This window comes from Mesoplodon densirostris, chromosome 14, assembly GCF_025265405.1.
Source record: "Mesoplodon densirostris isolate mMesDen1 chromosome 14, mMesDen1 primary haplotype, whole genome shotgun sequence".
Taxonomy (NCBI): domain Eukaryota; kingdom Metazoa; phylum Chordata; class Mammalia; order Artiodactyla; family Ziphiidae; genus Mesoplodon; species Mesoplodon densirostris.
This window is the reverse complement of record NC_082674.1, coordinates 3,447,590-3,519,678: the sequence shown is the minus strand read 5'-3', so window position 1 is coordinate 3,519,678 and position 72,089 is coordinate 3,447,590.

Below are 72,089 nucleotides of genomic sequence, written 5' to 3'. Positions count from 1 at the left end.
GCTATTTTTTGACTTTTTATTTTTTTTACAAAAGGGTTACATCAGTTCTCAGAGCCACCAACAAATGCTACCTGTTTATGCATGCATGTGTGTATGTGTGCACACATGACCAAATTGCATCCATTTATATTGATCTTAAAAAATAAGGATTTGTAGTACCTTCCAGACTTCTTATACATAAAGGCTCCACAGAGTATTTCAGAGAATTATTGCTCTATTCAATCTTCCACCAGTGCAAAAATAATTTAAATGGAAAAGCTCATTGTAGTTGGAGAGGATCTGGCATAAAACCTACAATTTGTGGATGGGCAATTCTATGATGTTCTTATTCAAAGAAATGATGTCTTTGCCTGTAAAACCAAACATGACCTCTGACTCTAATTCACTTGGATGTATTTATTTATGCTTTTAAATAGGTTGCATATTAAGTTTATCATAAGGGTATTTTAAAAGAATGAAGTGAAAACATGTGAACTTAAAAGACACATTAGAACTCCTAGGAAATGGATCAAGTGTGAAAATGAAGCTATGACAGAACTATTTGAAGAAGAAAAGTATATGGCCAGCTCTTGGATTTCTGCATAAAGCACTCTGAATTATGAAAAGTTATTTCTGCCTGAGAGGTAGTCCGTCACTGGATTAAATGCCAAATGGACTTGCTTGATTTAAGAGGATTCCATTCACTTGAAACTGAAAGACATTTAAAGACAGCTAAAGAATTAAGGATCCTTCTTTAATTTAAGAACAATACAGTAAGTTCCCTACATACAAACGACTTCTGTTCAGAGAGTGCATTTGTCAGAGTCTAATTTGTTTGTGAGTCCAATTTGTTAGTAAGTTAGCCTAGGTATCCAACTAACACAATCGGCTCTATAGTACTGTACTCTAATAGGTTTATAATACTTTTCACACAAAAAATACAGAAAAAAAAGCGCAAAAAAATAAGGAAAACTTTTTAATCTTACAGTACAGTACCTTGAAAAGTACAGAAGTACAGTACAATGGCTGGTACACAGGGGCTGGCATCGAGTGAACAGCAGGAAGAGTTACTGACTGGAGGAGGGAGAGGAGGTGGGAGATGGTAGAGCTGAAGGATCGTCAGCAACAGGAGACGGAGGGCAAGCTGCAATTTCACTCGCACCTGATGTTGACGGAACGCATATTCAAGTCTTTGAAAGTTTGCAACTTGAAGGTTCCTATGTAGGGGACTGACTGTAACACAAATTAAACAACCCTCCCACCCCAGTGGATGAACGTTCATGAGCACTCCATTGGCTGAAGATGTCAAGTCCAGGTGGGTGGCAATGCTTTGGCTTGAGGTTCCTCCACTTTTTCTAAGAAAACTCTGAAATGCCTAAGTTTTCTTCCATTGAGGGTGTGTGTAAACAATGCTTATGATTTGGGTTTTCCTCAAGAAAATTCTAGGGAGAAATACTAAGCAAATTATTGGAATTCCCTCTAAAGGTCTAAGGTACTTGATGAGAGTCGGGGTGTAAATGCTGAGACCAGATCATTTATATGTCTTTGGCTTTTGTTTCTTAGCAGACAAAAATGCCAAAATGTCGATCTCAACAATCTGTTTTTCCAAGGAAGCATTTCATGTGCATTGGGAAAGATGAGTTCCACATGTGCATGAAGCAATTCTCACAAATCCAAAATATCTAATGATAAGCTCATGATACATGAGCAGTTACTCTCTGGTTACTAATTGGTACAAAATGTTAGGAATCAGTGACATGTAGTGTTTACTGATTTAACCAGGCAAAGCAGGTTATGTTCACTTAGTCATGGACTAATCCTTCAGATAATCAATACTGTAATTACAGTATATAAAGAAACAACAAGGAAAAGGAAGTTGTAATAGCTTATTGTAAATGACGTCTTTCTGGTGTGTCTGGAACATTTCCCAAAATAACTACAGCTCATTTTTTTTACATTGTGCTTCACTCTGCAGATATATAAATCAGATGATTATCTAATTGGATTTGGATTCTTTCAAAAATTGTTAAATTTGTAATTTCTTCTTCTCACAGTGTGTTTGGGAGTCATAATACATGAGACAAATGGTTGGGAGCATAATTAGGGCTCAAGAATAGAGCATATGTTACATTTAACCTTGGGAATATAGAGGTTGAAATGCAGAGTTTGTTTAACCTTGATTTTAAGATCTAATGAATAAAGTGCCTGCTAACAAGGAAAAAAAAGTCATTGTAATCATATAAAAAGACCCACAGAATTAAATTCACATACAGTTAAAAATTATCTCTATTATTTTACAATATTGTCAACTAATATTAAACTCTTTAAAAGCTTTTACATTAGAGTTGACTAGAAAATAAAGAGTCTCATTTGATTAGTAATATACTCTGGGAAGATCTGTTTTTCTGCCACTGATTTTCTGGTTTACTTTGAAGAAATCTCACTCTGGCTATCTCTTTATTTGTTAATTCAGTTCTACAGTGAATCAATGAATCACATAACGTAAGTAGACAAAGCACTTTCGGGACTGTTTGGGGCATTAAAGCATCCTAGAATTTCTGTCCAGTAATCTGTATAGGACACACAGCCATTTAGAACACGTTCTCATACAAGTTTAGTTAAATATTGCTCATCTGGGAAAAGGAGAAAAAGAACTATCACGGACCTTTTTCCAGGCTGTGATTCCATTATTTAAGAAAGACAAGTAAATGCAAGGGAAGACAACCAAATAAGTAATTTTGAAAGGCATCACTTACCCTGACACAGAGGGCACAGAGGGGACTGGGGGTGCTGGGAGCAGTGGCCACTCATCTTCCGCTCCTATCGCGCGTTTCGCGATCCGCTCCTGATGCTACTAAGTCCCCTGGTGATCCACCATGGGACACAGCTCTTCATCTCTTTCCACTCAGACCTTTCCCATGAAATCACAAGCTTTGTCTCGGCATCCTTAACCCTAACGTGTGGTTAATAATGTGATCTCAAAGATGACTGAAAATGCAGTGAAAGTCTTCACGTAAAGTGTTAAGTTTGGTACTCAGCACAGTGTGAGAACTCAGTGCAGGCCAACTGCTATTATTATCACTATTATTATCACCACCATTGGCTGTCATTGACATAACATTAAGTTATAGAAAATTCCAAGCATAAACCATGCATTCAAACTTCCAGAGTTCCAAAATGAGGACATATGGATCATTAAACCCTGCCTCCTGAAAACATTCATATCACACAGTATTCTCCTGCCTTAATCCTGAATCTGGTTTATTGATTGATTGATCAATCAATTGACTGATTTGAAATATATCTGGTGTACAGTAATATTATGTAAATTACAGGTGTACAATATGGTGATTCACAATTTTTAAAGATTATACTCCATTTCTAGTTATTATAAAATATTGGCTATATTCTCTATTTGTACAATATATCCTTGTACTTTACTTTATACCAAAGAGTTTTTACCTTTTAATACCCTACACCTATGTTGCCCCTCCCCCTTCCCTCTCCCCACTCGTCACCACTCGTTTGTTCTCTATATCTGTGAGTCTCTCTCTTTTCTGTTCTATTCACTTGTTTGTTGTGTTTTTTTAGATTCCACATATAAGTGTTATCATGCAGTATTTGTCTTTTTCTGTCTGACTTATTTTACTTAGCATAATGCCCTCCAAGTCCATCCATGTTGCCTCAAATAAAAAATGTCATTCTTTTTTATGGCTGAGAAGTTTTCCATTGTTTATACACAAATGAAGATGCTATAGACAATGTTTGTGTCCCCCAAATCCATAAGCTGAAACCTTAATCCACAAGTTAATGGTATTAAGAGGCGGGGACTATGGGAGGTCTTCAGTTGAGGAGAGCAGAGCCCTCATGATGGGATTAGTGCCCTTATAAGAAGAGACAAGAGTGAGAGAGAGAGAGAGAGAGAGAGAGAGAATCTCCCTCTGCCATGAGAGGACATAGTGAGAAGGTAACCATTTGCAAAACTAAATAAGAGTGCCACCCTCTGACCATGCTGGTATCCTGATCCAGACTTCCAGTCTCCAAAACCATGAGAAATAAACTTGTGTAGTTTATAAGCTGCTCAGACTATGATACCCAGATATGAAGAGCATGTCAGGCCTGAAGGGGAGAGGTCAAGGGAGATGGCAGAAGAAGCAAGCTCCAGGAGGTGGAAGGGTGCACACCTGATGGAGAAAGTGAGATGCAAACGCATGTTCAGGTTGGTTCCCACGTTTTCCCTCCTTCTTTCTGAGTCCTCAGCCTTCTGGTCATGTTGGTTTTTCTTTTTCTTTTTTTTTCTTTCTTTTTTTTTTTTCAGTTGAGCTCATTCTTTAGTCACTTCACAGTACTTTTTGAAGACCTGTCATGTACCAGATGGTATCCTGGGTGTTCTAGTTGAACAAGACAGAGAAGTCTCCCACCGTCAAGGAGTTTATGGGAGCTCCATGCCCCAGGTATGCACAGGGGAGAGGGAAAGTTAAGGGGCAGAAAAGGAAAATCAAACAAAGAAGAGAGATGGGGGCTTGGGGTGGGAGACAGAAGACATAAGCAGCGGTGATGTTTCTCTTCTTCAAATCAGGAACATATAGGTCTGGGTGAATTCAGTGCCACATCTCTGGGTCTGTGGGTGACCTCTCTCTCTTTCTCTCTCTCTATTTCTGTGGACATAGAGAAAGGGACAAATTCTACTTTGTTGCCACCCAAATTCCACCTCCACTCCTGGGGAGAGATAGATGGGTTCACACTGGTCTTCCCTCCTCACAGTGAGATAGAGGATCACACCCTTTGCAGGGCTGCCATATAGATTCTCATACTGAAATTTGCCTTCTACTCTCTTACCATTTCTTCTCTAGATCTGAGATCCTCAGGACACCCTTCCCCTATGGGAACTTTTCTTCCAAATGAAGTCCTCCTTGGAATCACAATATGTAAGACAGGTAGTTGATCTGCTGAGTGCTGAGGGCAAAGTGTCTCTCTGAACAGCTTCCCTGTGGTTGAAACACTAGCGGCATCCATTGACATAAAAGGTGACCATGTGTTGTGTCTTGCCCGGGACTGTTCTGGTTTATGCTTACTGTCCATCCGTTACTGTGAGTACTGCCCTCTCTCACTCTAATAGCATCTGGTACAGACAATAAATAAAGTTCATGGTCAGTCTATTGCTAATTAATTGGCAACCAGAGACCTGCTTAAAGTCATACAACTAGTTAGAAACAGTCAATAATGAACCCAGATTTCTTGGGTGTCCCCTCTTAATATTCAGGATTTTCCCTCTATGAATAGAAAAATTCCTAACCAATGTCTCAGGTGATAACAGTTAGGCTGGTCAGCTTCTGGAGGCTGAGGAAGAGCAGTGGGTCTGCTTCCATATTAAAACATAATAATAATAAACCATCTTGCTGTATGTTAAGAGTTGGCTAGAAATGTGAGGTATACATAGTGCTGAACTCAGAGGGCACACAGTTTCAAAACTAATTCCCATAGCTATATAGGAATACATCTCAAAACAATTGAACCAGTCAAGTTGTATGAGGCCCTAGGTGTTTGAAACAAAAAATTATTCAACTCTTTCTGTCAGATTACTCACTGGTAGCTGCAGTTCCCAAAGGCTGCTATCTGGGAACCCATCTAGGTCAGCTCAACCAGGAAAGAGGTTTTCCAGATACAACCATCACATTGAATGCAATGCAATTTGTTAAATGCTCACGGCCACCTGATCCTGGACCATGCTGCTGTCCCTTTATTTCACTCCTGTCCACCACCCCCTGGACAGTGCAGGCAGGCCAGACTGCACGTGAGCTGGGGGGACAGGCCCTGGGTTTGCCCACCAGTCACAGGGGAGCTCCTGCAATCCTACCCAGAGGGCTTGAAACTAATACTGAGGCCACATCATTCATACACAGGATTAAACCTGGGGCGATGAAGCTCTTGACTACCATTAACATTTTGGGTTGGTTGTTTCACATTTAATTCTAAATTGGCACCTTTACAGGCTTGGGGACAAGGGAAGATGGATGCCTGGGGGAACACAGTCAGATTAGGGTATGTAAGAACTCACTTCTAACACATGCAGAGCAGTCCCTCAGATACCTTCCTGCTCGTGGCCAGACAGTTCTTCACATGGACAAGAAATCTCTGTCCTTGTAGAACAATAACATACGGCCAACTCCTGCCCTACTGTCCTGACCCCTGGTCCTCACCTGACCTCTGCTCTCCCTTTGTGGCAGAGATGAAGCTTGCCTGGGACTAAGGCTATCAGAATGAGTTCATTGCCATTTCTCCACCCAGACCTCATTGACTCTTACGAACAGCCAGACCAAGGACCGCTAGTGCCTCGGATTCCACAACCCTAGAATTTCTCCACCTGTAATTCTGATGTCTGCATTGTACAGTGTGTTAATTACATAATATTTTAATGGTGGGACATCTTTAAGGTTCTGTGAAACTACTGAATTGTCCATGGTGTGGTCACCTCCTTTTACTGATGTGCAGAGGCTTTACTTTCCTGTACTTGCCATGGGTTTTCAAGGTAAAAAGGAGGTAATCTGCATGAGCAGTCGGCCTTCCCAGGGACCCTAGGTGCAAACAGATCTCCTGTTTGTTTTCTTGTTGTGTTATGCCCTGAGGATCTACATAGGCTTGCAGGGACATGTGGAGGAATGCAAGTGTATCTGGGATACAGAAGAGCAGCATAACCCACCCACGTTTTCCTTATACTAATTCCTCACTCTAATGAGATCCTCGGGGGCAAAGCCAGTTGAAAATGAAAATAAGTAAATAAGCCAACCTCTAGTGGCACTCAGGAGGCAAACCTGAGACCCGTCCTCACTATAAATCAGGTCTATTAAGTACATCTCTGTACAAATATAGGGCAAAGCATTAGAAACCCTGTTTTTCAAGGAGATATAAAAAATCTTGTTTACTACATCTTTGAACACTTCTAGAAAACCACTAAGTTTTCTAAGTATGTAAGGAAACAGCTTGTGCCTACTTCCTCATCCATTTCTACAATAAAAAGAAAGCCAAGTGTCATGCAGGTAAACACACCTGTCACTAATCACTCTGCAACTGAAAGAGTGGTCATATATTGCTGGGTGCCCAACAAACTGACATTTGTGTTTGTGGTTTCCAGCTTTGTCATTCATTGTTTATAGTTAATTTCTTGGTTTTCTCTCTTCTTTTCTTTTTCCTTTTGGAGGAGTGCACATCAGAACACAATTTGCAATGGAACCACTTACACCTAAACTTTCAACTCTAGAGTATTTGACAACCTGTAATACACAGAAAGGCTGCCACCCACAGGTTTTGGTTTTGTAACTTGAGGAACTTTGGCTGGCCTAAAGCAAATTAAAATCTGTAAAGATCAGTGAGTCTTGCCTTTTCAAGCAAAATTATACTTTGATTTTTTTTCAAGTTTTATTGAGATAGTACATTGTATAAGTTTAAGGGGTACAGCATGATGATTTGATGCGTGTATATACTGGGGAATGATTACCATGATAAGGTCAGTTAACATCCATCACCTCACATAGTTACAAATTTTATACTTTAATTCAAGAAATTAGTGAGAAAGGGAAATTAGAGCACATGAGGATGAAGATGACTGATGTGTTTTCCCACTCCCTTTTCCAGGCTAAATGCAATGCCAAGGGACACAAAATGTCACTCACACAACTTTTGAGCTGAGCCTGAGGGAGGGAGTGGAGTTGGTGACCTTTCTGAAAGGCCCTGGACCGGGGATTTCCATGGCTCTCTGGAAAAGAGTGATGACCGCACAGCACCTGTCAGGTACCCAAACTGGTCAGGTGCACCAGAGAGCCATGCCAGCAGCACGGTGGGAAAGATCATTTCCCTTTCTTTCCTTTGCCCACTTCACCCAGAGAAGTGATTGTGGGCTATGCTGACATCCAGGTGCATTCTTCTCAACCTTATTTGGGGTAGGAAGTAGCAAGCTACTGCTAATCTTTTATCGACAAAATACATTTTATGCAAAGGACTTTGGATTGGAGATTTGTATCATGTTCTCTTTTGCTGAATTTCTGCACCTGTCTTTGGGAAATACTCACACATTTCTGCCTTAATATCTTGCATCAAAACAATAGAATACAGTCTTAATATTAGTGACATTTGATCCCCAGAAAAGGTATTTTTTTAAACATCTCCCACTTTGGGTATTTGGTTAAAGAGAGGGCATATGACAACTCAAAAACCCTTGTGGGGTTGCTTGCCTAGACCCATGTGAGGGGTACTAGAGTTATAACTCACATGCACCACTACATTTTTCTTAGAACATTGTGAGACAATGTAAATAATGCCCTTCAAATATGGACAATTGGCTCTTTCTTACACTTATAGCAGTGAAAATTAAATTTTCCATTAGCCAGTTTGGATTGTTTCTTATTTTCCAAATACATCTCTCTAGGAGATAAGCAACTCCCTTACTGAAGAGACATTTTTGTCTTAATCAGATGGAAATTAGGGATCAATTTGTTGATGAGGGGCATGAAGGGAAATTTTTGAGTTTTGCATCCATTGATCATTAAAAAGATGTCTGGTGCTGGCACATAGGTCCAGAGCAATTGAAATGGCAATGATGTTTCCACGAGGGATCGTGAGTATGGGGGAGAGAACTTGTCTTCAGGACACCCAGCCTTGCTCTGTCACAGTAGAGATGTCCTTGGCCCCAGTGAGTTTCTTCACTTTACACTCAAAGTAACATTTTAAGAGCAAAACATGGTATAGGATTTGTTTTCCCTAAAAGATAAACTACCATTTAAGAGTTTTCATTCTAGGAAGTTAGATGTGACAAAAAATTTCCACACAGTGTAAGGATTTCTTTTTGAAAATAACTTTTAAAAAGATCACAGTTTCCTCTACATCTGAAGATAATCCATTGTGATGTTGTTTGGTTTACCTGAGCATGAAAACCAAAGAGCAACTAAAATATTAGATAAATCATCAAAAAATGCAGCTCACGCAATGTCACCAAGCCTCTTAAATTAGATACAGCGGTTGAATTTCATCCTTACGGCGGCTGTAACAAATATCTTGTGGGTGTCAGCCATTTATTGAAAGTCATTATTATCCTAAAATCAGCAAGTTTTCAGTGTCGTTCACATTACTGCCAAGTTTTGATTTATTTGAGCACAGAAACAACAAGAATTGTTTTCGACTGGCATTTTGCTTTTTAGGGGAAAGTAAATCCACCACTTTATCTGGTTTTCCATCACAAGGAAGTACATTTTAAGATGCTCACACTCAAATTCTGCTTCATGTGTCAGCATGCAGTTAGCTTTCAAAGCCTTAGACACTTACCTCTACAATACTGTATGGTCATAATTGAGCATTTTGCAGACCCAAAGGATCTGTAATAGTACCATTTTTCACAGAAAGACTCCATTACCTTCTCAGACTCTAATTACCACTCAGGGGGTTCAGGTTTACACTCTGGGCTCAATTCTGGCTCTTTGAGAAACAGAGACCTGAACTGTTGAATCATTCTGGATGTCACTGCAGTTATCAGAAGGTGGGATATTAATCACGGCCACCATCCTGTGTACCACGTGGTATTGTTGCCTGATTTCTCTCAGTAGAAAATCAGAGCTGAAGACCAGTGGGCACTGTGCTCTGTGTGTTTCCTGCATCCCATTATTCCGTTCTCTCAACTATTCCAAGATGTAAGCATTGTTCTCACCCACACTGTATAAGCGAGGCAACGGAGGCTTCAGGAAGTGATGTCTAGCCACCACACTCAAAACCACAGGGATTAGAAATGATGGATCAAGAGGCACTTTGTGCCCCATGTGACCCCAAAGTCTGAGCTATGCTGCTCTGAAAGTGTATTCACACCTGGCCAACTCCATGGCCTGGGGTCTGTATCCCCAGAGCAAGTTTAAGAATGGAATACTAGTCAGATGCACAGCTGCAAGGACCAAAGTGGAAGACGTGTTTTGAGCGACCTTCCTGGAGAATATTCTGCTCTATCCATTTGTGTTTACTCTTTCCTAAACGTCAGCCACTGGATGTAACCTAGTAACTTGTTTTTCTTCTTGTGGTTACTGCTGAAGGTGGGAAGAGTAGAGACCTTGATCTAATTTTTGTTTTTTGCAGTCATAAATACTTAACAAACTGTTTCCTGGTGTCCTCTTTAAGCACTTCTGAAAGGCATTATTTTTTTAAGGAAATGACCTTAAATTCCTGGCCACACTTAAATGATCCAGTAATGAACATTTGATCTAAATGGGGTCAAGGAAAGCCCCAACTCCCAGAAATGTGGGGACAATAGAATGGAGAAGAGCAGGTGTGGGACGAAAAAGAAATGACATTAGACCATGGAGGTATCTGAATGCTGCGCTGAATGCTGCTGGACTAAGCAGCTTGGACTTTATAAAGCTCCCAGTGAATGGCGAAAACACAAAGGTTCCCTTAGCTCTGTCTTTTAAGAGATCTGGCCTTCCACACATACACACATTCAGTAATTCCCGGGTTGACATTTTCTTTTCTCTGATTCTCCTAGAGTTTTCTGACCTTTGCATAAATGCTGGAAAGGAGGCTGCTTGTCTGCAGTAGTGTGTGTCTCTTAGAGTGAGGGGGGACGGGCAGGGTGTCAGGAAGTGGGATTTGAGGAGCTTTGACTGCATTAAATGCTTCTAATTTTGGAGCAGAGCATGAGTGGAGAGAGAGCCATGGGGGCCAATTAAGAGGAGACAGTGGACTCCAGGGACATTTGGCTCAAGCCATGTGGCACCACAGCCATGTCATTTCCAGGCTGGCCTGTGATTGTGCATCTTGCTTCCCAGGGAGAAGTGCAATGAGAGAAGATGAAGGAGGGAAGGAAATATCCCACAGGGAAAAAAGGAAGAGAGCAGCCTCAAAGTGACACTGCTTCAGGCAGGCTGTGTGCTCAGGATGCCAGGCAAAGATGAGGTCTGCTCTTCAATACCTAAGGGTTTTGTTGTCAAAACAATGGTGAGAGCCTACGTCTTCATAATGGATGGTGTGTGCAAGGACTTTTCTGTGTCATCTGAGAGTACAGCACAGCCCCCTCACATCCAGTCAACTATTCAATGGAAATTTCTCTCAGGTGAAGCTTAAAATTATGCAAACAGAAGAGCAGAATGTATACACTCAGTTTCTACCATCTTCCAAAGGAGTCAACTTCCTAGGATGTTATAAGAAATTTCCCTAGTCATGTTTTCTAAATTATACTGTTCTCAACGGCCCCAGGACAGTTTATTTATTCATTATGTTTTTGTTTTTGTTTTTTTGTTTGTTTGTTTGTTTTTTGCATGCCCACCTGTCTGTTAAGAGGCAAGTTAGGCAAAGAGGGGCTTACCAATTCGTAGGGGCAATAAAGCATGCTGATCTGATGATGATTTTGGAGATGGGTAATTCAATGCCTTGCACAGGTCATTTTGTGGTGTAGGTACATTTGCTCCTTTCCAGAAGCAGTTCCTTGATAACAGGAAGGTGTGTCTTGTAGCTCTGGTCAGGTGCCCCTTGCTGGATGAGTTTCACAGCATGAACTGTTTATTTTGGTTGAACCTGTTACTGCTGGAGCAAGCTCATTTTTTTTTTGCTTAGAATTCTTTTTTTTGTGAATGGCAAATAAGCTCAAAAAGGCTCCTGGTGAGCAGGAAGAAAGATTGTTTTATGAGTTGATGGTCTCCTCCTTTGGGACATGTAGAGATCAAAGCCAACAAGTATTACACAAAATACATCACAAATAAGGTTCTAATCACTGTACACTTATCACCGGATGCTGTCAATAATGGGATTGAACTAACTTATTCTCCACCTAATAAAATGGTTAAGAGATATACGTTCAGGACATTAGTCACACACACACACACACTGTGTGTGTGTGCATGCAGCATCTCAGACAGTGTTTTCCCATTACACATGTTTGTGTGAACCAGGAAGGAACTCCTCATGCTAATTAATTTCAAGTTTAAAACCTTTAGGAATGAAGTGATTGTGTCAAAATGAGGAGCTCTGGTCCATGTTTACCGGGTCTTGGTCACTGGTGTGTCCCAGTGGAACCTGGGATGGGGCACTGTAACCATATATTATGTTAACTTCTCAGTCTTCAGAAAGAAAAAATAATGCCACCACTGTCGCCACCATCACCCCCAAAACCAAAAACCTAGTATATCCTAGAAATCTAATTGATTCTCATAATCATCACCAACACCACTATCATGCATGTATTAATAGCTGTGAGACATTCATTTTGCTGATGGTTTGCATATATAATTTGCTGATAACTTTATAAAGCTAATTATTAGTAGTATTTCAATTGTTACTAATATCCCAGTTTTTAAAGTGAGAAAATCAGCATTCAGACAGGATTACCTGTCTGAGGTTATACAGCTATTTAATGACACAGCCAGAATTTGAACCAAAAATGTAAACTTATTCCTGCTTTTCTCCTTAATTTTGAACAACACTTATTGAGCATCTCTTACATGACCATCACCATCTTAGAAACAAGGGATTCATTAACAAACAAAACAGGGCAAAGCCAATGCCCTTGTGGAAATTACATTACAGTTGATAAAAGAGGTAAATGAGCAATATGATCTGTGATACGGTCAGGGTTTCTAAGGAGAAAAGTGGAGCAGAGGAAACAGCTGGGGTTACAGAAGGTCACAGCATTTTGTGTGTAGAGCATGTATTCCATCAGACGTCACGGTAGTTGTTTCTATCACAAGGATAGATGTTACACTCCTTGAAGACATTATTTATATCTTATACCTCCTTCCTGTCACAAGCTTTCACACACACATTCATAGAAGCAAACCAAATATATCATATAATTGGGTTAAATATATTTAGTTTGATGACTTGTCCCAAAATAGCTTTCACACCATCTCATGTGTTCACAGGCAGTAAAGACTATTAAAGATGGCCTGGGCTATAGGGCAGGGCTAATGGGCACCTGGGCCGTTGTAGGTATAGCTTGTATGGTCTTGGACATGAAAGTTACCTCTTTGAGCCTCAGCTTTTAATTAGTAATAGAGGTATTATTATTCAGATTATTAGCTTGATCCTTGCTCTGCCACTTTTCGTCTCCGTAAAACTCTCCTGGCTCTGCTTCCTTGGATGTAATATTTGGTTAACAGGAAAGCCTCACTATTTGAGAAGGGGCTCACTTTATATAATATATGGGAAAGCTTGTATTAAACAGCAGATGCTATCTAAACATCAGTGTTTTTTTTTTTTTTTTTTTTTTTTTTTGAAGTTCCTCAAGTGCTAGGGGATGCTTTTCTCTTCTGGAAGCATGTTATTATTTCTGGTGAATATTGCATCTGTATGCAGCCCTTTCCAATGGTAAATAAAAGTATTCGCATAGGAGAAGGCAAGATGGGAAATCACACAGGAATTGTGAGAAACAGCTGAGCATGTTTAGAATTAAATGAAACTTGCCGGCTACATTATTATTTCTTTTAGAAAAGTTTTTTTGTAATTAATTATCCCCATTGTAATGACTGGTGGATTATCAATATAGTTGATTATCAGATGAAGACAGCATGATTTCTTTGAAAACTGTGAAGAGGGAAGTGAGAAGGAAGACGGGAATTTTGAAATTCAAAATCAGTACATTTGTGACATTGTGAAGCAATCATCTGAGAATATTATGCATTAGAAAATTGGACCATTTGTTGTTAATGGTAGCTGTAAACTCTGTGATGAGAAGTGTTTCCTAGTAGATAGAAAATTACAGAAATAGGCCAAGAGTCACAAAACCAGTTTCAACAGCAATATTTTATATTACTGTGAATACTTCATATGCAACCTCCTGGGCAAATGTGTATCACTTTTAATACAGAACTATGCTTGTTTAACAAAATATTTTTATGTAATAAGTTGCACATTTTAAAAAATAAACTTCTTTAAAATTTTTCAGGAAAAGCTTGATAATTTCATAAAGCGAAAGGAAATATACAGATATCAGCAATAAAATTAAGATATTTTAAATATTATCATTTATAAAGCACAAATTTACTCTGTATGATTTTTTTACATCTTTATTGGAGTATAATTGCTTTACAATGGTGTGTTAGTTTCTGCTTTATAACAAAGTGAATCAGGTATACATATACATATGTTCCCATATCTCTTCCTTCTTGCGTCGGTATGATTTTTTGAAACTGTAATTTCCTTTTTCACTCTGCCATGTATTGTGGCTGCTTTCCATGCCAATTAGAAATACCTATTATGCTGTTTGCTGCCCAGTATTGCATTCAGGTTATCGTCCACCCAGGTCCAACTATAGAGCATTTGAGAGGTCTTATCTGAGTTTTGCTATTCATCTTCCCCTGACTAAATTTTCTACATATTCTTACATTTCCCACTCATTAATTTTTTCTTTTTTTCTTTTTTTTTTTTTTTTGTGGTATGTGGGCCTCTCACTGTTGTGGTCTCTCCCGTTGCGGAGCACAGGCTCCGGATGCGCAGGCCCAGCGGCCATGGCTCACGGGCCCAGCCGCTCCGCGGCATATGGGATCCTCCCAGACCGGGGCACGAACCCGTATCCCCTGCATCGGCAGGCGGACTCTTAACCACTGCGCCACCAGGGAGGCCCCCCACTCATTAATTTTTAACGTAGAATGGATGTACCGAAGAATGTGCATGTCTTTAATGGATTAGGATTCAAATATCAGTGAATCGGCCCTTCTTTGTTGGTTCCCTAATGAGGCTCTCAACAGTTTGTGACACTCTTGGAACAGATAAAAGCCTCCCAGAGTTGAGATGTCCTAGTCTTGTAACCGTCAGCATTGACAGCCCCATTCCAATAGCACTGGCACTGATAAGAATCTAATCATGATTATCCAGGGTTCATTTTGCCTTTCACATTCCAGGATTATTATACATTGTTTTAATATAATCTTTTCTTGTTATAAACTTTTTATAGAAACACAGCTTTTACTGCATAAGAATACCTGCTAAAGACCATTTTGAACATGATGCACTGTCTGTTAATATTACTTAAAAAGAAACTCACAGTTGACATCAAAATAACTGTTGTATTTTCTATTCATGTTAATATCCAAAACAACCTATTACATACTAGATGCCAGAGATTAAAGATTTTCTGCAATTTTGTTTTTTATATGTTCCTGAAACCATAACTAAAATATATAGACATCATGTTTCTATGATTTCAGATAGTATATTGCAGCAGGTATCTTTCCAAATATATTTCAAGCCTACCATCTTCATATTAAGAATTATGAAATGAAAAGATCTCAAAGATTAAGTAGTCTATTCTGAGTCACATACTTCTCATGTATAACATGAAATAAATACCAGTCCCTGAATTTATATACAAGTTCAAACAGAATGACTCTTTGTGTAGCATAATCCTTGATTTTAACTTTGAAGTTAAGTTCATACAGAAAAATTACACATACTAAGTTAATTAAATATTATGAATATTACATTCTGATTTTTAAATTAGAAAAAAGAGGGAAAAGTTTCAGAATGTCTCATCCTGAGATAATTCCTCTTATTTGCTGGTGCTTTTCCATGAGGAATGTTAAGTGCCTGGGTGCAGCTATAGCTTGTAATTAAGTGGGACACACATGGTGCCCCCTGATGAAATCTTTCTCCCTTTGGGAACTAGAATCTACAAGCCTGCAAAGACTAGAGTTTCAGGAACGGAAACCACAAGTTCCCCAAAGTAGGTCCCTGGAAGCGATTTTAAGCAGAGCCATTCCTATTTCCACCCATTGTCTCCCAGACCCACGTACCCTAATTCCTGGGGACTCAGCACCATACAAGGGTCATGATTTTAGGTGGAATTCCTAAAGATGGCACACCATAAGTGTCAACTGGTGCAACCTTTCCAGCAGTATCACTATGCTCCACTGTACCAAAGGAGATGTCTTCCATCACCATGGTGTCATCTCAGATACAGAGTCTCTGTTGTGCCTTTAAGAGGCTGGCAACAAGCTTCAGTGTGGAGGGAAAAGAGAAAGAAACCAGGGATGCTATTGCCAGGTGCCTCTTGCCTTGCTGGAAAGTGGAACCCTTGGTGTTCTCTTAGCAGGCTCTACCTTTCCCCAGTTATTGGTCTGCTGCTCAGAAGCAGACATTGGGCTAGATCCTGATGGGGACACATTTTGTCTGGTAGACCAATGTCTCCACATTCGCTTCAAGAAAAGGAGAGCACTAGTCTCTAACAGGAGGAGTAGGGCTTTGCTAGGGTCCTGTGGGTTCAGGGGAGTCTGGAATGTAACTTTTCAAGTGTATCAGTGCATGTTTCCCCACCTCATCTGCCTGGGACCTACTTTTTCCCAGTCTGACCTGGAAGGTCTGCCTGGGTGAAAAGTTTGACCTATTTTGGAGCTGTGCCTCTCCTAGGACTTAGCTCTTTGCCAGCTGACACATGCTTGTGCCATCTGAGTGCAGGAGGTGACAGTCATGTCTATGAAATGTACCTCCGACTTTTACACCTAGCCTTCAATTGCTGATTACAGGTTCTCATCTTTCATTATGTTTTTCCAAGTAATAATTTTCCCTACAATCCAATTAATTCCAATGTCTTTATAATAGCTATTTGTCCCATGTTTCTCAAACATCTGATGTATTCAATCTTTTAGTCCATGTCCTTCTACTGGTATGTTAACCCAGTTCATCCTCATGAAAATTCTAACAATTGTACTTCAACTTGTGCTTGGGACTATATGTGTTCCACATACTGCCTGTGGTGGGTTCCTCATTGCTGACCCTCCAACTGGTAGTTCAACTCCAGAATCCAATTTTAGTGTCTGCTTTCTTGGACCACGGTTGGTGTAACAGTTGAATGATGGTATATTAGCTTCCTATGGCTGCCATAATGAAGTGCACCAAACTGGGTGGCTTAAAATAACAAAAAATTACTCTTTCACAGTTTTGAAGGCTATGAGTCAAAAATCAGGGTACCATTAAGGCCACGTTCCCTCTGAGGATCTGGCAAGAATCCTTTCTTGTCTCTTCCAGATTCTGGTGGCAGCTGTAGATCTTGGCATTCCTTGACCTGGAGCTACTTCACCCCAAACTCTGTGTCTGTCATCATAAGGTGTCTTCCTCTGTGTCTCTGTCTTCACATGACATTTCCCTTCTTATAAGGTCACCAATTATATTGCAGTAGGGCTCAACATAATGACCTCATCTTAACTGAATTACATCTGCTAAGACCCTATTTGCAAATACGGTCACATTTACAGCTACCTGGGGTTAGGACTTCAACATATCCTTTGGGAAAACACAATATTACCCATAACATGGGTCCTCCAGGAGGTAGATTCTAAGATAAGACTTTTTTAGGAGGGTCAGTGGGATTAACACATGTTCTAGGAAGGGGAGAATTCAGGGTTGCAGAGGAAGATTTTAAGTGGTGAGAAAGTCACAATGAAAACCTCAGCCAACTTGAGAAAAAACTCTAAATCTGGAATGAGCCCATAGAATTTTTCCATATTAGGACAAAAGGGCTGGAAAATTGTATCACTTACATGGACCAGTCACTGAATTCAGGCTACCCAAGAAAGTGACCTTAACCTTTGAATAAGTGGACCACTTAGCTGAGGGCTGTCAGCTGGCAGAATCTCCCATCCTCAGTCCTGAAGTGTCAAGGTGGGGAGAAGGGGTGTCGGCTTTCAGTGACACCTGCAGCCTTTCACAAGGTGTCCATATTCTTCACATTTATCTCCCTTTTGAGTTGCTAAATTACCTATAAATACACTATAGACAAGTTAGAATAGTGATTGCCAAACAATGACCAGAAGTCATGAGAGTGCATACTTCAGTTGTTAACAAAATTTTATTTCATGTAGATTGCTGATTCATTGGTCTTTGGAAAAAAAATACACCAATTAACTAAGTAAATATTGCACATAAACTATTTCAAAGACAAAGTGTGTGAAGGGAAAGTGAAAGGTTTTTTGTGGTAGTAAGAATTTTGCAGACCACTGCTCTAGGTGTCTTTAAATATACCCACTCATGTTTCTTCCTTCCCCAGCCTCTGCACAAGGGCCGAGGATACCATTTCCCTGTTTCTTTGTCAGCCCCTCCAGTTTCTGCATTTTTGCCTCTCCCTCTCACCTGGCTCATCCTCATGGGCACACATGTCTGTGCAAGAGCATCTCCTCTCACCTGCCTCATCCTCATGGGCACACATGTCTGTGCACGAGAATCTCCCTCTCACCTGCCTCATCCTCATGGGAACACATGTCTATGCACGAGCATCTCCCTCTCACCTGGCTCATCCTCCTGGGCACACATGTCTGTGCACGAGCATTTCCCCAGCAAATGTCACTTGACCTGCCACCACCACCCACTACAACTCAAGTCCTCTGTTCCCCTTCTTCCAAATTTTGTCCTTCCTATTTCTTGATTCTTAGCCTCTTTGTTGCTACACTTCTCAGAGAGGTTTTCTACTCAATTCTTTCTATTTTCTTATTCCCTCTGTCTGTCAGTTCCACCCAGACTATTAACTGAAATGGATTTTGCTAAAGCCAATAGATATTCACATGTTGTCAAATTCAATAAATGGCAGTCTACACCATTACATTTCTTCTTATTTACCCAATCTCAGGAATGTTGGACACAGTTTACCATCCTTATTTCTTTTCTTTAATTTTTTTATTTTTTATTAGTTTCTGCTCATCCTTCTTTCTTTAATCACTCTTCAAGAATTTCATGATTTCACTTACTCCTGCTTTTGCTTCCTATTGCTTCTCTCTGCCCTGGTTTATTTTTTTTTCTTACTATTTCCCTGGTAACTTTTGAAACCAGTAAAATGCAGGAACCTCTTCCTCCTCACCCTCAGTTCTGACTTTCTTTCTCTTTCTGCATTGTATCTGATGGCTCTAACCACAACCCAGGCACTGACAATTCCAAAATGTACATCTCACACCCAGACAAAATCTAACTCTGTTTTTCATGTCTAGCTGTTCAGTAAGCGTCTAAGACACAGCTTTGATTTTTTAAATTGACATGTCTAAATTGAATTCTAATATTTACTCTCCTAAACACATCCATGTCATTAGCTCCTAAAAAATCCTTTTCCCTCAGCATCCCTTGTCTCTGCCAATAGCACCAATCTCGAATCATTTGCTATAAACTTACTTCAATATTTGGAGTAATTTCTGAACAACCGCTCTTCTTCCCTTCAAAGAGTCCTGTGAATCATATATTCACAAGCCTCAAATCCATCAATTTCTCTCCAGTTTCACAGCTACCAACCCACCTCAAAATTTTTTCAAAAAATTCTTTGCAGTGCGTTTCCACACAGAAACTTCTTACATGCCCAAGGATGCACTGTGTGAGTTGGACCCAGAATCACTTACTTACCATTCTGTTTCCTCAGAAATGAGACTCCATTTCTGCCTCAGGACCCGCACACAGGATGCACCTTCAGTCTGGATGACCCCCTCTTTGTTCTTCTCCTGGTAGCTTCTTTTATACCTTCACGTCTCATCATAAACATCTCCGTAACAGTGACGTCTTTTCACCACTCACCACCTGAATCCTACCCTGCTTTCTTCCCCAGAGTCCTGATTATGCATATTTGTTGTTTTCCTTCTTATTATAGATGTCCATAGCTAAACTCTTCTCAGAAAGCAGGAATTATATCTCCTCTGAATTCTTATACATTGAACAAGGGACTGGAAAATGGCAATTACTTGATATGTATTTGTTCAGTGAATACATAAAAGGATTCCTCTATTTCCACTTTCCAGAGTCACTTGGGATATTCTGGGTCACATCTCGACCCTTTTGTCATGTCACTTGACATGGAAGAAGCTGGAAAGCCCAGTCACAAGGTCTACTCACTGTTCACCATCCATAATCTCACCTCCATGTGTCACTGCATCCCATGAGGGACCAGGTTTGAGCAGGCAGATGAAGAGTGATGAGTCACAGAGAGAACAAAAGATTTCAGCTGCCCAATGCAGTTCAGGTGCTGGGGTCCTCAAGGAACAGGCGGCCTGGCCCAGGCTTCTGGGGGAGCCTCCAAGGCCATGATTAGTCAATGACTCACAAAATGTGTTAATCCTTTACATCTGAATGCCTCCAGTTTTTGTACATATATTATTTCTCTTAATCAGCCTTAGCTTGAAGTATAAGTAAAGTTGGTATCATATACATTTTATAAATAAAAGAAATACCTAAGAGTCAAAAAGATTCTTGCTTACAGTACCTCTATGCCCTCAGTTTCTCATTTAATCCTCTTATGCATCAAACACATTGGAGAACGTTGATGTCTATTGAGAGTTCTGCAAACAGTACATTCACACTGAGCCTTGGAGAACTTGTGCTGTTTCATATGAAGAATTGGACTGAGATTAAGGAGGCTTCTTTTGTCCTTAGTTCTTCCTTTAATATATTGTGAGGCCAGAGATTGGGCCTCTAAAATATCCTCCATAAAAATAACGTAATGCACTGAGACCTGCCCTCTGAAGAGCTTGCCTCTGCTCCACTCCACGACGTCCTTGACAAACTGCTCAAGGTGATGAGAGGCACGTGGTCTCAAAGTCAGGCTGCTGCGAGCACTCAGTCAGCCATAGATTCAGTGCCCATGTATTAAAAGCATCACAGAGGCAGCCAGTCTTTGCCACAAATCTGAAAAAAAAATAGTTGCATGAACAGTATCATTCATGCACTCCTAAACCGAGGTAGGCATATAGAAAATCAGAAAAAAAGAAGAAATGAGAAAATGCTGCAATGATATATCATTGTAAGAAAAAAAAGCATGCATTTATCCCAATTGTCTTAATTATTGCAAATTATTCAACTAAAGGAAAGGAGCTTGTCAGATCCTTTCTAATTAAATTCATACATTTGTTCTTCTTCAAAAATGGCCACACACTCCATCTGCTAGTGCAGAATGCTTGGGTTTTGCAGCCAAGATTCTCATGTTAAGCTGTTCTACTGAGTCAAGGGGCACAGGGTCCCTGGACTCTTAAAGCAGTTCCCTGAAAAGTATTAAAAGAATTTCTTTGTGCACTTGAGTTATTTACCTACACTTTTACGGTAAGAAAATGGAACACTGCAGGAAAGGTAAATCATCAGAGGGTTCAAGTTGCAGGTACAGCAGTGACAGGCTGATGAGCATTTTTAGTGGTATGATAATTTGGTTGAAGTGCAGTGATTCTTTTCAACAGCTCATATTAAATCAGAGGGGTCATTAACTAGAGCCACCCTGAAAGTCTCAGACATTTCCAGTGCATTTTCCCTGGCATGCAGGTTTAATCCACACTCTGGATTCCTGTGTTCCATGCTGCTGCACAAACCTGCAATGATCGCTTCTACTCCCTGAAGGATGGGAAGCTCAGCTTCTGTTATGTCACTTCATTATGACCCACTCCAACGGCCCATGTAAACCCTCATGCAGCCTTATTCCAGCTTCAGCTCAAGGGAAACCACTGTGAATCTCACAACAACCCCCACACACACACACACAAAAGAATCATGTCATTCACTTCCCCTTTCATGCTCATCGTTCTTGGACTCATTCAGTTTGCAAATATTGGGTTGATTTTTGTTCTCTAAAGGCAATCCTTTTGCAGGAGCTTAACTCACTTATTCCTCTGGGTTCCAGGTACTTAATGCATTCATCATCCTTGCTTCCTTTAACAATGTACCTTTAATGTGATTTTATTATTTGTTTCCATATAAAATTTGTATTGAGGTCTGATTTTTAAAATAAATATATAATATACGATATTCCATTAGGTAAACTTTAACCATTTATTTATTATTATTATATTGTAAATAATAAAGTCCATAGTAAGTGCTCAATAATTTGTCTGGAAGATTATTTTTGCTCTTAGAAGATACCACTGGACAGTTTCAGGCAATTTTCTCCATGAGTTATGTGTCATACTAATCAATTCCACATACTAACAGGCAACGCAACATCTCCTTGGTGTGCCTAAGTGGCAGAGCCCATCTGAGTGAATTACACTGTCCTTCCCCACCCCCCTTAAAAGTTCAGTATCACATACAAATTTAGAAAAGCAAAGCTTCTTCCCTTTCATAAGTGCATTGCCATTTTATTTCATAATGTTTGGAGGAAGTGAAAAGTTGTCTCTGATTTATACCAGAAAGGTAATGGAGAACTATATGATAGCAACTAAACCTTCACCTGAAGCGTGAGAGACACCTGAAGAGGAGGTTCTGGTCCTCCCCACATTCCATTCTCTGTCTGAGCTCTGAGCAGACTCCCATGGGCAGGCATTTCCGGGCTCTTTTTCTTATTATTTGACATCAACCTTGTCTGTAACTCAGTGTCAAAGAAAGAAGACTTCTCTGGAAGCCGTCTCTCTGGGTTCCACTTGCTGTTCCCTCTTCTGCCACCAAATGGTGTCTTTCTTAGTGTGGCCCCTCAGCTCTGCCCAGACCTCGCTAGAGACACTCCTCACACCTGGGGAGTAGTGGGTGCAGGGGTGAACCGGGTTTACCCGACTTAGGAGTACAGGCTCTCCTCACAAACAAGTTCTGAGCTGCTCTGTTGAGGTCACATGTTCTCCCTCTCAGCCAGAAGCCCTCTCAATGTGCATTCTGTTCATTGAGGATGAAAAACACAACTTCAGATCTCAGTGGAAAGTGTTGTCTCTGGGAGGGTTCTCAGGCCAGCTATGTATTGTACGTTGATTCACACTCATTTACACCATTGCTCTGCAGATCAGAATTCTCATCACATTTCCCAGAAGAAGGCACTCTTGAGGCACGGTTGCCTCCTGTAGACATCTGACATCCCACCCATGCTGGGGAATTTCAAAGGACCTTATTCTCTTTTCTCCATTCAGCCCACTGCGTGGCAGAACCCAGAAACCTGAAGATTAGTGATGCACGCAGACGCGAGGCTCCTGGGGCGGCATTGCCCTAATCTAGGTGAAGACTGTTTCCTTCTGATCGGCCATTACCTGTTGGGGCCAACCAAAAGCTAGGAGCTTGTTTTCCTCTGGTCTTGGGAGCCTGGAATGGGCAGTGAGCTGTTTACCCAAACTATGTAAAGAAACAAAGGAACAAAGTTTTGTGGTATCTAAGTCCATGTTTTATTTTTCAAAAGAAGGGAGATGTAAAAACAGCAACACATTTTACTCTGAGGGGAAATAGAGCCAAAAATGTCAAGGCCACCTGTCGTATACAAACTCACTGCTCATCAAGCAGCTGTGAGAGTGGCTTAGGATGGAATTTGTTAGAAAGACTTAAATTTTTGGTCAAAATCCTTTGCAGGTTGAAGCAAGCCTTTAGTTCTCAATTGCAAAATCATTGCACCTATGTTGGTACCTAAGCAAACATCCTCTTGAAGTCACACTTTCTGTTAAAATTTTTAATACATAATTACTATGAGAGAACTCTTAGTAGGGTTTCTGGTCATTCATTTGGAGGAACGGGATAGAGAGAGAAACTAATAACTGTTGAATATCTATCATAGTCTAAGTAATCTGCTGGGTATTTATTTTATTGAATAAATTTAACATGTAATATTGTGTAAGTTTAAGGTGTATGGCATGATACATATGTGTATTGTAATATGATTGATGCAGCAGTTTATCATATTATGTATTTATAGTGCAATATTATTGTCTCTATTCATATAGACATATATTCACTGTGCATTTGATCCCTATGGGTTATTTGCTACTTGTTACAATATGTAATCTTAGAAGAATATCCTCTTTCTCATGGCTGGATAATATTCATTGTGTACTATGTACCGCATCTTTTTTATCCATTCACCCAATTATGAGAATTTAGGTTGTTCCAATATTTTTGCTATTGTGAATAATGCTAGGTATTTATATACATCTATTATTATAATGTTCAAAGTGACCCCAATGTTTCAGTATTATTCTCATTTGAAGGAGAATCTGAAGCTGAGAAATTTTAGTAACTCGCCGTGTTCACAGAGTTGAACAGACACATCAGGATTCAACCTCGGGTCTGTCTGACTATAGTATCGTTTCTCCCAAACCACACATCATTCCAGAAGCAACCTGCATGCCATTTCTTTAAGCAGCAGACCTTCTCTTCTAAAAATTCAACTTGTTGCTTTGTAAATTTTCGAGACGTATTTTCCTATTATCACTGAGCCCTTTTTTATAGTTTGCCTTCCATAAAACAATAACTATTCTGTTTCAAAAAATGTACCATGTTTATTTATCCCCCTTAGCTGCCATTCAGTCCCCTGTCCCAATTTCCTGAAATGTATCAGTTGGGCCAGTTTAGATGGCGCTGCACTAACACATGCCCCTGCCACCTCAGCCGCCCAAATTGCAACAGTCTAGCACAGAAATTTACTTCTCCTCCACATGCGTGGCTCAAATTATCTGGCAGGGTGTCTGCCCCTCCTAGCCACCCAGGAACGCAGTCTGAGAGCGGAACCACTAGCTTGTAGCTGTGGGTGAGACTGTGACCTCCATCCTGCTTCTGTGGAAAATAAGTGCTGCGGGCCTAACTGCACACATCATTTCCCCTCCCAGCCTAGCAGTCGGAACCAGTCAAGGACTCCACCTCAGTGCAAGAAGGCAGTACAGTGTACTCCTCCCATGTGCCTGGAAAGAGTGGAGAACAGATACTTGGGAATCTTAGGAATCTCCACCACAGTGCCCCTTACTAGCCTTCCCATTACTGGCCCTCTCCAGGCATTCTTTAGTCCCAGTAGTAGCCTATTCTTAGAGTGTCAGGATCTCTGTGCTGGCAGTATGAGCAGCCTGTTCTCCATCTGATGTCCCCAGTACTCTGTAAAACATTCCCCCTCGACAGTGCGCATTCTTAGACCATATGACACATATATCATCCCTACCTCCTAAAGATGACATTCTTTTTTTACCCAATATACCTGATACAGTGAGAAGGAATTCAAATCTTTTAAATACAACTTTTAATATTAGGGTGAACATGGAGAAATTTAAGAAAGAGCGAAGGCAGCAATTTTCCAGGTCCTGCGTGTAGTAATACCTCCCACCTAAGGGGAGGTTTCCACGTTCCATGAGGGATGTCATTTTTGTTAATCCTTACAAAATCCTTGCTGGGTAGATGGTATTATTTCCTGTTTTTAATTGGGGAAACTAAGACCCAAGGAGGTAAGTTATGTGTCCAGTTAGTAATAAGAGTCAGTATTAGGGTTCAGTTCTACCTGATTCCAAAATACTTGATCCTATCATTATACCATTCGGCCTGTCTGGGGAAAAAGCGGGGATTTCACTCACAAAAATTGGGGTCATTTTATTAACAAATGGAGTGCAGACAAGGATACTAAGCAGTTATTTACCTTGCCTTTGCCATAAAGGCATCTGGATGTCAATGGTTTAAACATAGTGACATCTTAGGCCATGCGATATCATTGAAATAGTGTCCAGTGATCTAAAGACTCACCTTTCCTGAGAGATCTGGACAGTGGTTGGAAAGGCCTCCTCAGACCCTGGGCTTGGCATCAGCAATGACATCATCATGGTCAGCATATTGTCAAGATAGAAACTTTTTAAAAAATTTATATCAGAATATAGTTGCTTTACAATGTTGTGTTAGTTTCAGGTGTACAGCAAAGTTAGTCAGTTATACATATACATACATCCACTCTCTTTTAGATTCTTTCCCCACATAGGCCATTACAGTGCATTGAGAAGCATTCCCTGTGCTACACAGCAGGTTCTTATGAGTTATCTCTTTTATAAAGATATAAACGTCTGAGGACATTTTCTTTACCTGAAAAGTCAACCTTTCAGGCTACACTAAATATACAAGAGAGCTCCCTTGATGACATATTCCACATGAGAAATGAAATGAAAGCAGGAGAGCACCAAGTCAAGCCCTAGCTGAGTCTATTGTATTTGAGCCCTAAGTGGTTTGGGCATCACCTGGCAAAGCCCCTGATTTTTGACCAGTTTGCTGCCTTTATGGTTTTTGTGATGGAAGATGCATCAGTGTAGAATTCCCTAAGGAAGCAGTGATATCACCAAGAGGGGTCTTCTACTGCAAGCAAGGCTCAGGGTTGCTTGGTTTTCTCGAGAGGTGTGAAAAAGTTCTAAAGCAATACTAAAAAAACAACAAAACATTATTTCTAGTAGGTAAAACAAAATACATGTTTCCTTTCTGTCTGTCTGACCCACATTATGTCCTGTGTCCTTGTGTATCTCTCTTCTGTTCTGGTTAAAGTAGATAAATTTAGTTTATTATGAGATGCCATGGAGATTAAGAGAAATAGATATTTGTGTCACTTTAATGAGAGGACATGTGTTTCACAAAATCATTATCAGCTTCACACATATGTGTAGTATTATTTTTGCATTAATTTCTCGATTAAATGAAGGCAGGTGATTAATTGAAGGCAGGTGGATTCTCCTGTCTGCTTCCCCATTAAATGTGTTTTTATATGTTGTTTTGTTTTAAACATATATAGAAAATGTACCTCCACACAAATATGTAGAGGAAAAAAAAGAGTATTTTAATAGCCTTTTCAGATAATTGAGGATAATCTTCTTTAATATTATTCCAAAACTCAACAAGTGATACTTTAGTAAGGTTGATTACAAGGCAGAATCTGAAATCATACCAATAAGCTTTTCTGCACAATCTGTTGGCCTCTCTTGCATTTTGAATGTGTCTTTACATTATTTGGGATTATTATGGCTACAAATTATCCAAATGTTTAATGTTTTAAAGAAAGCTTCAAGTTCATCATAGGCAACACACACTCTCAGTTCTTTTCCTTGAAGTGGAAGCCTTACTTACTTCATTTTCAAGACCCCTTTGTCCAGCATTCACTCTCAATAATGACTATTTGTCTCTCAGTCATTCTTTTCAATTAAAATTGTGTTCCATGAAAAAAAAAATGACTGGATCAACTTGAAACTCAGTCACAGGAATGATTTTCCTTAAGACAGTCATTGTATTTCAGCATGTAACAGAAAAACTTAATGCATACTTCCTGTTTCATCAGATAGACCATTAAAAAGACATACCCTCAATGTTGAGATTTAATAATGTAATAATAATGCTGCATCAAGGGGATTCGTAAGTGAAACTGGCTTTATTATTTTTCTGTCCAGTGTGTGGAGGTGAAGAATAGAATGACTAGGAGTACAGTTTGGTGCCTCTGCCTTGATTCTAGTTAAGGCACCTGCAGTTTTACCCATTACTGTTTTTACAACATTAGGGCAAATGCCAACACAATTAAAAAGGCAAACTACATCTTAGTATTTTTGTGAAAATATCAATAATTTCTGCCTCTCAGGGCCCCTGAAAGTTTCTCTGCTATAAACACAATTTTTACTTTAGGTATAGTCAAGGAAATTAGATTATTCTTTAAATGATGTTGTCTTTTTTACCCCTAGGTCAAATTAGTAAGGTTTATTGCCATGGTAAGAGACAAAGTTGGTGAATTCTGAAAAATTAATTTCCCCCAAATTTTTTTCTCAGCCTCAACTGGGTCTGCTGTTGATAATTATAAAATCACTTAAAATAGTTTGGGGTCAGGGAAGAGTGATGTAAAATCATAGGGCCTATTTTTTTTTTTTCCTTGTGGAGGTGCTATTGTAAAAAAGATGAACTTTTTAACTAAAAAAACCCTGTGAATTAAACCATTATACAATGTTCTAATTCCTTTGACATAGCTCATTAAAACTGATTGATAAAGAGAAACACTGACTAAAATGGAACACTTTCAAAAGTTGTAAAAATGGAAAAGTAGGAGTAAAAATGGAAAAGTAGGAGAAAGCATGACTTTTATCAATATATATTTGTTCTGGTAAATTATTATTTTTCAGATAAACAAGGGCAGCAATGTGTCCATTTAAACACAAACACACACAAAGTTTCTTGTACATTTCTATCATGTACAAGTTGTGTGATGATAGACAACTGAGTCTCAAATACTTTTATGTCAAGTGCCAAAAAGTACAGATGCAAATAAAGAAGTTGGGAAGATCAATTTCAATAATATATGAAAAAAAACATTTTAATACTGTTATACTGACTTCATGTATTACTGCAGTCAGCATAGATATGCCTGTGACTCAAGGGCTATTAAGTTAATAATTGCACAACGTGTGTCTTAAGTGGTTTTCCCAATCTCATTGGTAGTTTCCCCGATCCCGCCATGCCCTTGTCAAATTTTATTATAAGTAATGATTCACGTTGTGAAGATCACTGGTAGGGACCATGGAGCAGATCAAAACCAAGGCCTTGGCAATCTTTATACCAAAGTGACCTAACAAGACAGCAAGTGAGTAATATTCCTCCAAATTCAAACAGCAACGGTGCATTAATCGGGGGGTGGTGGCAATTAAAATGTTGATATAAATTATTGAATATTTAAAAGAACATTTAATAATGGATTAATGTTCTACCAAATTCTAAGCATCCATCTCTTTACATCTGTAGCATGTTAGAAATATTAGAGCATCAGAAAAAACTTCAGTTGACAGATCCTGCTTGAAGAAATTTCATTAACTTCAGCAGTTTCTAAAATGGTCTTGTTTTCCATAAACTGCTTCTTGTGTCTATGGGAGACAAGCAGAACTGCTATTATCTAACTTAGCACAAACACAGACAGAGGTAGGTATTGGACTATCACCAGTCTTTCTAGGAACAATGCAAATAAAGGACATTCTAAAGAGAGAAGAGTTTGTATCTGTCAAATTGGTCACTGAGCCAAAGTAGCTTGGAAAGGAATATGTAATGTATTTTATTATAGAATTATAAAACATTCACATATTTGCTGGATCTCCATCAGCAAGACTGGTGCGACATTTCAAGAATTTTTCCTTGTCCGATGTTTTAACAAGTGTAATCAGAATCACCTGGGTCTCACCTGCAGCACCTCTAACTCAGTAGGGTTGGGATGTAACTCAGAAAGAAAAAAGCATGTCTGCTGATACTGATGCCAAATATACACACTTGGTACACAGCGTCTCTGTGCTTCTTTGGAGGATAATTCTTTGAGAGCTCCTTGGTGACCAGAGCTAAATGATTTGCCTTTAAGTGGAGAGAGGATACATAAAATCCCAATTCATTATGACTGTCATATCACAAATCCTTTGTGCACTGCCCATTAAATGTTTGTTGTAAAGCACATACCTTTGTGTTACCTCTAGGATGCTGGTAAATATAGTGAAGTTCTAACTCGAAGGTTAACCTCATCTACTAGGGACAGAGTATTGCACAGCGGTTAGATTCACAGGTTCCAGAATCAAAATCTTGGATTAAAATCTTACCTTCCCTCCTTTCTAGGTGGGCAAATTACTAAACTTTGTTGAGTTTTGGTTTTCTACTTCTGTAAATTGGGGATAGTAATATCACCTTCCTCGGTGGGTTGTGACAGGCATTCAATGAGATATTTACATACTGTGCCTGGCACATAGGAAGTGGTCCACACATTTAAACCATTATTATTACTGTTTATATCTATAAAATTTTGTGAATCTTCACCCTAGAATTCATTCAAAACATTTTTTACTTTGCCTTTAGCAAATGCCAGACACTCTCCAGCTTCTGAGGATACAGCAGCTAATAGGAAATAAATGGACTTTCAGTGAGTGACACATATACAAGTCGGGAAAACAGGTAACAAAAAATAAGCAAATACATATACACTAAAATATTAGAAGTAATAAATGCAATGAAGCGAAACAAAGCATAGTGAGGCAGATAAAGAGAGGCCAGGGGCTCTATTTAAGAAAGTTGTTCAGGGCAATCGTCCCTGGGGAAGAAATATTTGAGCAGCAGATGAACTGACTATATTGGAATTCTTTAACTTTAGATAACTCCTTGGAAATGCCATGTGCCCAAGTGTTAGATTGCACCTCAGTCTCATTCACCAAATCAGCACATTCTAGGCAGCAAGATATCTCTTACACATGTGAGTAAATGGTAATGAGCACCTATGCACAAGATTTGTCTCAGCAAGTTAAAAATATCTATATGCCCCACATTATTAAAATCCACATTAAACGGAAAGTTTTCTTGATGTGGAAGAATCCATACAGTATGGGAGAGTACACATACACAGACATAACCCTGTAGAAAACTGCATATCAAAAGGCACTCTGTGTGGATTTATTTAAATGCTCATAAGGCTTGTTAGCAAAAAATTGAAAATGAGAGTTTTGAAAATTCAGTGGGACAATAGTAAATGCAACATTTTAATTATTCTATTTATTTTCCTGAGACAATATGAACATCTTATTCCTTGAATCTTTCCAAATCTTTGGCAGCAAATACCCTGCAACATCGAAAGCAGATGGCCCACTAAAGTCCCATGTTAACCAAAAATATTGTAATATGGTAAAAGTTGAATTAATAAAATGATATGCAAACCTCCAACAAAAACTAGTGCTTATGCCAAATTCAGTAAATACTCAGTTGGAACTCTCCACTGGTAGATCCTGCCCAAGCCACAGTAAATCTAGTCTTTAAGGCTTCCGCAGGCTTCAGCAGGGAAGACAGATGGAAGTTTTTATTTCATCTGTCCCTATTAAGTGTAGCATATTTCTATCCCTGTTATCATGTGACCACACTCTAGGCTTGAACTCTAGTGGGGACAGGTCTACAGTATTAACTCTATGTACTAATTTACCTGTGATGTGGTACGTAGAACACTGTTTTGAACTGGCTCATTCTTTATTGCGGGGAGCTGTCCTGTACCTTATGGGAGTTTAGTAGCATCCTTGGGTTCTACCCACGAGATACCAGTATCATCCCCTTTACCTCTCTCTAGTGGAGGCAATCAAAAATGTCTCCAGATATGGCCTGATATCTCTTGGGAGGCAAATGCTTCTGCCTGAGAACTGCTGTAATAGAGCTCGTTTGCTGGAGCCTGAAGATTACGACATCCGTGGGGACTGGACCCATCAGACACTGTGTTTACCATATGCCAATACCTTTAAAGGGCATTAAACTCAAATTAGGAAGGAACATTTAATAAAACATCTATGTGGCCTCCATTAACTACTTTATATATGGAAATTGAAATCAGAATTCCTATAAATGTTTGAAAGAAAAACTGATGAATCCCAATATTTCCCCCATTTATTTCTACATTAAGGTTGATATATATATATATATATATATATATATATATATATATATATATATATATGTTTATTTATATATGTGGTATAAATAAATAATTAAAGGACTGAACCAAAAGAATAAGCTTTCTACTTTTTCTCTGCCTAGTACTTCTTGAGCTGAGCTTGTGTTCAATATCTTACAAGTTGTTATCTGGTCTCGTTAGCCCTAGAAGAAATGGACACGTTCCAGTTAGGTGAATAGTGAGGTGAATTTGCTGTTCACACAGCAAACTGACCCCATAACCCATGAATGTACAAGAAGGAAGGTACAATCCTGTCCCTGACACTGGTGATGGAACTCTTTAATCAGTCATACCACACAAATCTTCTAGAAATAACAACTTTTTAATATATATCCAGCTAGAAGATTCAACTCTATTAGTAGAAATAAATTATTGCTGCAGGTTCTATATCTTCAAATGAGAAATATGCTCACATAGTTAAATGTTTTTTTAAAGGATTATGTTAATTAATATCAAAACCAGATTGAAAACACAATGCTCATCAGTTAGAAAAAATTAAACTCTTAGGAGAGAGAGAGAGCTTCATCTATCTGGTAAACACAATTGCACTAAGAAAAGACCTTGTGAACGTATGTGGCTTTTCTGCACAATCCTTTAGCTACACTGTCATTCCCAGCAACTCACAAATGCCAGGAGCACTTTACAGAATCAGTGTATTGATAATTGGTGGTGATTCAACCCTTATGTCAGTTTATCTCTAGTGCTCTCAAAAATAAAATTAGTGCGCTAGGGAAAATTAAAACGTGCAATGGTGTGTTCTAAAGCTGGAAGCCTTGAGCATCATGATGCTAAGCTTTAGAATCAATGGGTGAGCATCATTAAAGATTTCTCCATGTTTCTCCCCTTTCACCAAACTCTGACTTCAATTCAAACATCCCAGGAATTTTTGTGTCACACATGAATTGTTTTCTAAGTTATTTCATACCAAAAAGTCAAATTCATGACCCAGACTAAGACCCAAGTCTATACGTAGTAGCAGAAATGGACCATGGATTCTCCTTTCCAACCCCTGCTCTATAAAACTTACATGAAGGCACGTGACAAGTATAACAGGAATGGGATTTAGCGTGAGACAAACTAGACATGAGTTCTGTCTGTCAGGAGATTTGGGTATGAATTATTTGACTTTTATGACTTGGAAATGAATGTTTGCAATATTAAGTATGGCTTTATTAATAGCAACATTAATAATAGTATATATTTAATATCACTAATGAGAAGTGACTTACCAGAAAAAAAAATAATTCAGCAGCTCTATGTCCTTCATAAGCAAGTGGTGTAGGCATTAAAAGAATAGGGGTAGGTATGAAATGTTCTGAAGCTTCCTTTGGATCCTGTCTGGTAAAAACCACTGGTAATCCTGAGTTGGTTTTGTGTGTGCAAACTGATGACTGTTGTGATATGTCCTTGAAATGTGAATTTTATTTGAATTTAACTTTGGTAGCATCAAAGATTATGTCATATGAACAGACACATGCATCGCCCATGCCCCAAATCTCAATTGCCATAGGGACACTGACCAGGCCTAGGTCTCTATTCATAAGCAGACCTCTCTCACATGCTGCTGATTCGTACGTGCTATTACCTGAACACCCAACAGGAAACTCTGACTCCACGTGGGCAAAAGTAGACTAATCTTCCCTCCCTCACCATCTTTCTTTTCCATCTCAGATGTGGGCACCAGCAATGGGCCAAGTTGGAAACCTGAGAGTCCCACAGATGTCTTTCTCTACCACCCTCCACATTCCACCTGGCAATACTGCCCCCAACATATCTCTAATTTATTCTACATACCATGACCTAGATGGTCTCTTCACCATCTCCCATGACTGCCTAATTGTTTTCCCAGACACAGTTTCACCAACCCTAGTCATTCTATACAGCAAATGCCCAGGTCCTCTTTCTCAAACACAGATCTGATCACACCAGTCTCTTGCAAACCCCTCTCTTGGTTTCTTACTGTCTCCACAAGAATGTTCATCCTCCTCGGTGTGGCACGCATGACCCTCACCATCTGATCACCCTAACATTTCAGCTCCCCTTCTGCCACCCCACCATACGTGGAGGGCAGAGAGCTGTACAGTCTTGCCCTTCCATGGCGATGCCATTCTCTCTCCTCATCCCAGGGCTTTGTAGTCTGTAACCTCTGTTTAAATGCTCTTCCCTTCCGCCATGCTCTCTACCTGTTATGATTATAACTAGTATTAATTCTGTTACACATTATCATGTCATGCGTCTGCCATCTTTTTTTTTTTTTTTTTTTTTTTTTTTTTGGTTGTATGCGGGCTTCCCACTGCTGCAGCCTCTCTCATTGTGGAGCACAGGCTCCGGACGCGCAGGTTCAGCTGTCATGGCTCACGGACCAAGCCACTCCGTGGCATGTGGAATCCTCCTGGACTGGGGCACGAACCCACATCCCCCGCATCAGCAGGCAGACTCTCAACCACTGCGCCACCAGGGAAGCCTGTGTCTGCCATCTTCATGACCACACATTCAAATCATTTACTGCATGTACCCACTGGATAAGTGTATCATCATTGGCATTGAGCAGCTATGAATGGAAGGTTGAGAGAGTTTTTCTTCCCAAGTGTCAGATGATTTAAACACAAGTTTCTGACTACAAAATCCTGGCTATTTCTGTCACACCAAGCTGCTTCTCTCAAAATCCAAATAAATATAATTTCATCCAGGAAGTCTATCATGATGACTGTTATGGACTGAATGTCTGTGTTCCCCCTGATGCATTTATTGAAATCCTAGCCCCCAAAGTGATGATATCAGGAGGCAAGGCCTTTGGGGCGGTGATTAGATCCATGAGGGCAAAGCCTTCATGAATGGAGTTAGTGTCCTTATAAAAGACCCCAGAGAGCTCCCTCGCCCTTTCCCCCATGGGAGGAACCAGCAGAAGTTGCTGTCTTTGAACCAGGGGGAGGACCCTCACCAGACACTGGATGTGCTGAAGCCCTGATCTTGGACTTCCAGACTTAGAACTGTGAGAAATGAATGTTTGCTGTTTAAGCCCCTCAGTGTATGAAACTCTGCTGTAGCTGCCCAAACCAACTAAGACAACAACATCCCTCTTCTCTGGTCACAGAGGACTCCAGCACATGTTGTGTGACAACTTGCTTTGATCATTTGCCTATGTGTCCACTTATCCTACTATGAGATCCATGAGGGAAGGGTGTGTGCTGTATTCATATGCCCATGCTCATCACGAGGAAGGAATGCTAATACTAGGAATTTGAAAATACTGAATGGTTTTGAATGAGTAAACACAGAGACAGAACAGAAAAGAAAGCTGGAACAGAGAATGAGTGATGGTGTACATTTTGAACATTTTGATGGCAAAATAGTGCCCTTTCCTGACCTAAAGATATGCATATGCCTACATACTCACACCATAATCAGAACATGTTTTTTTGGTAAGGCAATGAACTCTTGGTGTTACAAAAAGAAGATGTACTGATTATATAATTTAATCATATATTAAGGAGACATTTGGGAGGATACAGTTGTTGAAAAGTCAGACAGGGTCTGTATTAGCTCTCTGATTTCTAAAGTAGCTTTAATTAAATCCTGTACATGCTGCTCCTGTTCTTAATAAAAGCTGCTTTGATTCTCCTCTTTCTGTGTTTAGAATTTTGTCCCAGACTGTGGAAATATACCCCTAAATGAAACATCTAGCCTAGGTATATTAATCAGTGAGTCAGACCAGGGCTTATTTTGTTGTTCATATGATTCCTCTTGCCAAACTTGCATCCTTTCAATGTGATTTCTTTCTTCATCATAACCATGCTCACACACTTACCCACAGACGGACATCTTTCTCCCAGTGCCTCACTGAATTATACAATCCATCACACCGCTTTAAACATCCTCACCTGTACACATCTCTTCAAACTTTTCTTCTTGGTGACCAGAAACGTCAATTAAAGAGATTCAGGAGTGCTTGTCTCAGGATTTATCTCCAGTAATTGTCCTTCTAAAATCAGAATTTGAAACGTTGAGTGTCAGATTTGCAAATGTCTCTGCCACCATGAGTTAGCTTATTACAATTAATACTTCAAATCAGAAATGTTAACACACCACATATCATACAAGGGCATCACTTACTCTGTAAGCCATCGCCTGATTTAATAAATTGTCAGTGTGAAGAAGGAATGCTGCATCTAGGAGCTTTAGGTTCATATTTAAATGCCATTTGTATCCACCTGTTATAACACTGATTTATATACTGAAGAAAACAAAGATGAATTTCTTTTGAAATGTTATGAAGTTATATAACCTTTATATAAGTTATAAAGACCTTTAATAATGTGGATTTTTCCACTCTTGATGCCATAATGCTTTTTAACAAGTATTTCATTATTTGTGGAATTTCAGAATTATCATTTGGAAGAGAAGGAGCTTCCCGTGCTTCTCCCTGTGACCTGTAGGTAATGACGTTTCATTGGGGCATCATGTAATAGCCAGAGTCAAAACTACTTTTCTTAATGGAACTGTCCTACACTGTTGGTGGGAATGTAAGTTGGTGCAGCCACTGTGGAAAACAGTATGGAGGTTTCTCAGAAAACCAAAAATAGAGTTGCCATATGATCCCACAATCCCACTCCTGGGCATGTATCTAGACAAAAAGATAGATGCACCCCTATGTCCATAGCAGCACTATTCACCATAGCCAAGACATGGAAAAAAACTAAATGTCCATTGACAGGTGAATGGATAAAGAAGATGTGGTACATATATATAGTGGAATACTACTCAGCCATAAAAAAGAATGCAACCATGCCACTTAACAGCAACATGGGTGGACTTAAATGTTGTCATACTGAGTGAAGTAAGTCAGAAAGAGAAAGACAAATACCATATGATATCACTTATGTGTGGAATCTAAAATATGACACAAATTAACCTGTCTATGAAAGAGAAACAGAATCACAGACATAGAGAACAGACTGGTGGTTGCCAAGGGGGAGGGGTTTGGGGGAGGAATGGATTTGGAGTTTGGGATTAGCAGATGTAAACTTTTATATATAGAATGGATAAACAACAAGGTCCTACTGTATAGCACAGAGAACTATATTCAATATCTTATGATAATGATAAAACCATAATGAAAAAGAATATAAAAAAGAATGTGTACATATACATATAACTTTGCTGTACATCAGTAATTAACACAACATTGTAAATCAAATATACTTCTATAAATTTTTTTTTAAAAAACTAGTTTTCTTTAAGTGGCCTACATCCCTCCCAAGGACTATCTTCCAGCTCCTTAATATATTAATATTAAAGGTAATCCAAATACCACTCCCATCTCCATTTCTTTGGAAAGTCTAGGCGCCCCCAGCCAGGAATATTTGTTGCTAATGCTAATTTTAACCACCGGGCCTTTCTGAATGTAAAGGTGCCCCTCAGAAGGCAAGGTTGGCAGCTCAACGTAGACAGGACTAGAAGAACAGGAGACCAGCAAATTTACATACGTGTGGGAATTATAAGGACCTCAGAAGTCCAATGAAAATAGGTGGAGGGGTCAGGCAGGCCTGTGAATGCTGCTTGAATCCTCACACTGTGATGAACAATTTCTCCTAAGCATTAGCTGGAATGACTCTGGTTGACCCATGGGTCCTGTGATTCACCTGGGTGATTTCCGATCCACTGATCCAGGTGTTGGTGGAGGGAACAGAGCACAGGTACAAAGGAAGGAGGGACAAGTTGCCATTTGTGTTTAACTACATGAAGAACCCAGGCATGGGCATGTCTTTGGATCTTCTCTTTTTCTTCCTGGTTGTTTTTAAGGGTTTGTCTGTATTGAATAATATTCTCCTAACTTATCCATGCTCTTTTGAAAAAGAGCCTTGGAGGAGGGGGAGTTCTCCCATGACAGTCATGATATCTTAACAGTATCTTTGAAGTTAAGGTAATGTCAGACTACCCAGGGCCTTGGGAAAATCTCTGTTCCTCTCTGGGCTTTCATTTTCTCATCTGGAAGACAGTAGTTGAAATTGAACTGTGTAATATCTAAGGTTCTTTACAATTTTAATTTTCTTTGGGGTAAATTTTCATAATCCGGTTTCATAGTCCTAGGTTTATAGCACCTGTTTTGGGAATACATGAGTGAGTGAAGGTGGAGACAGATAGTTTAATATATGTAAACATTTACATGTAAAGGTTATTCTAATTACTTGTATGAACACTTTTATGTAAAAAAATGTTCTGACTGGTCGCCATCAGCAAAGCGCATGTGAGGATAACGTAGGAGCACCTCCCTCAAAGAGCATGGAATCCAGTGGAGAATGAAATACTGCCATGTCAGTCACTGTATTGCGAAGCAACACCTGATATAAGGCATTTGAGTAGCCCATAGAATCAAACAGGAGTGGCTGGGAAGGAAGGTTTTCTGTTTGAAAGTGCCAGTGAATTTTTCAGGCTGGAGGAAGCATGTGTGCTGGACCTTGAAAATGAGCAGGGGATACTTGTGGGAAATAGAATTACAACTTCACATGCTGAGTTATTTGTCTACGCCAAGTCAGGGAGGTAAAACAGAGGGGAAATGTGTGGGAGAAGACAGAGATTTGTGTAGGAGCTGAGCACAGGTGTGGGAACAGAGGCAGTGGGAAAGCAGGGAGGGTCCGACTGAGAAAGTCTCAGCTCCAGGATCTGATTGGAAGAGGGTAGTTAGAGGGTTGTTATTGAAAATATTACTGATTTTTACAAATAGATAATCAGTTATTAGTATAATTTAATTAAATCAAAAGTAAAACGGGGGACAAAAAAGTAGTTGAAAAAGGCCTCCATGTTTCAGTCAGAAGGTATTGTTCTTGTTTAAGTTATTCTGGCAATTATTTAACAACCACGAGTTCACTCCCTTGTTTAAAACACCTCAACCACTAACGACCCCTCTTTTTTCTCTAATAGTAAATATCTAATGTTTATCTGGCTTTTAATCTGAGTACACAAAATCTCAGGATTCTGATTTTTTAAAATGTGATATTTAAAAGTACATGTCTATTTTACTCAGGAAAAAATAAAAGCATAGAAGAATGAATATTCACCAGATCATCAAAGACCCTGCTGTTTGGGCCCTGATGTTCCTATGTCAGTTCTGTCCTTCATCCAGCAAGAAGCCAAGAAGCAGCATTCTTTAGTATCTGTACACACAACCATGAGCAATTTGATTTTTATGAGTGTGCAAGAGCTGAATTATGTGAATTATACTAATTGCATTAACCTTGCTTCTTCAACATTGTTATTGATTAATAAACCCCTCAGTTGCACTTCTAACTAATCTCTCTGTGCAGTTGAAAAATCACCATCTTTTTTTTTTTTTTTTAGGACTTAAGGACTAGTGATTGGTACTATAAAGACTTTGATCGAGTATTAGTTTTATAAATTTAAATCAAACATAAAACTATCCTCATTTTTAAAATCCTGCAAGCCATTTTAAGGTCATCAATATATCAAATTTAAGATCATCAGTAATACGATTTACAGCAACATGGATGGACCTGGAGATGATCATACTAAGTGAAGTAAGTCAGACAGAGAAAGACAAATACCATATGATATCACTTATATGTGGAATCTTACCAAAAGATACAAATGAACTTATTTACAAAACAGAAACAATATCACAGACTTTGAAAACAAACTTATAGTTACCAAAGGGGAAATGTGGTGGGGAGAGATAAATTGGGGATTAACAAAAACACACTACTATATATAAAATAGATAACTAATAAGAACCTACTGTATAGCACAGGGAACTCTATTCAATACTCTGTAATAACCTATATGGGAAAAGAATCTGAAAAAGAATATATATATATGTATATGTATAACTGAATTACTTTGCCAAACACCTGAAACAAACACAACACTGTAAGTCCACTACACTCCAATATAAAATAAAAATTAAATTTAAAAAAATTTAATCCGAAAAAATATATCAAATCCTAATTAAACATTCGGGTCACAAATATATTGTCAAAGCATTACATAAGTAAAACTAATACGTTGGATTTTATGTTTACACCCTTGGATACAAATACGGGTCTTAAAATGTGTTGGTAAAACCACAAAGTACCTGTTTCCATGAATGCAGAATTCTTCACATCATCGTGAGAGGAAGTTGCTTCGCCTCGTGTCCACTTACATTCGTGAGGACTCTGAACAGGAAGCAATGAGGGGCCCTCTGCATCTAAAAACTCCCATGTTTTCACCCCACGTCCCCTCAGATTGTGCAGTGACAGTGGTCACTGAGAATTGCTAAGTCAGGCCAGAGAAATAAAGGACGTGTGTGATTATAAAGAGAGAAAGAAGGGAGGATGAGAGGATCAAAGGATGCTCTTGGAGGCCATAAGTGATCCATTCATAGGGAGTTTCTCTGAACTGATTCAAGCCATGAGCTCCTACCACTCTCCTTTCTCAATCAGTCCTCAGTAACCTCTGTGACAGTTTGCACAGGAATCTAATTATAAAAGAAGCTCACTAGTTTAATGATAACTGTACATTAAAGACTGAATGTTGAAAATAAAATTATTAAAAGTCCTGTCAAAATCCTGCTTTTGGTTTAACAAAATATTGACTATATTCGATCATTGTAAACAGATCCAACCATCAATGCCCTACGTTGCTAAATCTTTCCCACGCTTTCAAACTGTATTTTAACAGGATTTTGGTGTAATAATCAATAGAGTGATAGTTGCTGCACAACTCTCACCTTCTCTTTTATTATTAAATTCCAGCTGCTTTTAAAATGACATGTATTGTCATGCAATCACCAAAAACATACATATATACGTAATAATTATCCTAACCATTTTAATCACTTGATGCCATGAACAGTTTTAATATGCAAACACAATAATATAGATGTCACTTGATAACTCAACACAATAGGCAATATGCTTTTTACTGCAAACAACTCCTTTGAGATAGTGAGAAACCATATTTTTTTCAGAAAACAGTAACATTTTAACATAGCTTGCTTCAAACAAACAAACAAAAAAATTCCTAAAAATGTTCTAAAAAGTTAAGAAACAAAAAGAGCTGGTCTTAAGTTGATATTGTATGGCAGATTTTCTGGCTGGGGGATTACTTAAGGCAATGAAAACCGTCAGAATGTTAGAAAATAATTGTGCTTTATATTCTTGATAGAGATTTTTTTTTCTGGTGTCCCTAAATCAGGCAGCCTTTTTCTGCTTAAAAAATGGAGTTTCCAGAAGTAAAGGCATCAACCGTTCTCTTCAGATTTGGACAGGGCTAGAACAGCATGGTTTCAGGAGAGATGTCCCTGGGAAGTGTCGGAGCCCAGTAGGAGGCAGTGAGCTAGGCAGTGGACCAGTGGCACTGCAACAAAGAGGTTTACTCCTAGGCTTGGAGCAGATGTTGACTGAACAGACAAAGTAAATGCCTTGCGCAATTTGGTGTGAGAAATTGAGTGCTTAGAACCTCTGAGAGGAAAAAAAAAGTGTGCAAGGGAGGAAACACAGACAAGTAAAGAAGCGAAGGAGACCATTCCGAAAGCAAATTTGCAGATTTGCAGCAAGAGAAGCAGAACTCTAGTACTAACCAGAGATTGTCAATACAAAGACAATCTGTGAGTTTCTGGCAAATGTCTTTTATGTTTATTCTCCAGTAATATTCAAACCTTCATGGTTTTGTAACTAATAAGTCTATTTCACATGTCCTGGCCATTGTACATTTTCTTCCTGTTGTGTGTGCATCCCTCCAGCCTCTGTGCACAGCCAGAGCATCCACTGGAAATACTAGGTGGGAATTCCCAAATCCAAGGGGCTGATCTAAATGACCAGATCCTGAAAATCTGTGCTGGATTCAAAATTTGAAATGAAAAACCGTAAAGTTATAATCAACCAATGTTATGTCTGCAACACATACATTATGCCAACTTTATTGTTTACTATAATTCCTAATTTCTAGAAAAAATATTATATTTATACGAGTTCAGATGTTATATTTTCTTATTTCCATACTTGCTTGGCTAAATTATCTATAATTGCCAAGAAAGCAGAGCCAACAATAATGAATATCTTCAAAGCAAAATTATAAAATACCTCTAAAAATTAAAACAAATCATTCTTTTCATGGATATGGATTTGTGGAGTGTATTTTATGAAATCAGTGTGCTGGGTGTGGGAAAGTGGTCCACACGGAGACCCTGGGGATTTGGAAACACCCCTCACCCCCTTGGGAGCTAGTTCACAACTCACTCTTCAACAGACTGTTGAGGTGTCACCTCTTCTGAAAAGCTTTCCCCAATCCCCTCAATCATTCACTATTTCACTCCTTTCCTCTCCTATCTGCCACATTCTGCTCTAATTATTGTTTACAAGTATGTCTCCTCTCCCAGTTTAAGATCTACATTTTATTCTTCTCTTTATCCCAAGAACCCTTTGGGGTTAGAATCTACATTTTATTCTTTTCATCACAAGAACCTTTCAAAGTTTTGGAAATTTGATACAACTTAATAAATATTTGTCAAATTGAACTAAATCTATAGACAAAACCACCAAACCGAAAGCATACCAAAGACAAAAAAAAAAAAAAAAAACACATTATAGAAAGAAGACATAGCATTTCAATACCGAAAAAAATGTAGCAACAAAACCAAAGCATAGATCTGATGTTTGATCTCCTGGCTAGAGAATGTTTGTCCTCACCACCAGTAACACCCCATTAAGGAAGAATCAGGGAGCTCTTTTCACCCAAAATATGTGTACTGAGCACTCATTCTGTATCATGGACTGTATTGTCTGATGAGGACAGAGAAGCAAGTGTATATCCTTGGCAGGTTCATAGCTAGCAGTAAAAATATAAATGAAAACATAACCCTTAGTATGTGACAAATAGTACAGTAAAGAAACATACACAGTTTGGGAGAATCAAGAAATTATTTTTCTTGGAGAAGTTTCACAGAAACTTCACAGGGAAAGTAGGTTTAATGCCATGTGTGAAGAGTACATAGGACTCCACTAGCTTAGAACAGAGCCCTGGTCTCTGATGGGCAAGGTGGACAAAATATAAGCAAAGTTTAGGTGGGGCGGGAGATCTCAAATATTCCGGCATGGCTGAAATTAAGGATAATTAGCAACCACAGGAGGTAAAGTGGACATGTGGGTGGTCCCAGTAGGTCAGGTCTTAAATGCTAAGCTTGTACTTAATCCTATAGCAAACCATTAAATATTTCATTTTTCATATGGCTGTGTGTGTGTGTGTGTGTGCACGTGTATGTGAATTTATACATATGTCTCTCGCACAGGTACACAAATAGTACATGATAACATACATGATGCACATATAAAACTGGAAATTAGAGTTTGTATGAAAAGGGCTTTTTCTGAAACAAGATGGTTTTAATTCAGATCCTGGCTCCGCCCTGTAATGATTGGATTATCTTAGATGTGCTCCTTAAACATTTTATGCCTTTACTCATCTGAAATGGAGCGAATGGTAGTAAAGACCTCCTCAATTATGGGTCCTGATGAGACAGCTGGGCAGGAGTGGGTGGTCAGCTCTGTCTGGGGTCTTTCCAAAGACAGTGTGAGCCCTGTGGGCAGAAATGCTTTCTTATATTCACCTTTATGCCTTTCAAAGACCAAGGCAATCACAGGAATTCATCTGTGATCACAGTTAACATCTGTTCATTAAGTAGGTGTTAGATGTAAGAAAATACTAAGAATGTTTAGATTAATTTCAACCTTTCTGTCTGATCTGCCCCAATTCCACCTCCTTTATCACCTGGTCAAGCTGTTTGGCATTTCCTAGGGTCATGTTTTCTCTCGTGCCTCTGAATTTGGTCTCTTTCTCTTCCCTGTTTGTGATGCTTGAGGCCATGTGCTATTTCTCTGAGGTCTCTTCTGCTAATTTCCGCCCCTCACCCCAGTGTGCTGCCTTCATCCATGACCATCTTCCCTCCCCATCCTTTGGCTATAAGAATTGAGGGTGAAGAATATGTTCTCTGTGCTGGCTCCCCAAAACCTAGCACAGGACCTTGCACCAGTGTGTGTGTAATTGTTTGTCCTAACAGGGCTGTACTGAGATGCTATACGTCATCAAATTTCACCACTGCTGCACTTTGCTCTGTTCTTTCTAAGTTGATGATTATCATGCTCCATGCTTAAAGTATTTAGTGTTTCTTGGCTGGTTCAGCATTTTGTGGAGAGCGGACTCCTGCTGCCATCACTTCGCTTTCTTGTACAGTTCCCACCTCAGGGTAACTTGTTTTTTGATGTTTTTGATCTTTCCTCCCTGTCCATATCTGCTCACGTCCTTGACTCTCTCATGATTTTCTCTCTCAAACCAAAGGAACTCATAAGAGTTCTTCTTCACAAGAACCAGTTTGCAGCATTTCAGGGAAAACCCTAGAAGGAACTGTACAACCAGAGAAGCTATTTTTGTCATGAAGGAAGACAAAATGAGTCAAAGCAGACTTAAATTAGTTTTTCTCTCTAGTACATCAAAAAGCAGGTGACTAGGTGTTCATGAATTTTTGTCTTAGAGCAAATCAAAAGAACAGATGACACTGTTTGAAAGACTTAAAAGACTTAGAACCATATCAGGATCTGTGGAAAATATTTTGATAAGAGGCATTTCCAAAGCCAACTCTGTTTTTTTTTTTTTTTTGAGGAAATTATCTTGAAGAACAACTCTAAGAAGTTTAGATAAATATTTTTATAGAGAATTCCCCAATAAACCATAAAAGTCTCTTACTGCTTTTTTTTTAAAATCAAATTTGCTTGTTTTGACCTTCTTCAGAGAGATAGTTAGTGTTTAGAGGCAAATCCTTCCAGGTTCAACCATTGTGTGGGTGACTCAGGTGGAGCTTAATTTAATGACTGGCATTTTTTTTCTTTTGATATTTCTAAATCTGTTTATTAAATTAGTTATGGGATTCCCCTTATAGCTGAAGAAACAAGTACTGTGAAATAATGCCTAAGCAGTAAGAAAAATAAAAATACTTTCTGAATAGTAACTTTGAAGTTTGGGAGTATAATTATTTAATTTTTTTAGTTAGTCTTTTAAAATTTCAATCTGTTTTCTACCACTTTAAAGTTAGTCAAGGAATTACGGGGGAAAAACATTAAGGAAAAAAGCCACAGCAACAACAATTACTGCATAGCACCATCTAAACACCTGTAACTAGAGGTGTTGTGTTCTTTGGAAGACATTTAAGGCATTGATGGTGAGCATTTTCTGTTAGTATCAGACAAGAAAATGGGCATTAAAGAAACACATATTAGGAGTTAAAAATATGTAGGGAGTCATTTATGCCTAAGAGATTTACATGTAACAACACATTGGATTGAGATGGTCCTTGGGAGGAAGGGTAGGACAGCCTGCACTTGAGAACATGTCAGTCAAGAGAAACTTCCACCTTGACCTCTGAAAGTCAGATGACCTCCCAGCTAGAGCTGTGCCTTACAATATAATGACTGCAAAGAACATGGGCTTTGAGGTCAGACATAGTTATGACTTTAGTGTTATCACTTACTGAGAAGTTGTCATTTTCAGCAAATTACCATCTATGCCTCTGTTACTTCACCAGCAAAATGAGAATACCGAATTTTAACTCTTGAGCCTCACACCATATTGGATACAAGGCAGCTTCCATTACTGGACTCTCGCATTACTATTACTAAATTTCCAATTACTTATCACTTCATTTAGGTGCTGAGATATCCTAGTTTTCTTCTTTTCTCTCTATTTTTTCCAAGACGACAGGTACTTGAGAACAAAGACCTAGTCTACCTACCCTTGCATTCCCTGCAGCCCTTAGCAGAAAGAGCTGATGCATAATTAAGCATACGAATTTGTTTTACAGAACCAAGTACTATAAAGATAATCCAGAGCAAATCATAGAATCTACTTAGTTTCAGGAGATTTAGAACCACCTACTTTGGAAGTAAATCTGCTTCACAGCTTCCAGATTCCAGACAGTTCTGTATTGGTTACTCCCATTTAGATATCCCATGTGACAGTAGGATGCTTGGGGTCATTGGTATCTCCCCAAAGATTCTTTCAAATCACACAACATTGCTGGTCCAAATATGGGTTCTCTTCTCCCTCAAACTTCAGTTTGACCCATAGTTTCCTGTGCTGAACAACAAGCACATATCATCCATTAATTTAAAATGGGATACACTCACTGCTATATTTCTCTCGTTGGTTCCTTGTCTCTGAGCTGCTGGTTGTTCCTTTGATAAGACACTTATTTTTAATAACATAGGTTAAACTAAAAAACAAATGGAATCAGGTTTTATTTGACCCTTTTGACAGATCTGGTTCAATATTATTCTTGATATTATGCCTCAAGTGTAAAAAACCAATTTGAATAATTTTACAAGCTTGAAATTAAAGTTGTTTTCATAGTGGATTGATGACTTAGATCATGTACTTAGTCATAATCCAGTGGTTCTGCTGTTGCCACTGAAGCTTGCTCATCCCAGCTGGAGCAGACTAGGAGCCACGGTCCTGCTCTGGGACCCTGTGTGCTTCCTTCCAAGAAAACCTCTGACGTGGGCTCAAACCCCTTTGGATCATCAGTAGCCAAAACCTGCAGCTGTACCAAACCTGAATCCGTGCAGGTCACCCGCACTGTGTTCTGAAATCCTCTACAGAAAGAAACAATCATTGAGGATCTACCTTGGTGAGAATATGAGAAAAGAAAAGAACAGGAGATGCAGTGTCCAAGGTCTAGGTCTGATTTCTGGCTCTGTCATCAGTTAGCTGGGTAATTCAAGGCAACTTGCCTAACTTCGATGAGTCTGTTTTTTACCCTGAAAATTAAGAGTACAGTTCGTTTCCTGATTAGCTTATTATGGAAAAAACAAACAAAAATGTCTAGAACGTTGCTTTTCATATGACAGTTACTAAATATTTTTTTTCTTCTGCTGCTAAAAGCAAACTCAGTACCATCTTTTCATCTCTGGACAACTTAGATTTTTAAATAGCTATGTTTTAAACTGAAGTGAAAATTTTCCTCAGAGTTTCTTTTGGTCTTGGTTTAATCCTTCGGGCCAGATAGTATTTAAGGCTTATTCCTTTTTTTGCTTGAGTGTCCTTGACATATGAAGTTATTTTTATGTTCTCCTCAGCCTGTTTTCCATCAAGCTAAGGGGTTGGAATTTCTTTAACTAATTCTTAAAATATATGGTTTAAAACCTCTCAATCTTGCAGTCACTCACATCTGCACAGCTTCTAGTTTTCTGAGATCCCTCTTACATGTGTGGACCTGGATTCATGAAGATATTTTGGCTAGAGGAAAAAGGAACTAATGCATAGGACACAGCCTTCCCACACCCCATGCAAGGTTTCTGGTACTCTGTGGGCTGATGAATGATGGATAAGCCACCAGAAAGGAGAAAAACAATGAATATACTGTGACAAGTGTCATCAGTGTATTGCTATCATCAGTTAGATGAGCTCAAATCATCAGAATGCCTCTATTTATTCAGACCAGGGGTTACCAGAGGGAAAACTGGAAGTTTGAAAGAGACGCAGGAGGTGTTGTCAACTGGATCTGCCCATTTCAAATTCTAGTGAGTTTTGAGCAAAATGAAAACTGTCCATAGAATGTCGGATATATTTAAAAACTTTGTGATAGTTAAATACCTGAATATTTAAAAGTAATAAACACATGCATGTTGGTACGTGTAACAGTTTTTACGTTAGGCTGTACACATGCAATGGATGAAGTACTGTGTGTGTGAATAGATGTAAGCCTTGCTGTAGGCTCTGTGAGCACATAGGGCCCTACCTACATCTGTGGGCACACCTCGGGGGCCAGCCTTAGGGAGGTGATCTGACCTTCAGTGTTTCTCTAACTTGGCCTTCTTTCTTTTCACAAATGATAACATTTTATTATAGAAAAAGCATCCCAAATATAGGACTTCGTAAACACTGGTAGGTGAACAAGTTCAACTTTAAAAGTGGGAGAATGAAAGACAGCTCCTTGGAATAAGCACAGCCTTGGATTTATATTCAGCTTGTTTCCAATCGTATGTGTAACTTTGACAAGTTTCTAAAATACGTGAGCTTCATTTTGCATGTATGTGCAATGGGGATGATAACACTTGTCTCAAGAATCTTCAGGAGTGTGTACATAACAGCTCTTCCATGTAGCCTCCTCAATTCTTGTGAACAAATCTAGGTGACGTCACCCATAGCCAGTCTTTAAGTGACAAGAGAACATATCATGTGAAGGCAGCAGACACTAAAAATGTGTCTTATTTTTGCTGCTCAAGAAAAATGTCAGGTTTGTACATTCTTTGGAAACAAACAAAAAACAAATCGGTGTATTCTAGTTTACAATAATCCTTCCAAGCACTACTATGCAAGGCACTGTTCTTAGTGTGGAGAATCCCAGAACAAAGAAGACAAAAACAGATCTTACCTTCTCATCAGTGCAAACTGATCATACACAAGTAAACACACAAGGAGGGTGGTTTGATGTTGACAAATTTCATGCATAAATGTAACCTGGAGGCTCCCCGGAGGAAGATGGCGGAAGAGTAAGATGCAGAGATCACCTTCCTCCCCACAGATACATCAGAAATTCATCTACACGTGGAACAACTCCTACAGAACACCTACTGAACGCTGACAGAAGACCTCAGACCCCCCAAAAGGCAAGAAACTCCCCACATACCTGGGTAGGGCAAAAGAAAAAAAGAAGAAACAGAGACAATAGGATAGGGACGGGACCTGCACCAGTGGGAGGGAGCCGTGAAGGAGGAAATGTTTCCACACACTAGAAGCCCCTTCGCGGGCGGAGACTGCAGGTGGCGGAGGGGGAAAGCTTTGGAGTAGCGGAGGAGAGCACAGCAACAGGGGTGTGGAGGGCAAAGCGGAGAGATTCCGGCACAGAGGATCGGTGCCCTCAGGCACACACCAGCCTGAGAGGCTTGTGTGCTTGGCCACCGGGGCGGGCGGGGCTGGGAGCTGAGGCTCGGGTATCCACTTTCAGTCGGAGCGCAGGGAGAGGACTGGGGCTGGCGGCAGGAAGAGAGCCTGAAGGGGTTAGTGCACCACGGCTAGCCCGGAGGGAGTCCCGGGAAAGGGTCTGGAGATGCCGAAGAGGCAAGAGACTTTTCCCTTTTGTTTCCTGGTGCGCGAGGAGAGGGCATTAAGAGGGCTGCTTGGGGAAGCGCCGAAGACGGGCACGGACCTCAGAGATGGGCGTGGGACGCTGGGGCTGCTGCTGCTGCCGCCGACGCGGGGCCTGTGTGCAAGCGCGGGTCATTGTCCGCCCCGCCTTCCGGGGGGCCTGTGCACCCCGCCACTGCCGGGGTCCCGGGACCTGGGGATGGCTTTCCCGGGAATGCGCACGGAGCACCTCGGGCTGCTGCAACGTCACGCCGGCCTCTGCCGCCGCAGGCCCGCCCCACACTGCGCGCCCCTCCCTCCCCTCTGCCTGAGTGAGCCAGAGCCCCGGAATCAGCGGCTCCTTTAAACCCGTCCTGTCTGAGCTAAGAACGGACGCCCTCCGGCGACCTACGCGCAGAGGAGGGGCCAGGTCCAAGGCTGAGACCCGGGAGCTGTGAGAGCAGAGACAGGGAAATCTCTCTGTGCAGCCTCGGAGGCAGCGGATTAAGGCTCCACAGCCCATTTGATGTGCCCTGCGTCTGTGGAGTGCATAACTGGACAGCGAATCATCGCAAATTGAGGAAGTGGACTTTGAGGACAAGATTTAAGACTTTCCCCCCTTTTCCTCTTTTTACAACGAATTATCCCAAATTAAGGAGGTGGACTTAGAGAGCAAGATTTCAGACTTCTCGCCCTTTTCCTCTTTTTACAACGAATTATCCCAAATTGAGGAGGTGGACTTGGAGAGCAAGATTTTTTATTTTCCCCCCTGCTCTCTTTTTGTGAATGTGTATGTGTAATCTTCTGGGTAAGATTCTCTCTGTATAGCTTTGCTTCCACCATATGTCCCAGGGTTCTATCTGTCCGTTTTTTTTTCAATAATTACTTTTTAATTTTAATAACGCTACTGTATTTCATACTTTATTCTATTTTACTTTACCTGCTCTTTCTTTTTTTCCTACCTTCCCTTCCTCCCTCCCTCCCTCCACTCCTCCTTTCCTTCTTTCTTTTTCTTTCCTCCCTCCCTCCCTCCCACCCTTCTTCTTTCCACATTCTTTTTCTTTCCTTCCTTTCTCCCTACCTCCTGTCTTTCTTTCTTTCTTTCCTTCCTCCCTCCCTCCCTCCCTTCGTCCATTCACTCTTCCTTTTGCTTTCATTCCTCCCTCCCTCCCTCCTCTCTCTCTTTCTTTCCATCCTTCCTCCCTCCCTCCCTCCTTTCTTTCTTTCTTCCTTCCTTCCTTGCTTTCTTCCCTTCTTCCTTTCTTTCCCTCTCTCTTTCTTTCTTCTACTAATTATTTCTTTCTACTTTTTATCCCTGTTATTCAGGGCCAGGTGGATGAAAGGCTACTGGTGCTGCAGCCAGGAGCCAGTGCTGTGTCTCTGAAGTGGGAGAGCCAACTTCAGGACACGGGTCCACAAGAGACCTCCCAGCTCCACATAATATCAAGCAGCGAAAATCTCCCAGAGATCTCCATCTCAACACCAGCACCCAGCTTCAGTCAACGACCAGCAAGCTACAGTGCTGGTCACCCTATGCCAAGCAACTAGCAAGGCAGGAACACAACCCCACCCATTAGCAGAGAGGCTACCTAAAAACATAATAAGGCCACAGTCACCCCAAAACACACCACCAGACGTGGACCTGTCCACCAGAAAGACAAGATCGAGCCTCAACCACCAGAACACAGGCATTAGTCCCCCCCACCAGGAAGCCTACACAACCTACTAAAACAACCTTAGCCACTGGGGACAGACACCAAAAACAACGGGAACTACGAACCTGCAGCCTGCAAAATGGAGACCCCAAACACAGTAACATAAGCAAAATGAGAAGGCAGAAAAACACACAGCAGGAGAAGGAGAAAGATAAAAACCTATCAGACCTAACAAATGAAGAGGTAATAGGCAGTCTACCTGAAAAAGAATTCAGAATAATGATAGTAAAGCTGATCCAAGATTCTATTTCCAAGATCCATAATCTTGGAAATAGAATAGACAAAATGCAAGAAACAGTTAACAAGGACCTAGAAGAACTAAAGATGAATCAAGCATCGATTAAAAACACAATAAATGAAATGAAAAATACTCTAGATGGGATCAATAGCAGAATAACTGAGGCAGAAGAACGGATAAGTGAGGTGGAAGATAAAATAGTGGAAATAACCGCTGCAGAGCAAAATAAAGATAAAAGAATGAAAAGAACAGAGGACAGTCTCAGAGACCTCTGGAACAACATTAAATGCACCAACATTCGAATTATAGGGGTTGCAGAAGAAGAAGAGAAAAAGAAAGGGACTGAGAAAATATTTGAAGAGTTTATAGTTGAAAACTTCCCTAATATGGGAAAGGAGATAGTTAATCAAGTCCAGGAGGCACAGAGAGTCCCATACAGAATAAATCCAAGGAGAAATACGCCAAGACACATATTACTCAAACTGTCAAAAATTAAACACAAAGAAATCATATTAAAAGCAGAAAGGGAAAAAAAAAACAAATAACACACAAGGGAATCCCCATCAGGTTAACAGCTGATCTCTCAGCAGAAACTCTACAAGCCAGAAGGGAGTGGCAGGACATAATTAAAGTGATGAAGGAGAAAAACCTGCAACCAAGATTACTCTACCCAGCAAGGATCTCATTCAGATTTGATGGAGAAATTAAAACGTTTACAGACAAGCAAAAGCTGAGAGATTTCAGCACCACCAAACCAGCTTTACAGCAAATGCTAACGGAACTTCTCTAGGCAAGAAACACAACAGAAGGAATATACCTACAATAACAAACCCAAATCAATTCAGGAAATGGGAATAGGAACATACATATCAATAATTACCTTAAATGTAAATGGACTAAATGTTCCCACCAAAAGACACAGAGTGGCTGAATGGATACAAAAACAAGACCCATATATATGCTGTCTACAAGAGACCCACTTCAGACCTAGAGACACATACAGATTGAAAGTAAGGGGATGGAAAAAGATATTCCATGCAAGTGGAAATCGAAAGAAAGCTGGAGTAGCAATGCTTATATCAGACAAGATAGACTTTAAAATAAAGACTATTAGAAGAGACAAAGAAGGACACTACATAACGATAAAGGGATTGATCCAAGAAGAAGATATAACAATTGTAAATATTTATGCACCAAACATAGGAGCACCTCAATACATAAGGCAAATACTAACAGCCATTTAAGGGGAAATCGACAGTAACACAATCATAGTATGAGACTTTAACACCCCACTTTCACCAATGGACAGATCATCCAAAATGAAAATAAATAAGGAAACACAAGCTTTAAATGATATATTAAACAAGATGGACTTAGTTGATATTTATAGGACATTCCATCCAAAACCAACAGAATACACATTTTTCTCAAGTGCTCATGGAACATTCTCCAGGATAGATCATATCTTGGGTCACAAATCAACCCTTGGTAAATTTAAGAAAATTGAAATTGTATCAAGTATCTTTTCCAACAACAATGCTATGAGACTAGACATCAATTACAGTAAAAGATCTGTAAAAATTACAAACACATGGAGGCTAAACAATACACTACTTAATAACGAAGTGATCACTGAAGAAATCAAAGAGGAAATTAAAAAATACCTAGAAGCAAATGACAATGGAGACACAACAACCCAAAACCTATGGGATGCAGCAAAAGCAGTTCTAAGAGGGAAGTTTATAGCAATATAATCCCACCTTAAGAAACAGGAAACATCTCGAATAAACAACCTAACCTTGCACCTAAAGCAATTGTAGAAAGAAGGACAAAAACACCCCAAAGTTAGCAGAAAGAAAGAAATCATAAAAATCAGATCAGAAATAAATGAAAAAGAAATGAAGGAAACGATAACAAAGATCAATAAAACTAAAAGCTGGTTCTTTGAGAAGATAAACAAAATTGATAAACCATTAGCCAGACTCATCAAGAAAAAAAGGGAGAAGACTCAAATCAATAGAATTAGAAATGAAAAAGAAGTAACAACTGACACTGCAGAAATACAAAAGATCATGAGAGATTACTACAAGCAACTCTATGCCAATAAAATGGACAACCTGGAAGAAATGGACAAATTCTTAGAAATGCACAACCTGCCAAGACTGAATCAGGAAGAAATAGAAAATATGAACAGACCAATCACAAGCACTCAAATTGAAACTGTGATAAAAATCTTCCGACAAACAAAAGCCCAGGACCAGATGGCTTCACAGGCGAATTCTATCAAACATTTAGAGAAGAGCTAACACCTATCTTCTCAAACTCTTCCAAAATATAGCAGAGGGAGGAACACTCCCAAACTCATTCTACGAGGCCACCATCACCTTGATACCAAAACCAGACAAGGATGTCACAAAGAAAGAAAACTACAGGCCAATATCACTGATGAACATAGATGCAAAAATCCTCAACAAAATACTAGCAAACAGAATCCAACAGCACATTAAAAGGATCATACACCATGATCGAGTGGGGTTTATTCCAGGACTGCAAGGATTCTTCAATATACGCAAATCAATCAATGTGATACACCATATTAACAAGTTGAAGGAGAAAAACCATATGATCATCTCACTAGATGCAGAGAAAGCTTTCGACAAAATTCAACACCCATTTATGATAAAAACCCTGCAGAAAGTAGGCATAGACGGAACTTTCCTCAACATAATAAAGGCCATATATGACAAACCCACAGCCAACATTGTCCTCAATGGTGAAAAACTGAAACCATTTCCACTAAGATCAGGAACAAGACAAGGCTGCCCACTCTCACCACTCTTATTCAACCTAGTTTTGGAAGTTCTAGCTACAGCAATCAGAGAAGAAAAGGAAATAAAAGGAATCCAAATTGGAAAAGAAGACGTAAAGCTGTCACTGTTTGCAGATGACATGATACTATACATAGAGAATCCTAAAGATGCTACCAGAAAACTACTACAGCTAATCAATGAATTTGGTAAAGTAGCAGGATAGAAAATTAATGCACCAAAATCTCTGGCATTCCTGTACACTAATGATGAAAAATCTGAAAATGAAATCAAGAAAACACTCCCATTTACCATTGCAACAAAAAGAATAAAATATCTAGGAATAAACCTACCTAAGGAGACAAAAGACCTGTATGCAGAAAATTATAAGACACTGATGAAAGAAATTAAAGATGATACAAATAGATGGAGAGATATACCATGCTCCTGGATTGGAAGAATCAATATTGTGAAAATGACTCTACTACCCAAAGCAATCTACAGATTAAATGAAATCCCTATCAAACTACCACTGGCATTTTTCACAGAACTAGAACAAAAAATTTCAAAATTTGTTTGGAAAAACAAAAGACCCTGAATAGCCAAAGCAATATTGAGAACGAAAAACGGAGCTGGAGGAATCAGGCTCCCTGACTTCAGACTATACTACAAAGCTACAGTAATCAAGACAGTGTGGTACTGGCATAAAAACAGAAAGATAGATCAGTGGATCAGGATAGAAAGCCCAGAGATAAACCCACGCACATATGGCCAACTTATCTTTGATAAAGGAGGCAGGAATGTACAGTGGAGAAAGGACAGCCTCTTCAATAAGTGGTGCTGGGACAACTGGACAGGGACATGTAAAAGTATGAGATTAGATCATTCCTTAACACCATACACAAAAATAAGCTCAAAATGGATTAAAGACCTAAATGTAAGGCCAGAAACTATCAAACTCTTAGAGGAAAACATAGGCAGAACACTCTATGACATAAATCACAGCAAGATCCTTTTTGACCCACCTCCTAGAGAAATGGAAAAAAAACAAAAATAAACACATGGGACCTAATGAAACTTCAAAGCTTTTGCACAGCAGAGGAAACCATAAACAAGACCAAAAGACAACCCTCAGAATGGGAGAAAATATTTGCAAATGAAGCAACTGACAAAGGATTAATCTCCAAAATTTATAAGCAGCTCATGCAGCTCAATAGCAAAAAAACAAGCAACCCAATCCGAAAATGGGCAGAAGACTTAAATAGGCATCTCTCCAAAGAAGATATACAGACTGCCAACAAACACATGAAAGAATGCTCAACATCATTAATCATTAGAGAAATGCAAATCAAAACTACAATGAGATATCATCTCACACTGGTTAGAACGGCCATCATCAAAAAATCTAGAAACAATAAATGCTGGAGAGGGTGTGGAGAAAAGGGAACACTCTTGCACTGCTGGTGGGAATGTGAATTGGTACAGCCACTATGGAGAACAGTATGGAGGTTCCTTAAAAAACTAAAAATAGAACTACCATATGACCCAGCAATCCCACTACTAGGCATATACCCTGAGAAAACCATAATTCAAAAAGAGACATGTACCAAAATGTTCATTGCAGCTCTAGTCACAATAGCCTGGAGCTGGAAACAACCTAAGTGTCCATCATCGGATGAATGGATAAAGAAGATGTGGCACATATATACAATGGAATATTACTCAGCCATAAAAAGAAACGAAACTGAGCTATTTGTAATGAGGTGGATAGACCTAGAGTCTGTCATACAGAGTGAAGTAAGTCAGAAAGAGAAAGACAAATACCGTGTGCTAACACATATATATGGAATTTATAAAAAAATGTCATGAAGACCCTAGAGTTAAAACGGGACTAAAGACACAGACCTACTTGAGAATGGACTTGAGGATATGGGGAGGGGGAACTGTAAGCTGTGACAAAGCGAAAGAGAGGCATGGACATGTATACACTACCAAACGTGAGGTAGATAGATAGTGGGAAGCAGCCGCAGAGCACGGGGAGATCAGCTCGGTGCTTTGTGACTGCCTGGAGGGGTGGGATGGGGAGGGTGGGAGGGAGGGAGATGCATGAGGGAAGGGATGTGGGAACGGATGTATATGTATGACTGATTCACTTTGTTATAAAGCAGAAACTAATAAAAAAATTTAAAAAAATAAAATAAAATTTTTCCCTCGGCAAAAAAAAAAAAAAAAATGTAACCTGGAGGTGGTACTTTAGATGAGGAGGCCAGAAGATAGGAGGTGACACTTGAGATGAGATCTATGTGGCAATGAACATATAGTCATGGTAAATACTGGAGTTAGAATCATGATGATGATGGGACTCCCAGTTTATTGGACAAAATATCCAGGTTAAAAAAATGATACAGGGCTTCCCTGGTGGCGCAGTGGTTGAGAGTCCGCCTGCCGATGCAGGGGACACGGGTTCGTGCCCCGGTCCGGGAAGATCCCACGTGCCGTGGAGCCGCTGGGCCCGTGAGCCATGGCCACTGAGCCTTCGCGTCCGGAGCCTGTGCTCCGCAACGGGAGAGGCCACAACAGTGAGAGGCCCACGTACCGCAAAAAAAAAAATAATAATAATAATAAATAAAGTAAATTAAAAAAAAAAATGATACAAATGATTGTAATATTTCGTCACTGTGGATGAATTTGACTCTTGCTTATGGAGGGCCCAATGGATCATTCATATCAAAGAGTAAGTATTCATGGTGGGCAGCAAGGACCAGCCACAACTAAAGTAGCACATTTTAATGCTGTGAGTATAATGAGGAAGTACAGCTGACTGTACCTGGGACAAAAGACCACTTCATGGTAGCTGATAGCACAGACAATGAGCCGGTGAAAAGGAATGGAAGCTGATTTACTGTGTGACTGCTATGGACATGTTATTTTTCTGCATGACTGACTTTCCTCATTTTTAACATAGAGATGTCATTTTGTTGCAAAGATTTACTAAGACTATATTCATAAAAGACTTCACAATTTAAAATGTGTACATCATGATATGTATACATGTACACATATACATACATCCATATATTTACATCTATAGACACACTTTATGTAAAATAGCATATATTTTTCATTGAGATGATGTAAACATCAAGTGAAATAAACACATATTCACATAGCATGCCTGTGAATGGGATGGCTTTCATTGTAAGCAAAGGTGAGAAGCCCAATTGCCTAAATGCAATTGGAACACTTCATCTTAGGCATTTTGCTGGTTTACCTACTACTCCAAAGAAGATAATCCTTGCTGCCTCAAGACTTATGGTGATGAAGTTTTACTCTTATATGACATTGATAAAAAGCACAAAATTCTTTCTGATACTTTGTGATGAGCATATTTTTACGATAATCCAGGACTATCATCATACATGTTCTTTCTCTTTCTTTTTAAATAATGAAGATCTCTGAAGTTAAAGAAAAAAATGGAATGACTATGAAAAGTGATCACGCTTTCAAATTATATAAAAATTTCAAAGACCTTTTATATTTCCCAGATGATTTTAGCCAAGCAAATTCAACATCAAGTCCACACTACGATAAATTTGTGTTTTGATTGCAAGCATACATACGTTAAGTATAACTACATTTGTAGGCAAGTATAAAAGAAGAGAAAACAAGAGTAAATTTTAGGTCAGGCCCCTCACATGTTTAGAAGATGGCAATTTCTAGGTAACAAACCATGCTCATGTGTTCTTGAAACTGCACAATGAGATTTTAGTGTGTATATTTGGCTTCAGATTGACTTCAGATCAATACTGGGTAAATATTTTACATGAGGATGAGGTTTTCTTAGACCTTAATCTTGAAACCATCAGATCATTCTAACCTGAAAATAAGCCTCTTTAAACTATAAAGGATCCTACAAAAGGATTTCAGACCAAAGCCGGTGGCATGATAACATGATTAAATCACTGATCTAGCTGAATGACTGCAGACCATTAAGAAAGAAACTGCTATTGAATGGAATCAGCAAAACCCTTTAATTACTGATTAAAGATATAAGCAAGTGACAGGGGCTACAGTTTTAGTCTTGGACCTCATCATTGCATTTTCTTGTAATTGGTAGAGTTCTACCACAGATCTATATTTCAAATGGATTTTTAGTTAAAAAAATAAAAAGAAGAAAGAAAAGCTTTTCAATTTTATAACCATGCTATACATACACACACATTATTATATCTATTTATTTATGTATTGACAGAGAAAAAAATGAGCATGTCTATAAAATACATAAATCCAACAGAGCCTTGAATGGAATATAATAAAACAAAAACAGCCATTTTCTTTGGAAAGTGAAATTATAAGTGATTTTTTATCTTTGTATTTTTTTTGTTTTTCCTTTCATCGTAAAGATATATTGCTTTTATTATTTGAAGCAAAGTAATTCCTGTTACCATTTTTTGCTGCTAACAGCTTCAGACTTTTCTTATGTGCAGAAATTCTTCTGTGCCAAACATTTTAAAAACAATGTAACTAATACAACCTTTTTCTCACTATTGACAAGTGTCATATCATATTTGCGGTTAAACATGTATCATTGCATGTAATTCAGTGTCGATATGTGTTATTTTCTAAGAATTAATAATTTTGTATTTTTCCTGAATTTCTAGTAAATGTCCAGTACTGCCCCAACCCTCCCTGACACCTCAGTTTATCTAAACAAAAGTAGAGTGTTGGAATCTAATAGGTGGGGAGTACTTGCACTGTGAGTTGTGTGAAGAGGATAAAGATAAAACTTTTTTTCTTTTACTTTTACTTTTGGGGCTTCTGAAGTATCTTTAGAAGCAAGCAACTGCCTCTTACGTATCGGGATATTGGTCTGGATGGTGTAAGTCTAGAACTAGGGACACCAGTTAGTAATCATTTGATTTTGTTCTACTCAGTGGCACACCTGTTTCTCTCTTGAGCTGGTATTTAACCCGTGTGCCACTAGCTATTTTTCTTTTTGTGACCTGTGTCCCTGAGTCTGTGACAAGCTCCTTGGGAGAAAGGAGTATGTTTCCTGCTCCTGGGTCTTCTGCCCCAACACAGAGCACAGCGATTCTCTCTGTCTCCTAGGAGAAGCCCAGAAAGGGTTCCTATAGGCACTGTTCTGTCTAGTATAATCCATTTTACACCCCCAAACATTGATTGTATGTATTTTCCCCTCCTTTAATCAGATAATATAGCAGAGACTATTTACAGATTTCCTAATTGTAAATCACAAGTGTAGTCCTGGGTAAACCTAGGGTTTGGAGGTATGTATTGCACTATTTGGATTGCTATGCTTTCTTTAAGATTTAACCTGTAATTGAGATTCATTATGAGTTTGGCCAGTCATTACCTCCTTTTTACTACTATCGTATTACTCCCCAAGTTTGGTTTTGGTAAGAAGGTTACGCCATTGTCATAAATCACAAGAAGGCATGCTATCTCATTCTCTGTTCTCTGGAGGAGTTTCCATAAGATGGAATTATCTGTTTATTGTGAGATTTTTTTTTTCAATGAAATCTCCTCTATGGAAATCTAGCTTCTTGTTCTCTTTGTAGGCAAGTATTTAAGTTACGAACTCAATTTCTTTAATGTTGTATAATTATTCCTCTATTTCATCTCATCCTTTTTAAGTTAACTGTTTTCTGGAATTTGCCCATTTCCTGTAAACATCCAAAATGATTGACTTAAAGTTTTTGATGGCATTTTCTTACCATTTTAAAGACAGCTGGATATGTAGCTGAGTTCCCTTTTTCATTATCAATGTTATTTGTGTCTTATCTCTTTATTTCTTGGATGAATCACTCCAGAGGTTTGTTGATTATTTAAACAAATTTTTAAAAAAATTGGATAGTTTAAATACTTTTAGATTTGTACAAAAGTTGTAAATATAGTACAGAGAATTCCCATATTCCAGGTTCATATATGTCACAAATAAAAATCTAACATGGATACAGTATTATTAACTCAACTCCATACAGTATTCAGATTTTACTTTTATTTGTTAATAGTGCCCTTGTTATGTCCCAGGATTCTATCCAAGCACCACACTGTATTTAATCAACATGTCTCTTTAGCCTCCTATGGTCTGTAATAGTTTCTCGGACATTGCCTATTTTTCAAGATCTTGACAGTTTCAAGACCAAGTAATTTGTAGAATAATCCTCCATTTGTATTGACTTGAGATTTTTCTCATGGTCAGCCTGGGGTTATGGGTTTTGGGGAAGAATCCCAGAGAGGAGAAGTGCTCTTCATACCACGAAGCATCAAAAGTCCTGTTATCAACATGACATCCTGTAGGTGTTCCCCTAGACGACCTGGGTGATGGAGAGTTTGCCAAATTTTTTCACTATAAAGTTTCTTTGTGTATCCCCCTTTCATACTCTCTTCTTTGAAGCAAGTTACTAAGTATAGAACACGCAGGGATGGAGAATGAGTGGTGAGGAAGGGAATTAATTCACCTTATCCACATATGTTATTTGGAATTCTCCTATAAAGAAGATTTGTCTCTTCTCGCATAATAATTTATTTATAAAGTCATTCATTTATACCACTATGGACTCAGGACATGAGTTTTATACCCTTGATTTTAATCCAATACTACATTTTTTATCTTGTTTCTCTAATTGTTCTTCTTTTGGCCTTTGGGGGCCCCTTGGGTCCTTTTAATAAACCCCATTCTTTGTTTTCGTTTTCTGAGCCCTCCCTTCCTTTGGGGGAATAAGAGATGATTCAGGTACATTATTATTTTTATGACCCAGATCTAGGATCAGCTATTTCTCCAAGGAGCCTGTGGGGCTTTTATTAGTTCTGATTTTCTATGTGTAATTAACTTTTAATTTAATTACTTTGCTTTCAGAGAATGTACTCTGTACTATACTGTTTGGTTTTTATTTTTGAAATTTGTTAAGTCTTTCTTTATGGCCTAGCATCTGGCAACTTTTTGTAAATGTTTTACATGTGCTCTGGAACAGCAGTAGATAATTGCTGGGTACAATATTTTATAAATATCTCATAAATCAAGTTTATTGATGTTTATTTTCCATTTGTATGTAACATTTTAACTTTTGGATGCCCTTAACCTATTAATTCAGAGAGAGGGGAGAGAGAGATGTGTTGAAATCTTCCAGTATAACGTTGGGCATAGTATTTGTGTTGCAATTCTATCATATTTTCATTTTTGCTCATTTGAGGCCACTTAACCAGTGCATCTAGAAAGGGTCTGTCACACACTATGCAAGGCCCAATGTGAAAGAAAAGTGTAGGACCCTGGTCATTGGCAGAGTGGTTAATATCTTCTTCCCACATGCCTGCTGCCCTGACCCAAGAATAATGCCCAGTGCACTGCAAACTCGCACTGGTACAGGTCAGGTACTTGGATTGGGGGTGAGCAAGATATTCCATCAAGTCACCTGCCAAATGCACCATGGTGCTGTCCTGTCACTCTTCTCTAAGACATCGTGGGACCCATGCCCATCTTTCCCATGTGCATATACAGTCCAATTCTCAGGGCAGAGGGAAATGGCAGAATGTGGGCACCCCTGATTGATGTGACCAAGGAAGCAGTGAAGGAGGAGGCCAGGTAGGGACCAGGGCTCCTGGGGGCAGGTGTGAGGATCAGAAACTTACCCCTGGGAGGTGGAGAGGTGGTACAAGGCATGACCACGTGTGAGCTGAAGCTCCAAGCCACTGGCATATGTTCCATGTTTCACTGAATTTCAGTTATAAAAATAATTTCAAGGTGAATAGTATTAAAAATTCAAAGATGGCTAATGCAAATCATGAAAACCAAGATGCAGGGTCCTCCTGAGTTCAGGACTCTGTATGACCACATTGGGGCACACCCAGGAAGATGGCCCTGTGTGTGTGTTCTTTCTGTATTTCTTGTTGAGCTTTTAAAAATTAATTTTGTAATGAATTTGTTTATCCATAAAATACTTTTTGTCTTAACATTTACTAAGCATTTTTTGTTACTATTTGCTCAATATATCTTTGTCATTTTATTATCAATGTTTTGTTTGTTTAAATTGTGCCCCTTGCAAATAGTACATAACTTCATTTAGTAATATTTTTATTTATTAAATCTATGTTTCTCATATTAGTGTTTTCCCCATTTACATTTATTTATTTTTTTATTTTTGGATTTTTTTTTATTGGGGTATAGTTGCTTTACAATGTTGTTAGTTTCTATTATACAACAAAGTGGATCAGCTATATGTATACATATATCCCCTCCCTCTTAGGCCTCTTTCCTACCCCCCCATCCCACCCATCTAGATCATCACAGAGATTTACAGTTATTTTGATTTGAATATTTCACTTCACCCCTTTAACTTTGTACTATCTACTGTCTTGATTTTTCAATACATTATTTTCATTTCCCCCTTTGATTGTTTTAAAAAAATAATTTACAATTCCAGTACTCCTTTAACTGATAAAATGCAAAACATCTATTTCTATGCATTTTGTTACTGTCAGTTTTAACATGCATAATTATTCACTTCTGAAGTTTATGTCTTAAGTCCCATCCTAAAGAACAAAATAGCTTTAGAATCTGTTATGCCGATTCTTTCTTCCACTGACCCTGAATTTCTGCATACATGCTATTATCATAGATTAAGTGTTTTGATAGTAATTCCTCAATTTATTTATATTAAAATACCTTTATTTTGCTTTTATCCACAAAATCATTTTTTGGCATACATAATTGAGAATTGGCATTTATTTTTATCTCATCTTTTTGAAGACATATTGTCCACTGTCTTCCAACTTCCATTATTAAGTTGAAGGGTGTAATGTAAATGTAATTTTTTTTCCTTTGTAAGAAATCTGTCTTTTTCCTATTTAAAATTTCTCCTTCACTTGAGTTCTCTGGTTTCACTACAATTGATCTAAACATGGTTTTCTTTGTTTTAATTCTGTTTGTCACATGTTGTTCTTACTGTGGATTCTGTGGCTCTAACTGTAGACTCATGCATTTCATTAGTCTTAAAGAAGTCCCTTTCATTAGCTCTTCAAGTATTGCCTTTCCCCTACCCTCTGTAGTCTCGCCTTTTGGAGTACCCATTAGATGTTGGATAGACTTTCTCATACTACCATTTATCTCTTGAATTTTTCTTCAAATTTTCTGATTCTGGTGACTTTAGGCTGCATTCTGGGTGATTTTTGTGAATTTATCTGAGAATATACATTTTCTCTTTATTTAATCATCTGTTAAATAATTAATTGGGTTATTATGTCTCACATCTCATATATCAAACACACGCATTTATATACTTACAGATACATACATCTATACCTATCTATATCTATCCATCTAAATAGATATATCTCTACCTATACCTCTACCTACCTCTATATATCTACCTCTTTATATCTAGACTACAGATAAATGTTTTATTTGTTATTTTTCAAAGCTGTGTTGTCATTTAGGAGAGTTTCTTGTTGCCTTCTCAGTTCACCAATTTAAATATATATATATATCTGATATGCATAACACTAAATAATATTTATCTTATAATCCCAATACCAGGAAGTCTAAATATGCTGCTTGCATTTCTAACTGAATCTCATGCACATGGTGGCTCTTTTGTATGTTTGCTGATCTTTAATTGCAGTCTCTCATATTTGGTTTATTGTAACACGTGGAAAGCCAGAAACCCAAATTTGAGGATCTTTTTCAGGGGGGAGTTACGTTGGGTTCTATTTAGATCTTGGGTTACCATTGACATGGGACCATTTTGTTCTGAAACACTGAAGAATGATGAAGCCATTGGACACAGTGAACAGGTTTGATCAGGTAGGAATACAGACTTTCCTTTGATAGTGGGAAGTGACCTACAAGTAGTTTGAAAAGTATAATGTGAGTACTGGTGAAGTTCAGAACTTCAGAAAGAAAGACTGAAGAATGTATTTTGTAGAAATAAAAAAGCTGAAGCCTTAAATGTGTATGAGATCATGAAAGGACTGAAAAAAATTGTAATTTTAAAGCTTTTCTATACAGTAAGTTTTCAAAATAGGATATATTTAATGGAAGGAAATTGAAAGAAATAAAGATTATATATATATATATATATATATATATATATATATATATATATATATATATATATAAATCTTTTGCTCATAATGTGTGTATAAACACACACACACACACACAATGGAATACTACTCACCATAAAAAAGAATGAAAATTTGCCATCTGCAAATGGCAAATGGATGGACTTGGAAGGCGTTATGATAAGTGAAATAAGTCAGAAAGAGAAAGACAAATACTATATGATATCACTTATATATGGGATCTAAAAAATACAATAAACTAGTGAATATGACAAAAAAGAAGCAGACACACAGATACAGAGAACAAACTAGTGGTTACCAGTGGGGAGGGGGGAGGGGCAATTAAGGAATGAGGGAGGGGGAGGTACAAACTATTGGGTGTAAGACAGGCTCAGGGCTGTATGGCACAACACGGGGAATAGAGCCAATATTTTGTAATAACTGAAAATGGAAAGTAACCTTGAAAATTGTATAATTTTTTTAATTTAAAATTTTACACACACACACACACACACACACACACACATTCAGTCCTTGGTGTAAGTTCAAATATAATATGGCAGAGTGAGAGAAGAGTATTTAGCTTCAAGCTTCAGCTCTGTAACAGAATAACAATCTGCGGAGTGGTTGCTAGTTGTCATTCTTCCCTAGGAACAGAACTGGCTTTTATTTGGAATGGCAAAATGCACAGCAAAAGACTGCATTCTCGTCTTCCTTGCAAGTCTGTGTGGCCACGATCTGTAAGCAGAAATAGTCACTAGTGTACATCCCAGAAAATACCTTTTAAAATGTGCTGACTCAGGGACTTCCCTGATGGCGCAGTGGTTAAGAATCCGCCTGCCAATGCAGGGGACACGGGTTTGATTGCTGGTCTGGGAAGATCCCACATGCCGCAGAGCAACTAAGTCTGTGCACCACAACTACTGAGCCCACACGCCACAACTAATGAAACCCACGCGCCTTGAGCCCGTGCTCCGCAACAAGAGAAGCCACCACATTGAGAAGCCTGTGCACCGCAACGAAGAGTAGCCCCCACTCGCCGCAACTAGAGAAAAGCCCGCACGCAGCAACGAAGACCCAACGCAGCCAAAAATAAATAAATAAATAAAATAAAAGTGTGACTCAGCTAGGAAGCAAATGGTCTTGTTCTTCCTTTCTTTCCCCTTTTTCCTGCCAGAAACTAAGATCCATGACCTGTAGTAGCATCTCTGAACCTTTAAGATGGAAGTAAATGATGTCAGCAGAAAAACAAAGACCTCAGGGGCTCTGATAACTTCCTGGATCCACCACACAGACAGTGATTGTACGATTCCAGAAAAGCAATCAAATACACCCCTATCTGACACACTATGGAACCTTTATCAGGAAAGTTGTGACTAAACTAAGATGAAAATAGTATCTGCCTCACAGGGGTGGGATGAGATACAAGATGACAGAAATGAGTTTGTAGACCCTAAAGGGCTGAAAATGAGTTACTGTGTGTGCAATTTAATAATCCAGGAAACATTTCCATACTGCTTATTTTCCAAATGCACATCTTGTTCATGTAATGTTTAAGAATTTTTAAAATCATCGTTCTATTCAAAATGTGTGTGTTAAACTCTAGCCATTATTTATGTATTAGGGATGGTAAATTTTATTTCACATTTTGGTGCCAAATGTCCAATTCTATGGGTTAGAAGGAGAAAAAGAGGAAGGAAACAGACTTAAAGGTGGCCATGTCATAAAATTTAGCATTTTTTCTCTTCATCCCAATGTTGTCATCCCTCCACTGCTTTACTGAGCGTGTCAATACAGTAGTTGAGGTGTGACATCCCCTAACTTTCTGCAAGTCTTCCCTGTGACAGCCAATGTGGTTTCCCTAGTCTGGGTTCCTGAACCATAACTCTCTTCTTCCTTGTTACACACTGAACCTCTTAGATACAACTGTTACCCCTAAAATATTCCATTTTTGACATAAATGAGTCATTTTTGAATCCTAAGAAGTGGAACAAGTTAATCAATGCTGCATTGGATTTACTGGCTTTTGTTTCCCCATCAGCAGCTACATGGCCCTTTGGAAACAATGACAGGATCATTGACAGTAATTGGCAGGGAGCAACGTGTACAGTCTAAGCATCCAGGCTTGCAATGAGGTCTCCGGAAAGGTAACCTGCATCTGTAAGGACTCTAAGAGAGTATGGGGGATCATATATGTAACATCACTGGAAAGGAATGCGGAGAATACTTTCAAAATTCTCATGAAGCAATAGCATATATCAGCTCAGGTGAAGACACCCCAGGGAAATGTACTGGAAAAGCCAGAATGTAGAGTGAGTGTTAGTTTGTATTTAGGCTAGTCTAAGAATTTCTGTAATTTCATCCAATTATAACTTTTAAAACAGGGATGATCTTGGTTTGCAATTCTTTATAACAATCAGCTTCTGACCAGAAACCTTTCTAAGAGCTAATGAGGGAAAGGCCATTGAGACTGGAAGATAGATACACAGTAGCAGCATTGAAAGTTCCCACAACCTGCAAAGAATCGAACACCCCAGGAAAATTATTTTCTTCTAGGTAACATTTTCAATTAAATTCAAAAAACTATTTACCGGGCTTCCCTGGTGGCGCAGTGGTTGAGAGTCCGCCTGCCGAAGCAGGGGACGCGGGTTCGTGCCCCGGTCCGGGAGGATCCCACGTGCCGCGGAGCGGCTGGGCCTATGAGCCATGGCCGCTGAGCCTGCACGTCCGGAGCCTGTGCCCCGAAGCGGGAGAGGCCACAACAGTGAGAGGCCCGCGTACCCACCCCAAAAAAAAAAAAAAAAAAAAAAAACTATTTACCATCTCTGTGTTTTCTGGAAGGCAAATTATATTAGGTATGGTCCCTGCCCTGGAGGAGACTTCATTCTATTGAAAGGCAGGTGATGGGCCATTCATAAGTTATGGCTAAAAACCAAAGTGAGGGTGAGAAACATTCTGAATCAGGAGCTTGGGGTGAGTCCACTAGTGAGGACAGTGTGCAGACGAGTGCTAGTGAGCAATGGTACAGAGACGGTGAAATGATAGAATACCAATGGGACCAATGAATATATTGGTTTCCAACACTGTGACTCTCGAAACCAGGATGGGATCACAGCAGAAAGGAGGGGGTGGGGAAGTGACAAGACACAGCTCCATGTCTCCAACTCCCACTGGAAATGAAGCAGTTCTTTTAAAACTTATAATATTGTTTCCATATTTTTTTGTGTGAAAATACTTTAAATTATTTGAAAGGCACTAAATTTGACTACAGAGCAGGAGTAACAGTGTGGTGTGTGGGCCTTTGAGGTGCCTTAAGAGTCTGTCAGGGGCAGAACACCTACTGAATGCTGGCAGAAGAACCCAAACCTCCCAAAAGCCAAGAAACTCCCCACATACCTGGGTAGGGCAAAGCGGAGAGATCCCCACACAGAGGATCGGTGCCGAGCGGCACTCAACAGCCCAAGAGGCTTGTCTGCTCGCCCGCCGGGGCGCGCAGCGCTGGAAGCTGAGGCTCGGGCTTCGGTCAGAGCGCAGGGAGAGGACTGGGGCTGGCGGCGAGAACTCAGCCTGAAGGGGGCTAATGTGCCACAGCTAGCCGGGAGGGAGTCCGGGAAAACTCTGGAGCTGCCGAAGAGGCAAGAGACATTTTCTTCCCTCTTGGTTTCCTGGTGCGCGAGGAGAGGGGATTAAGAGCACTGCTTAAAGGGGCTCCACAGATGGGCGCGAGTCGCGACTAAAAGCGCGGAGCCCAGTGACGGGCGTGGGATGCTGGGGCTGCTGCTGCCGCCGCCAAGAAGCCTGAGTGTGAGTGCAGGTCACTGTCCACACCGCCCTTCCGGGAGCCTGTGCAGCTCGCCACTGCCAGGGTCCCGGGATCCAGGGGCGGCTTCCCTGGGAGAACGCACGGCGCGCCTCGGGCTGGTGCAACGTCACGCCGAACTCTGCCGCTGCAGGCTCGCCCCGCACTCCGTGCCCCTCCCTCCCGCCCGGCCTGAGTGAGCCAGAGTCCCCGAAGAGGCTGTTCCTTTAACCCTGTCCTGTCTGAGCGAAGAACAAATACCCTCCGGCGACCTACACACAGAGGCGGGGCCAAATACAAAGCTGAGACCCAGGAGCTGTGAGAACAAAGAAGAGAAAGGGAAACCTCTCCCAGCAGCCTCAGAAGCAGCAGATTAAAGCTCCACAATCAACTTGATGTACCCTGCATCTGTGGATTACATGAATAGACAACACATCATCCCAAATTGAGGAGCCAGGAGTCAGTGCTGTGCCTCTGAGGTGGGAGAGCCAACTTCAGGACACTGGTCCACAAGAGACCTCCCAGCTCCACATAATATCAAATGGCAAAAATCTTCCAGAGATCTCCATCTCAACACCAGCACACAGCTTCACTCAACGACCAGCAAGCTACAGTGCTGGACACCCTATGCCAAACAACTAGCAAGACAGGAACACAACGCCACCCATTAGCAGAGAGGTGGCCTAAAATCATAAAAAGTCCGCAGACACCCCAAAACACACCACCAGACGTGGACCTGCCCACCAGAAAGACAAGATCCAGCCTCATCCACCAGAACACAGGCACTTGTCCCCTCCACCAGGAAGCCTACAAAACCCACTAAACCAACCTTAGCCACTGGGGACAGACACCAAAAACAACAGGAACTACGAACTTGCAGCCTGCAAAAAGGAGACCCCAAACACAGTAACATAAGAAAAATGAGAAGACAGAAAAACACACAGCAGGAGAAGGAGCAAGATAAAAACCCACCAGACCTAACAAATGAAGAGGTAATAAGCAGTCTACCTGAAAAAGAATTCAGAATAATGATGGAAAAGATGATCCAAAATCTTGGAAATAGAATAGACAAAATGCAAGAAACAGTTAACAAGGACCTAGAAGAACTAAAGATGAATCAAGCATCGATTAAAAACAAAATACATGAAATAAAAAATACTCTAGATGGGATCAATAACAGAATAACTGAGGCAGAAGAACGGATAAGTGAGGTGGAAGATAAAATAGTGGAAATAACCGCTGCAGAGCAAAATAAAGAAAAAAGAATGAAAAGAACAGAGGACAGTCTCAGAGACCTCTGGAACAACATTAAATGCACCAACATTCGAATTATAGGGGTTGCAGAAGAAGAAGAGAAAAAGAAAGGGACTGAGAAAATATTTGAAGAGTTTATAGTTGAAAACTTCCCTAATATGGGAAAGGAGATAGTTAATCAAGTCCAGGAGGCACAGAGAGTCCCATACAGAATAAATCCAAGGAGAAATACGCCAAGACACATATTACTCAAACTGTCAAAAATTAAACACAAAGAAATCATATTAAAAGCAGAAAGGGAAAAAAAAACAAATAACACACAAGGGAATCCCCATCAGGTTAACAGCTGATCTCTCAGCAGAAACTCTACAAGCCAGAAGGGAGTGGCAGGACATAATTAAAGTGATGAAGGAGAAAAACCTGCAACCAAGATTACTCTACCCAGCAAGGATCTCATTCAGATTTGATGGAGAAATTAAAATGTTTACAGACAAGCAAAAGCTGAGAGAGTTCAGCACCACCAAACCAGCTTTACAACAAATGCTAAAGGAACTTCTCTAGGCAAGAAACACAACAGAAGGAAAAGACCTACAATAATGAACCCAAAACAATTAAGAAAATGGGAATAGGAACATACATATCGATAATTACCTTAAATGTAAATGGACTAAATGCTCCCACCAAAAGACACAGACTGGCTGAATGGATACAAAAACAAGACCCATATATATGCTGTCTACAAGAGACCCACTTCAGACCTAGAGACACATACAGACTGAAAGTAAGGGGATGGAAAAAGATATGCCATGCAAATGGAAACCAAAAGAAAGCTGGAGTAGCAATTCTCATATCAGACAAAAAAGACTTTAAAATAAAGACTACTAGAAGAGACAAAGAAGGACACTACATAATGATCAAGGGATCGATCAAAGAAGAAGATATAACAATTGTAAATATTTATGCACCCAACATAGGAGCACCTCAATACATAAGGCAAATACTAACAGCCATAAAAGGAGAAATCGACAGTAACACACTCATAGTAGGGGACTTTAACATCCCAATTTCACCAATGGACAGATCATCCAAAATGAAAATACATAAGGAAACACAAGCTTTAAATGATACATTAAACAAGATGGACTTAATTGATATTTATAGGACGTTCCATCCAAAAACAACAGAATACACATTTTTCTCAAGTGCTCATGGAACATTCTCCAGGATAGATCATATCTTGGGTCACAAATCAAGCCTTGGTAAATTTAAGAAAATTGAAATTGTATCAAGTATCTTTTCTGACCACAATGCTATGAGACTAGATATCAATTACATGAAAAGAGCTGTAAAAAATACAAACACATGGAGGCTAAACAATACACTACTTAAAAACGAAGTGATCACTGAATAAATTAAAGAGGAAATTAAAAAATACCTAGAAACAAATGACAATGGAGACATGACGACCTAAAACCTATGGGATGCAGCAAAAGCAGTTCTAAGAGGGAAGTTTATAGCAATACAATCCCACCTTAAGAAAGAGGAAACATCTCGAATAAACAACCTAACCTTCCACCTAAAGCAATTAGAGAAAGAAGAACAAAAACATCCCAAAGTTAGCAGAAGGAAAGAAATCATAAAAATCAGATCAGAAATAAATGAAAAAGAAATGAAGGAAACGATAACAAAGATCAATAAAACTAAAAGCTGGTTCTTTGAGAAGATAAACAAAATTGATAAACCATTAGCCAGACTCATCAAGAAAAGAAGGGAGAAGACTCAAATTGATAGCATTAGCAATGAAAAAGGAGAAGTAACAACTGACACTGCAGAAATACAAAAGATCATGAGAGATTACTATAAGCAACTCTATGCCAATAAAATGGACAACCTGGAAGAAATGGACAAATTCTTAGAAATGCACAACCTGCCAAGACTGAATCAGGAAGAAATAGAAAATATGAACAGACCAATCACAAGCACTCAAATTGAAACTGTGATAAAAAATCTTCCAACAAACAAAAGCCCAGGACCAGATGGCTTCACAGGCGAATTCTATCAAGCATTTAGAGAAGAGCTAACACCTATCTTCTCAAACTCTTCCAAAATATAGCAGAGAGAGGAACACTCCCAAACTCATTCTACGAGGCCACCATCACCTTGATACCAAAACAAGACAAGGATGTCACAAAGAAAGAAAACTGCAGGCCAATGTCACTGATGAACATAGATGCAAAAATCCTCAACAAAATACTAGCAAACAGAATCCAACAGCACATTAAAAGGATCATACACCATGATCAAGTGGGGTTTATTCCAGGAATGCAACGATTCTTCAATATATGCAAATCAATCAACGTGATACACCATATTAAGAAGTTGAAGGAGAAAAACCATATGATCATCTCAATAGATGCAGAGAAAGCTTTCGGCAAAATTCAACACCCATTTATGATAAAAAACCCTGCCGAAAGTAGGCATAGAGGGTACTTTCCTCAACATAATAAAGACCATATATGACAAACCCACAGCCAGCATCATCCTCAATGGTGAAAAGCTGAAAGCTTTTCCAATAAGATCAGGAACAAGACAAGGTTGCCCACTCTCACCACTCTTATTCAACCAAGTTTTGGAAGTTTTAGCCACAGCAATCAGAGAAGAAACGGAAATAAAAGGAATCCAAATTGGAAAAGAAGAAGTAAAGCTGTCACTGTTTGCAGATGACATGATACTATACATAGAGAATCCTAAAGATGCTACCAGAAAACTACTAGAGTTAATCAATGAATTTGGTAAAGTTGCAGGATACAAAATTAATGCACAGAAATCTCTGGCATTCCTATATACTAATGATGAAAAATCTGAAAGTGAAATCAAGGAAACACTCCCATTTACCATTGCAACAAAAAGAAGAAAATATCTAGGAATAAACCTACCTAAGGAGACAAAAGACCTGTATGCAGAAAATTATAAGACACTGATGATAGAAATTAAAGATGATACAAATAGATGGAGAGATGTACCATGTTCTTGGATTGGAAGAATCAACATTGTGAAAATGACTCTACTACCCAAAGCAATGTACAGATTCAATGCAATCCCTATCAAACTACCACTGGCATTTTTCACAAAACTAGAACAAAAAATTTCACAATTTGTATGGAAACACAAAAGACCCCGAATAGCTAAAGCAATCTTGAGAACGGAAAATGGAGCTGGAGGAATCAGGCTCCCTGACTTCAGACTATACTACAAAGCTACAGTAATCAAGACAATATGGTACTGGCACAAAAACAGAAAGATAGATCAATGGAACAGGATAGAAAGCCCAGAGTTAAACCCATGGACATATGGTCACCTTATCTTTGATAAAGGAGGCAGGAATGTACAGTGGAGAAAGGACAGCCTCTTCAATAAGTGGTGCTGGGAAAACTGGATAGGGACATGTAAAAGTAGGAGATTAGATCACTCCCTAACACCATACACAAAAATAAGCTCAAAATGGATTAAAGACCTAAATGTAAGGCCAGACACTATCAAACTCTTAGAGGAAAACATAGGCAGAACACTCTATGTGATAAATCACAGCAAGACCCTTTTTGACCCACCTCCTAGAGAAATGGAAATAAAGACAAAAATAAACACATGGGACCTAATGAAACTTCAAAGCTTTTGCACAGCAAAGGAAACCATAAACAAGACCAAAAGACAACCCTCAGAATGGGAGAAAATATTTGCAAATGAAGCAACTGACAAAGGATTAATCTCCAAAATCTATAAACAGCTCATGCAGCTCAATATCAAAAAAACAAACAACCCAATCCAAAAATTGGCAGAAGACCTAAATAGTCATTTCTCCACAGAAGATATACAGACTGCCAACAAACACATGAAAGGATGCTCAACATCTTTACTCATTAGAGAAATGCAAATCAAAACTACAATGAGATATCATCTCACACCAGTCAGAATGGCCATCATCAAAAAATCTAGAAACAATAAATGCTGGAGAGGG